Source organism: Cyprinodon tularosa, unplaced genomic scaffold, assembly GCF_016077235.1.
Source record: "Cyprinodon tularosa strain WSP-4 unplaced genomic scaffold, ASM1607723v1 ctg19, whole genome shotgun sequence".
In the NCBI taxonomy this organism is placed as follows: Eukaryota; Metazoa; Chordata; class Actinopteri; order Cyprinodontiformes; family Cyprinodontidae; genus Cyprinodon; species Cyprinodon tularosa.
In genome coordinates, this window is record NW_024038678.1 from 2,727,110 (window position 1) to 2,791,742 (window position 64,633).

The window sequence follows — 64,633 nt, forward strand, 5'->3', positions numbered from 1 at the left end:
TGAAAATGAAGCGGACTATGTGAACAGGAGATCCATCCACAGTATTAATGTGCAGGTACACTGACAGCCTACTGTTTCTAATGGTCAAAGACTACACCACAATACTGTAACATCTCTCATTCTTTGCACTGTCAAGATCATATGTGATGCTGCACATATAATTACAAATGTGGAGGCCAAGTGGCCTGGCTCTGTTCATGACTCAAGAATCTATCGGGAGTCAACCCTGAGCAACAGACTGGAAAGGGGTAAGTAAATGTATATCCTTTACACATATTTCAATGTATGCACTAAACACTTCAGGGGAATTTCTATGCAGCTCTAAAGCAATGTGAACTTTCTTACAGGAGAGATTGATGGCTTTCTGCTGGGAGATAGGGGTTACCCATGCCGACCAAATCTTATGGCCCCTTACCCAGAACCTGAACCAGGCCCACAGCAGCGCTTCAATGTGGCACACTGCAGGACGAGAGCCCGGGTGGAGATGACCATAGGCCTGTTGAAAGCACATTTCCAGTGCCTACGTCACCTCAGGGTAACCCCTGAAAGGGCCTGCGACATTATTGTGGCATGTGTTGTTCCTCTAATTATTGCCATAATTAGAGGGGAGCAACACCCTGCCCTACAATTACAAGACCCTGAGGAAGAGCCCATCAACCCTGCAGATTTCCAGGATGGAAGGGTAGTCCGGGATATGATATGCCGCAATGTCTTCTCAGACTAATACACATGATATCCACCACCACCACAAAAAAAAAATGAACACAAAATCACAGCAATTTATGGTGTTCTTTATTTCATACAAATGCAACCACAAAATAAACTAATTAATAAACAAAATCACAGCAATTTATATGGTGTTCTTCACTTGCTAAAAAAAAAAAAAAAAGATTTTAAAATAGTTTCAATACTTCCTAGAATTCACCTGTGACCATACACTCACCTGTAGCTTTAGTTTCAGAATGTTGATTTCCAGATCTGCCTTTTGGATCTGGCGCTCCAAGTATACAAGTTCTTTTTTTTTTTTTTTTCTATCTTTTTAATAAGAAGAAGTCTATATAACTCCTTAACTGGCAACTGAAAATACATTAGATTAGAGTCACATCATGAATGTAGTCTACAATTCAGAATGAAACTGGCATTTACTGTAAATCACTGAACTGTGTCCATCTGTGCACCAGAAGTTGATGGACCTTCCTCCTGCTGTTCTTCCACACTCTGGGGTGTAGAGATAAGAATGACTATTTATAGATATAAACTTGGATTCTATAAGCTACTCCACATATAAATGTGAATGTGTAGATTGTTTGATGTTTGATGAAAAATATCACCTAAAATCCAAACCCTACTCTTTATTTAGCCCCTTTACTTTTAATAGTTTTTTGCTTTGATTTCACCTTTACAGAAACAACCTCACGTTCCTGCCTTTTTGAAAACAATGCTGGCTCTGGACCCGGACCAGCCCCGGAGCTGATGGCTTCTTCTCCGCTCACTGACAGCTTCATCGTAGGTAGCCATGTATGTTGCGACTGTGGCCGGTGGCTGCTAACCAACCAATGGGCAGAAGTTGAGCCCTTAAGACACACCCCTACTCATAATGAGGCAGAAATGCATATAGAAATGTAAAAACGACAGACAGAAATAAATAGTGTAAAAAAAAAAAATACAAAGGAAGAATAAACCAGACAAAAATATTATAACATGCACATAAATAAGTACTTATGAAATAAGTAATAAATAAATAAAGTTGAAGATTATAATGGACAACAAATAATTAAGGTAATTACTACAAAGGCAAATAAACAAAGAAGCTAATTAAATATATATACATGTCTCACCGTATAATTTAATTTTTACCAACATTTATTTGTTTATTGTATTTTGGGGGGGCAATTAATTGTATGCTTATTTATTTTTGGAGCATTTATTTATGTTTTTATTTTTTTTAATCCTGGCATGATTGGTCCTCCATACAAATTAGCCTTTTTGTCTCTCAAAAAAGGCTTTAAAAAAAAAAAAAAAAAAAAAACTTTTATTGAAACGTTGCAAATTACAAAATATTAACATAACATATCTCAAGAAATAGAACAGTATCTCCAGAATAAGTGTTTAATGATGGAGTGTAATTACATTAAGATATGACATACTTTAACTTAAATAAATAATCAGAAGAGATTTAAACAAAGACAAAAAAAAAACAAAAAACAAACAAAAAAAAGGGCCAGGATATATGACATTTCTCCAAATATTTCCCGAATTACGTTAACAGTGTGTACACATTTTTTATTGTTAATTCTTTGGATACAATTGAAGTAACTCTCAAAAAAGGCTCCACTCATTCGATTCTCACTGATTGCCCTGAGCCTCCCGACGTTGACACAAGAAGTGTTTGAGGCTCGGTGGATGGTCGTTTGGTGCATGGCGCGTGTTTTGAAGCTGCTTATGGAGAAATGTCTTGGGCCGTGAGTAGTGAGGAAACAGGAAGCGATTCTTGTGGGATGGAAGAGGGAAATAGTGACAATGAAGGTTGGAAAATAGCAACATCAAAAAATGAGAAAAAGCGGAAAAAACAGAGATCAGTTCAAGGGGAATCTAGTTCAGAACAATCCAGTGATGATCATTCCATACATTCCACAGCACAACAAAATGAATTCAAAGTCATATTCAAAGTCGTTAATCAGGCAGACTCTTTTACAAATTGGAATCCGGTTCACTTAACAAAAACCATCAATAAACTTGTCGGAGAAGTCAAAGGTGCCAGAATTCTGTACAGTGGAGACCTGCTAATTAACTGCAGAGACAGCGCCCAGCAAGGCAAAGCAATACGTATCAACAAAATTGACGGGATAAGAGTTCAGTGCAGCCTAATGGAGAACAAAAAGATCAGCAGGGGAGTCATTGGAGGAGTTCCTCTAAAAATTTCTGAAAAAGAGATTCTGGAAAACATAAGCGGTGCAAAAGTAAAAGAAGTAAAACGGTTAAAAACAACAAGAAACGGAGAAAGATCTGACAGTTTATCTGTGCTAATTAAATTCGAAGAAGAGCAATTACCAAGCAAAGTATTCATCGGTTACATAAGCTATAATGTCAAAATCTACAATCCTCCACCATTGAGATGTTTCAAATGCCAAAAATTCGGTCACGTTGCAGCAGTTTGTAAAGGGAAACAGAGGTGTGGAAGGTGTGCAGGAGAACATGAGTACGGAAAATGTGGAAAAGAAGCTAAAATAAAATGCTGTAATTGTGGTGGAGAACATACTGCTGCCTATCGCGGCTGTGAAGCAAGCAAAAGGTCTGAGGAAATTAAAAAAATGAAATTTGAGCTCGGAATAACCTACGCTGAAGCTGCAAAAAGGATCCCATCTCAGTCAGAAAAACCCAAACCTACAGTTCAACACACAGCAAATTCCAAACCTCTAGAGAAATCTCCAAAAATTAATGAAGACTCACTTATTGTTAAAAAGACAAATTTTGTTCTTTTCATGGTAGAAGTAATTAATTGTACTGCACAGACAACAAAAAAAACGGAAAAAATCAAAATAATAGTGAAGGCTGCAGAAAAATATCTGGACATTAAAGATTTGAACTGGGAGATGGTTGGAAGTATGATGGGAGGACCGATGGGACCATCAGAAACTGGCAGAGTTAAGATGACCTAGAGTAAATTAAAATTATATGGGCAAATGTGATTTAGTATTATGTTGGTTTAAGTTACACAGGTTTTTTTTTTTTTTTTTTTTTTTTTTTTTTTTTTTTGGGGGGGGGGTGAATCGTTTCCTGTTATCTTGCTTTACTCCATATCAGTTGGTGGCGGTAATGCACAATTCACAAGTCTGCCAACCGCCATAAAATCCCATAAGAAGAAGAAGAAGATTCTCACTGATGACGTGTCTTCGGTGTTACTTCCCAGGGTGCTTTGCGGCGCTACGTACTGCGCATGCGCGGTAGCGATAGGCTGATGTGGACTTCTTTCACACAGAGTAGTCGTATAGCTCTCCTGTAACCTTTACTTGAAAGCAAAAAAAAAAAACGCCTTATCGGACCTCAGAATGATCCGAATAGCTGCAGTCTTTACTCTGCTGGTGGTTGCTTGCTCGGGTGAGTATACAGAACCATTTAAAGAGGTTTGTTGGCTTTATTTAGCCTGTAATGCTAATAAAAAGCCCATACAACCACCTCGATATAGCTTTAAGCTATTTATTAGACACCGCTAATGATATTAACTGTCTAGAATTTGGGTGTTACTTTCTCTGATAGCTAGCTAATTAATTTTCTGGGGCGGCAGGGGAGAGCTGTAAGGACCCAGTGATCACCCCTTCGGCCTACACTACCTCTGACGCCGTCATCTCTTCAGAGTCTGTCTTCATCGTGGAGCTCAGCCTGACCTGTGCTAATGGAGCCCAGGTAACTGTGAGATCCATATGTTTAATATATATCGGTACATTTGACAAACGAGCTGCTTCAATTAATGCCTGACTGAGGTGTCATGATCACTGCTTTCCTTTGCAGAGCGTCACTCTCTATGCTGATGTCAATGGAAGGCAGTTCCCTGTGACTAGAGGCCAGGATGTTGGAAAATACCAGGTATCCTCAATATAAATAAAGAAAGGGGGATGTTTGTGATCAATGTCTTTTTTTAGCCTCTTGTTTTGTTGAAGACTGTTCGCACAATTTCTTAGGAACACACTATGCTGTAAAACTATCCAGTCTTTTGAACAGCTTGTCACATGTTGGCATGCTACAGCCACAACTTCTAATGTATTTTAGATTGTGATTGTGTTTGTCTCACCACAACATCTAGTGCACAACTGGGAAGGAAAGAGGAAAAAGCCAAAACTTACATTTTGCTGAAAACAAAATCCCGTCATGATTCCTGAGCACCCTGTCCTAATGGTGAAGCATGGTGGTGGCAATATAATGATGTGGGATGGCCTCTTCAAAAGCATAATTATGTGTTAGGATAGTCCACTCACAACTTAGACATGAAAATATCTGTTTAATGAAGCTGTGTAACAGAGTTGCAAGAGAGTAGGAAATCCTTAAATTACAATTCAGTGGCTTAATATTAAAATTGGGATAAACCAACACTTTTTGAACTATTTTTTTCTTCACCTGATATCCTGACCCTTGAAGAAGTTGCATGCATTGCTCTTGTAATATAATATTTATCACTTGCCAAAATATTTATCAAAATTGTTCAAATTTAGATTGACTTTTCTTTTTTTTTTTTTTACAAAACAGGGATTAGACTGGTTTTTACTTCATATAATGCTGATCCCCCTACATTTTTAAGCAGCTATTGAGCTTGATTTATGTACAACATAGTCTACATATCAGGACACTTTTTTTCTATTTGATCACAAAAGACTACATAGCATAAAAGTAAAAATCTTTTATTAAACAAAAATCGCTCAATGGGTGTGAATCAGTATTTCCATGCTCTCCTGCAGGTGTCCTGGAGTCTTCCCCACAAACAGGCCAGCTCTGGAACGTATCAGGTTAAATTCTTTGACGAGGAGTCCTACAGCGCCCTCCGAAAGGTCCGTTTAAATAAAGCAGTGGTTTGGCTCAAAGCTTTTGGATAATTGCTTTTATTAGTAAAATGTTTTTAAAAAAAGCACATCTTATCTGTTTCAGGCTCAAAGAAACAATGAGGATGTAAATGCAATTCAGCCTCTCTTCACCGTCGACATTGACCACAGGGTGAGTGAGCAGAGGATGAGCGCTAAGCTAATCAGGGAACAACTTAATTTTGACTTAAGATTGCTGGACGGTTTCTCTAAGGAAAAGAAGCCTATGAAAACTAATGAAACTGCAGCACTGTTGCTGCAAGGTTGTACACATTCATTTATTTTAATTTTTTAATAAAGCAATATTTTAGGCTCTAAAAAGCTTAAAATGTGCAGATTAACCATAAAGGGGAAAAAACTGGAATTTTTATATTTGAGTACAACCAGTGATCAGTCACTTAAATCTACTATAAACCGTAGACAAGTTTTACTTCCTTAAGTAATTTCAGAAAATACAAATTCACCTCTATAAATGTATATGCTAAGTATAATTAAAAAAAAAATACCCAGCAAAGACCAACTCTTAAAAAAGGTTTAATATATATATATTTTTTAAGTGATATAAACATTGATGGGTTTAATCAACATCACTGATATAGACTTAGCATCAATTTACAGTTAGTAAAATGATGAGTTATGGCTGCTTCTTGTAGAAGAGAGGGAGCTGTTATCTTTACAACTTTGGGGCAGCTTAAAAGAGATGTTAATATTTTAGCTTACTTTACAGGTAGCTAAGACATCTTTTACGCACACTGGGGCTTTGCTGAGAGTAATAAAGGGTGCAGAAATGACATGATGCAGTAAAAATAATGAATAAAATCAACAAGGACACATATAGCACTGTTTTATTTAGGAAAGGTAAGCTTAAAAAACTTTTGTTTTTATCCACGTTATTTAGAGATTTCTTTTATTATAATTATTTACTTGTCGCTAATGAAGAGGGAAACCCAGCCTATGAACAATTTCCTTTTTTTGTGTAAAAAAAACAAACAATAAAAAAACCTAGTACCGTAGTTTGCAAAAAAAGAAAAGCAAATCTTATTGTTCCTAACCTGAATAGAACAGTTTATTCAGCTGTGATACAATTCCTTTTTTAATGTGATTGCTCAGGATTCATAATAGAACCACCTATTTCAAAGCTGCAATCCTCTGAATGCATAATTTTCGTTGCTCATTTGTTTCTCTTCTCTCCTTTAGGGTGCGTGGAGCGGCCCTTGGGTGTCGACCGAGGTGGTGGCTGGCCTAATTGGCATTCTGGTCTATTACATGGCCTTCAGTGCCAAAAGCACCATCCAAGCATAACAGCATCCACAGTCACTGGATGTGACCACTGGATTTTTGAAAAGACTGAATTTTGCTAAAACTGGATTAAGTAATCCAACAACCAGCATTGCAGCTGGGTCCACAGGTTCTCGCTGTTTTGTCCTCTTTAGGGAAAGAATCAGAGCTTGTGGTCTTTGTTTTTCTTTTATTCAGACTTTGAGTGTTTTCAGAATAGTGTTTTTCACATGTTATCCTGTCAGTCTGGATGGTCTTTTTTTTTCTTTTCCTTTTTTAAAATTCTGAATAGGATTAAACCAAACAAACATTAAATGCAATCTGTATTCAGACCAGTCTAAATCCCATTGATTCATCAGCAACAGGATGGTCTTATGAGTGGGTAAACTGGTCAGTCAGATGGTTTGAACAGACGTTTTGAGTTGGGCCTTTGATGAAGGGGAAATGTCAAAGAACTGAGGCGCTGACTGGCCTGAACAGGCCTTTGTAGACGCATCGTTTCCTGGAATATGAATTAAAAAAAATTTCCCTATATGGGGTGTTGCTTTTCTTTTCACCATTTTTTCCTTTTTCCTTCACTGACCTGGGATAATCCTATTCCACAACACATCAGCTATGATGGGAAGCTTTGGATCTAGTTTGGGCAATAACAATTTTCCAATGGTTATAATTTAACCTTTGGGTATTTGCAAAAATTCTTATTGACTCTGTTTTATGATTCCTGTTGTAAATGTTTACCTGCTAACGTTTTGAACGGCTTAATTTAGAACTACAATGGTTAATTCCAAGTACCAGGCCTTTAATGAGGTGTAAATTGCACAATTTATTGTACGATATCGAGTCAGAGAATCTATGAAGATCTTTGGTTTCCTGTAATTTTCCATCTTAATGATACAATTGTCTGTGTCCAAAACAATGAGGTGTGAGCAACAGGACCCAGAGCAGGATAAATAGTCTAATGCTTATCAAACCATAGAACCTAAGAGGCCTTAATTGGTTTCAGCCTATAGATATTTTATAATCAGTTGGTTTAAAATATTGCAATTTAATGTGTGTTTTTACCAAATTACTAGAAGATGTAAAGATTGCTGGGTGGTTTCTGTCATATGTCTAGGAAGCGGTTTGAATCTTTGGTCAATTTATAGCTGAATGATTTAAGTCAAATATGATGGGACGAATATAATTAAAATAGGATAGGATATATGGATATTTTTTAAAGATCTATAAGGAAAGTCTGAATATTGATAAGGATATATCAGATATAGAGGTGAGTATTGGCATGAGTGTTGCAATTCGATACATGTCGCGATACTTGGGTCACGATACGATATTATCACGATGTTGCAGTATCACTATATATTGCCATATTTTCCCCAGCTATCAAAATCAAATGATGAGATAAAACAGCAAGTGCTGTATATTTTCATCAGAAAATATTTATTAGGTATTATTATACATGTTGTTTGGCGTTTTCTTCCACTGTGACTGCCTCAAATACAGATTTGGTGCCGCATGCAAAGTTAAAGGGCTCCACAGTGCTTTCTGCCAGAGTGGTGGTGAAGAGGTAGCCCATTTTCCCATCAATGTTTTATGTAACCATTTTTTTTTTTTTTTTGAAAATTGATACTAAGAAGTGAAAGATCGATATTATATTGGGCAGCCGAATATCACGATATATCGCCAAAACGATTATTTCCCACACCCCTAATCAGATATGCCTTAAGTTTTCATTCACATCACTAAATAATTGAGAGATGACTGGAGACACTGAGAGGAGCAGAAGTTGGAGATGGGTTGCTCACTTTTATTTTTGCAAGAGGTTTTCTGTGTTTACTTCAACTTTATGAATTTAAAACAGCTATAATTTTGCAGCAAAACTTTCTATAATTATCTTCCATGTTTTCTGTTGAATTTTATCATGTGAATGGCCCTTTAAACATAAGAGAATAAGAATAAATGCTAATAAAAAGAGATCAATGGCTGAAATAGGTGTTAACAGCTGAAGCTACTGGTGCTTTCAGACTTCGGCGTATGCAGTACCACTAATTGACCAGATGAGGGCAGCAGTGCGTCGCCTTTTGTTCACAGCATTTTTCTTAATGTGATGCTCCCTCCTACATCTATGAAACTGTGATGTTTTTTTTTTTTTAACCAGATCTCTTCGGTTTATAGTAGGACTGGTTGATTAATCAAATTTCTGTTTTAGAACAATTCATTTTTGGAAATTTAGTTTTTTTTTCTCCACATCAATTCTTCACTTTTTGCTCTTAGAAAAGTCCCTATAAGTGATAGACTAGCTGACCGTGTAAAAGCTTTTTTTGTTTGTTGTGAAATATTGGTTTGTTCACAGATTACATTTAGTTGCCCTTTATATTAATGCCTCTTCACAAAGGGGCTAATTGAAATAAAAGCTAGTTTTTAAAGTAATCTATATCATTTGGCATTTTTATTGTAAAACTTCAAAGAGAAAATTAATTAATTTTGATAGGAACTATTAATATAATTATTATTCTTATTGTTTTGTTTTTTTCCCCTCCTTTTGGAAAAGATACTGGGGACAAGAAGACTATTTATGTTATGAATTAATGGAAGGGGTATGATTATATATATGTTATATGTAAGTTAAACTTCATCATACTCCTTTTCAGACTCAGTCACCAGATAAGTTGTGCATTGACATGTATTTGAGGATGTAGTTCTGATAGTAAGGTATTGTATTCACACTTGGAAACATGAAAGCATTTAAATTTATTACGTTTTATTGGTGAGATGGTTGTCTTAAATAAAAAAAAAGTATCATCATCATCAAAAAAAATCAGAGATTAGACTATAAACCATGTGGCCTAATCTCAGTTTATTTGGGTTATTCAGTTTATTGTTATCTCTTGTTTGTCTGCAATTGTTTATTCTTTAATCCCTCTCATTGATGGCATTTTCTGTCCATTTTATAGTAGTTGAATCATGAAAATTGACATTTATTGAAGTAAATGGGTCCTGCAGTGCCTTAAATGTTCCTCTGGGCTTTTTATTTCTCTTCTGGGAAGGTTGGCAAAACACTAGTGTACTTTTTAAAGAAAGACCTCTGCTGGTGGGCTTCACAATTCTTTCATGTTTTCTCCACATTTCTATGACTCACTGGTAGGCTGGACTCCAAAAGCTTTAGAAATGTTTTTGTAACCTTTCAGAATTGATTATTGTAAACAAGACACTGTTTCTCAATTGCTCTTTAGATTTAGGCATGGGCGGCTTCTTTTGGATATTTTAGTCCACTTCATATCATCATACTGTTTCTGTTTGAGTGATTTATCAGCTTGACAGGCTGGCAGTAGCATGATAATTGTGTGGCTCAGGAAATTTACAAGCTCCCACAAACGTTTAGCACTTAGGATTATGAATTACTTTTTCATCGCCAGCCACTTTATTGCTGATAGCTTCCAACCTTAATACATTAATTCATCATTTCACAGGTAATTTATTATATTATTTGGTTGATAATCAAAAACATTTAATTGCAACAAAAAAGCAAAAACAAGCGAAACATATAAGGTGACAGATACATCATTACAGATGGTTGATCTGAGAAGGCTTAAGTCCGCATACCCATTCATGCGTCACCTATTATACAGGTGCTGGTCATAAAATTAGAATATCATGAAAAAGTAGATTGATTTCAGTAATTCCATTTAAAAAGTGAAACTTGTATATTATATTCATACATTACATACAAACTCATATATTTCAGATGTTTATTTTGTTTAATTTTGATGATTACAAATGACAACAAATGAAAATCTCAAATTCATCATATCAGAAAATTAGAATATTACTGAAGACCAATAAAAACAAAGGATTTATAGAAATGTTGGCCAACTGAAAAGTATGAACATGAAAAGTATGAGCATGTACAGCACTCAGTATTTAGTTGGGCCTCCTTTGGCCTGTATTACTGCAGCAATGCGGCGTGGCATGGAGTCGATCAGTCTGTGGCACTGCTCAGGTGTTATGATAGCCCAGGTTGCTCTAATAGTGGCTTTTAGCTCTTCTGAATTGTTGGGTCTGGTGTATTGCATCTTCTTCTTCACAATACCCCATAGATTTTCTATGGGGTTAAGGTCAGGAGAGTTTGCTGGCCAATTAAGAACAGGGATACCATGGTCCTTCAACCAGGTACTGGTAGCTTTGGCACTGTGTGCAGGTGCCAAGTCCTGTTGGAAAATGAAATCTGCATCTCCAAAAAGTTGGTCAGCTGCAGGAAGCATGAAGTGCTCTAAAACTTCCTGGTATGTGGCTGCGTTGACCCTGGACCTCAGAAAACACAATGGACCAACACCAGCAGATGACATGGCACCCCAAACCATCACTGACTGTGGAAACTTTACACTGGACTTCAAGCAACGTGGATGAAGTGCCTCTCTTCTTTTCCTCCAGACTCTGGGACCTTGATTTCCAAAGGAAATGCAAAATTTACTTTCATCAGAGAACATGACTTTGGACCACTCACCAGCAGTCCAGTCCTGTTTCTCTTTAGCCCAGGCAAGACGCTTCTGACGCTGTCTGTGGTTCAAGAGTGGCTTGACACAAGGAATGCGACAGCAGAAACCCATGTCTTTCATACGTCTGTGTGTGGTGGTTCTTGAAGCACTCACTCCAGCTGCAGTCCACTCTTTGTGAATCTCCCCCACATTTTTGAATGGGTTTTGTTTCACAATCCTCTCCAGGGTGCGGTTATCTCTCTTGCTTGTACACTTTTTTCGACCACATCTTTTCCTTCCCTTCGCCTCTCTATTAATGTGCTTGGACACTGAGCTCTGTGAACAGCCAGCCTCTTTAGCGATGACCTTTTGTGTCTTGCCCTCCTTGTGCAAGGTGTCGATGGTCGTCTTTTGGACAACTGTCAAGTCAGCAGTCTTCCCCATGATTGTGTAGCCTATAGAACTAGACTGAAAGACCATTTAAAGGCTTTTGCAGGTGGTTTGAGTTAATTAGCTGATTAGAGTGTGGCACCAGGGGCCATCAATTTTGAACCTTTTCACAATATTCTAATTTTCTGATATGATGAATTTGAGATTTTCATTTGTTGTCATTTGTAATCATCAAAATTAAACAAAATAAACATCTGAAATATATGAGTCTGTATGTAATGTATGAATATAATATACAAGTTTCACTTTTTAAATGGAATTACTGAAATCAATCCACTTTTTCATGATATTCTAATTTTATGACCAGCACCTGTATTGTGGGGAGAGGGGGACAGCTGGATGGATTGAGGGGATATAAATTGAATGCTCAAATAAATTGTCCAAGTCTCTCCCTCCTCTTATTCAGAGTATAGAACTCCAATCTATCTATCTATCTATCTATCTATCTATCTATCTATCTATCTATCTATCTATCTATCTATCTATCTATCTATCTATCTATCTATCTATCTATCTATCTGTCTGTCTGTCTGTCTGTCTGTCTGTCTGTCTGTCTGTCTGTCTGTCTGTCTGTCTGTCTGTCTGTCTGTCTGTCTGTCTGTCTGTCTGTCTGTCTGTCTGTCTAGTTTATATATAAAACTGTTTTCTCACCCCTCGTGGGGTGGTATGTGTCATCCTCAAGCTCGGGTCCTCTACCAGAGGCCTGGGAGTTTGAGGGTTCTGCGCAGTATCTTAGCTGTTCCTAGGACTGCGCTCTTCTGGACAGAGACCTCTGATGTTTTACCTGGGATCTGCTGTAGCCACTCTCCCAGTTTGGGGGTCACAGCCCCCAGTGCTCCAATTACCACTGGCACCACTGCTGCTCTTACTTTCCACATCTTTTCTAGCTCCTCTTTCAGCCCTTGGTATTTCTCAAGCTTCTCATGTTCTTTCTTCTTGATGTTGCTGTCGCTTGGGATTGCCACATCTATTACTACTGCCTTCTTCTGCTGTTTGTCGATCAACACGATGTCTGGTTGGTTAGCCATCACCTGTTTGTCAGTCTGGATCTCGAAGTCTCGAAGGATCTTAGCTCGGTCATTCTCAACTACCTTAGGAGGTGTCTTCCATTTTGACCTTGGGACTTCCAGCCCATACTCATGGCAGATGTTCCTGTACACTATGACAGCTACCTGGTTGTGGTTGTGTTTCAGAGGCATCTTTGCACAGTCTGCATCGGGGGTAATGCCTGGTGTGGTAGACCCTGGCCTCTATTGATCTTGTACTGAGTGCCTGTTCTTGTGCTGCCATGATTAGTGCCTCTGTGCTGTCCTTCAGTCCAGCCTTTTCCAGCCACTGGTAGGATTTTTTGATATCAGCCACTTCTTCTATTTGTCTGTGGTATACGCCGTGCAGTGACTTGTCCCTCCATGATGGTTCTCCTTCCTCTTTCTTGTCCTCACTTTTGGTTCTCTCCTGCCTGAGGTATTTGCCAAGCCATTTGTCTTTGGGGGCCATCTTCCTTATGTACTCCTGGATCTTAGTTGTTTGGATTTGGGGTGTAATCCTCCATGCATTGTGAGGAGCTTTCTCGTCTTGATGTCAGCAGCCTCTATCTCCTCTTTTGGCCAGTTTATTATACCAGCGGGGTATCTGATGACTGGCAGGGCATATGTGTTGATGGCTTGGATCTTGTTTTTCCCATTCAGCTGACTTTTCAGGACCTGCCTTACTCTTTGTAGGTATTTAGCTGTGGCAGTCTTTCTTGCTGTCTCCTTGTGGTTTCCGTTAGCCTGTGGCACACCAAGGTGTTTGTAGCTGTCCTGAACATCTGTAATGTGGCCTTCTGATAGTTCAACCCCCTTGGTTCTGATCATCTTCCCCCTTTTTGAGACCATGCAACCACACTTGTCCAGTCCGAATGACATTCCAATGTCGTTGCTGTAGATCTGCATATATATATATATATATATATATATATATATATATATATATATATATATATATATATATATATATATATATATATATATATATATATATATATATATATATATATAGCAATTACTGATTTACAAAGAAAAATACATTTGATATTTGTATTGATTTATTACACATCCCACATACATGGATGAATGGTACCCCTCGTTTATATAAAATAAATACAAAGGTCACAGAAATAATGAGTCTGACAAAAGTTTTTAAAAAATTGTAAAAACTCCTATGAAAATAAACCAATGAAAGTCAGACATTCTTTTTTATTCATGCTTTAGCAGAATCATAAAAAAAGAAGAAAAAAAAAACTAATTTAAACAAGCTTAGACAAAAATGGTGGTGCCTTTAACTTAATATTCTGTTGCACAACTTTTTGAACCAATGACTGTAATCAAACCATTCCTTTTGCTCACAGCGAGACTTCTGCTTCTCTTAGGAGGTATTTTGGTCTTCTCCTCATGAGCAAACCGCTCCAGTTGTCTAAAGCTTGAAGGGTGCCATTTCCAGATTGCATGCTAAGCTCCCTCGAAGGACTCATAGGGCTCATAGAAGGCCACTTTAGAATGGTCCAGTGTTTTCCTCTTAGCCATTCTTGGGAGTTATTTAGGTATTAAAATTTTCCTACTATGGTCACGTCCAGAAAGATTGGCCACAGTGCCAAGGATCTTACAGTTCGAAATAACGTGTAATTGTAGTCTCAGGAACTTCAAGCTGCTTGGAGATGTTCTAAAAGCCTCTGCCTCTAACATGCTTGTCTATCATTTGTCCTGTTAAATAAGATTGCTTGAAAATCATTATTGTTCAATTTCATTTTTAAAACCAATTGAAAGCTGCCAATGTGCATAAATAAATAAAATGTTCTAAAACATCTTATTTGTCTTTTACTATAAACAAGAAACGTGGTCCCATCTACATAATTATATTGCAACTCACTTGTCAAACATCACAGACTGAAATCAAATTAGTTTTTTAATGTTTTTAGATTTCCGGACCTTAAAATTAATAATTCAATTTGTCAATTAATAACAAACATCTTATATTCCATCATTGCACCTCGAGTTGGATTTAAAATTCCAATAACATTTTTCCAAATGTCAACATAAAAAGAAACTACATAGTTACTTTGATAAGCACTAAGCATTTACTGATTTACTAACTCAGTACTAGTAACTATAACAAAATACTCTTTTTAAAGTAACTTTGTAACACTAGTTGACACACCTTGATCTAAGAAAGTCCTTTGGTCACATTATTTTCAGTCTTTTCTAGGGGTACCATCATTTACGTTCATCCCTCTTTCATGTAATCATTATTTAAACTTAATCTGTTTTGGCATGCTTGTAAAGTAATGAAAGCAACTTTCAATTTTTCATTTGTATAGAATTTTATTTATTATTTTTTCAAATTCAAGTTGTCTCTGTGACCATTGTAGGTTTTTCTTTGATTAAACAAGAGCTACCAATGTTCTCAACGTGTGAATAGTCTTACTCTGAGTTGAAGTTACTATATATTATGATTTGTAATTTTTTATTAAATTTTTACCAGGAGACAATGATTTTAGTGTTTATCAAAACTAACTGTAGAAATGTAAAACCTTATAGGATTCAACCCACTTTTTATTCTAAAGCAATGATGTTTTTGGAATTCTTGCAAAATGCATAACTTTTCTTTTTTTATGTAAATCAAGACAATCCACGTCTATCCTAAAATTGTAGTCTGATTTTATATCAGATTATTGAAACTCTAGTTTGTAATTACTTTAATGATTGAAAAAGCCTTAAAATTCAAATTTTGGCTAAAATTGCAGTAAGGTAATATTTTTTTCTATTTTATATTTCAGTTACTATAAATACAAAAACAAATAATGAAGTCCACATGTTGGGTTGTGTTCTGTGAGGCAGATAAAAGCTTCTCTGACAAGGGTGTGTAAAGTTCTGACTTCTGGGTCAGACGCTGATGGGCTTACTGGGAGTCAGCTATGTGGAAACTGGCGTCTCAGAAATGATCTCACATGGGGTCTCACTTTCTGTGTAAAATCGTTGTTTTTGCTGATACCTACTCCCATTTTCTGTAAGTCAGGACAAGGTCAACAAACCCTGGGCTACTCAATAATCTGACAGAGGGTTGTATCATTTTACTGCATGTTCGCTGCCCCCAATACAATAACAGGATTTCTTTGATTTGTTAAATATATACCATCTTTAAATGGAGATACGAAACTGTTCTTCTCTATTTAATTTCTTATTTTATTTTCTCTAAACTTTCTAATTTGCTTTGCCTATCAATTGAAATTTCTGTAAAAAACATGATGAACAAAGCTTCCCGAAATTTGTTCAAACCCTTTTTTATGCTTTTCAACGTATTTCATCGGGATTCTTGGTTAAAGTCCAACAAAGTAGTAAAACAACAAAACTGAATACAAATGTTGTAAGGTTTAAAAAAAAAAAATAATAATAATAATAACCACAGGTTAAACAGGAGCAGACACCTCTGAACCATTTTTTCATTAAATACTTTATAATACATACTGATCAAGCTCTGGGAAACATGTTTTATGATACAGCATCTTAATGCCTTTTTTGTTTTTACTCCAGTGAGAAGAAAAGCTGCAGAGGCTTGTTCATATGGCAGTAAAACATCACTGGAGTCACAAAAACAAGGTGTCTCATAATCATCAACCTTGATCCCCAAAAGCTTTTTAAATCCCTTGACATTTTCTTTCTAGAAAATACAAGGAGAACATTTGTTTTATATCATGCAGGGGGCATTAGATATACAGTTTTGTATAAATAAATAAAAAAATGGCAATGATGGTATGAGATTAAATGTGAAAGAAAACAACAAAACAAAACAAACCAGGGGGATGAACAGCCTCATATATCTTTGCTTTATCTTAACATGTAGCTTGATGCATCTAGAATGGATGCAGTGTAATTGTCGTAGATATAACTCTTGCAGTCTTGGAATGATCTCAGCTTCATCAGATATCAGGTCTGCAGTAAGGCAGGGGGTTCCTTAGTAAAACAGATTTATACAAAGGATTATACAGGTTGCCCCCCACCCCATTCTTCAGCTGACCTCAGACTGATCAGAGGAGGGAGGACACCCTCTTTCCCCCTTCTGTCCTTGCAGCAATCTAGCTCAGGTCATTTATTTCTTTCACACCCCATCGCAGCTGTAGGCCCGGCAAACATGCTGCCCGGCCGCAATAATGAGGTGACCTTGAGTTTAGACGTCGACCGTATGCTCAGTATGAAAACGAGGGGTGTCAGGACACTTGAGATAAACACGCCCACACTGTCATACATGATTATGGATAAATTGTGACCTACTTAAAGACCATCAATCTTATTTTATGAAACAAGTGGAATGATGACATCTGCAGGCTGCAGCTATAATAGCTCTGCTGCAAGGATGGAAATATTTTAACTTTCATGTTAAGAGGTGAACTTTCCCTCTACTAAAGTTCATTCATTATTAAGATGTTTTAATGTGCTCTAATGACTGTAAGAAAAGCACAATAAGCAGATGAAGCCCATGTGATCTGAAGTCTGGGCCTTTTATTGCAGAGGAATCATCCTCTGACCTCCCTGCTTCCTGACAGAGAGAGAGGAAAAACACACAAATCCTCCAAAGGTTTGGGAGAAGTTTATCCATTTCCTGATATAACAAAGTGAAACACGGGACGTTGTTGCAATAACCTTTTGTTTGGCGGGGAATCAAAGTGGGAGGCCTTGTGTCTGGGGAACAAATGCACAGTGGCGTGCTGGAAGCCCAAACACTTTGGACTCACAGAGGAAAAGGTGAGGTTGCTTCTTCAACAAGGGCAAGGATTCCTGAGACACCTTGAAAGCATCCCAGCATTGTCCTGAAGACTCACATAACACTGCAGCTCGGGTGAAAACACAAATATGAGCAAAAACTAAACAGCCCTGAACAAAACAGCATTATTTTCAGGAACGTCTCAACTGAAAGGGATACTTTTACCAAACATGATAAAATCTAATCCCATTTATTCATGCAGAGTTACAGCTCTGGTAAGACATTTATGAGAACATTGATCTTGAATAGCATAGGACGGCTTCTTTTTTATGCTTTTAGTAATGCATTTCAAGTGTTCAGTATGAAATTAATACACAGTATATTTGAATAAATATAGAACCTAATTGAATGTTCACAGGGTTAAAACTGTATGCACAGGTTTAAATATCCACATATTCTCCCACTGATATAAATCCCTTAACAAGCTGGATCTTTGACCCCTCCTCTTATTAGAATGTGCTTAGCTCTTTTGAAATTGTGTTTGCCACTTTGACTTTGTCACAAACCATGGTCTGTATATTTTGCAAACGGTTCCAAAAGCTTAATGTTCACCAGTTTTATTCATCTCCAAGGCCTTTTTGATGTGTTTGTAATCCTAATTATGCTGAAACATGAAAATGTGCGCAATTTCTAACTGTGTGACGCAAACCAAACCATTACCCCTTTCGTCCATGGATAAAATGAAAATGATTAGGATGTTCAGGAACAGAGCAGGATCCACTAAAACTGATGGATATTTTAAAAAGCTGGGGCCTCCAAAGGAAGATGGATGTTTAAATACGTGGAAAAACTTTTATCTGTGACATTTGCAGTGGCGGCTGGTGAAAAATATTTTTGGTGGGGCTGATATAGCCTAGTGTATGTCTCCAGCTAATCCGGAATAAGAATTCAAATAAACAATTGGACAATACATACAATTTAACAGTAATGATTTAATTTACTATATAATAACAGTAACAGTGATGATTTGGGTCACTGTGACGGGGTTCTTTGGCCTCCAAGAATCCAGGCTCAGTCGGGTTACCGGTGTTGGTGATTTATTGAGCTCAAAAACTCAAAACAGGGTGCAAAAGAAACTAAACATATACAAGATCCTCTGGGCCTCAGCCTCCCTCCAGTTACCAGCAATGTAACAAAGAAACAGAAAACAAAAATTGCTGCTTTTCTTCCCACAGCCCTCATTAAATACAGGTGCTGGTCATAAAATTAGAATATCATGAAAAAGTAGATTGATTTCAGTAATTCCATTTAAAAAGTGAAACTTGTATATTATATTCATACATTACATACAAACTCATATATTTCAGATGTTTATTTTGTTTAATTTTGATGATTACAAATGACAACAAATGAAAATCTCAAATTCATCATATCAGAAAATTAGAATATTACTGAAGACCAATAAAAACAAAGGATTTATAGAAATGTTGGCCAACTGAAAAGTATGAACATGAAAAGTATGAGCATGTACAGCACTCAGTATTTAGTTGGGCCTCCTTTGGCCTGTATTACTGCAGCAATGCGGCGTGGCATGGAGTCGATCAGTCTGTGGCACTGCTCAGGTGTTATGATAGCCCAGGTTGCTCTAATAGTGGCTTTTAGCTCTTCTGAATTGTTGGGTCTGGTGTATTGCATCTTCTTCTTCACAATACCCCATAGATTTTCTATGGGGTTAAGGTCAGGAGAGTTTGCTGGCCAATTAAGAACAGGGATACCATGGTCCTTCAACCAGGTACTGGTAGCTTTGGCACTGTGTGCAGGTGCCAAGTCCTGTTGGAAAATGAAATCTGCATCTCCAAAAAGTTGGTCAGCTGCAGGAAGCATGAAGTGCTCTAAAACTTCCTGGTATGTGGCTGCGTTGACCCTGGACCTCAGAAAACACAATGGACCAACACCAGCAGATGACATGGCACCCCAAACCATCACTGACTGTGGAAACTTTACACTGGACTTCAAGCAACGTGGATGAAGTGCCTCTCTTCTTTTCCTCCAGACTCTGGGACCTTGATTTCCAAAGGAAATGCAAAATTTACTTTCATCAGAGAACATGACTTTGGACCACTCACCAGCAGTCCAGTCCTGTTTCTCTTTAGCCCAGGCAAGACGCTTCTGACGCTGTCTGTGGTTCAAGAGTGGCTTGACACAAGGAATGCGACAGCAGAAACCCATGTCTTTCATACGTCTGTGTGTGGTGGTTCTTGAAGCACTCACTCCAGCTGCAGTCCACTCTTTGTGAATCTCCCCCACATTTTTGAATGGGTTTTGTTTCACAATCCTCTCCAGGGTGCGGTTATCTCTCTTGCTTGTACACTTTTTTCGACCACATCTTTTCCTTCCCTTCGCCTCTCTATTAATGTGCTTGGACACTGAGCTCTGTGAACAGCCAGCCTCTTTAGCGATGACCTTTTGTGTCTTGCCCTCCTTGTGCAAGGTGTCGATGGTCGTCTTTTGGACAACTGTCAAGTCAGCAGTCTTCCCCATGATTGTGTAGCCTATAGAACTAGACTGAAAGACCATTTAAAGGCTTTTGCAGGTGGTTTGAGTTAATTAGCTGATTAGAGTGTGGCACCAGGGGCCATCAATTTTGAACCTTTTCACAATATTCTAATTTTCTGATATGATGAATTTGAGATTTTCATTTGTTGTCATTTGTAATCATCAAAATTAAACAAAATAAACATCTGAAATATATGAGTTTGTATGTAATGTATGAATATAATATACAAGTTTCACTTTTTAAATGGAATTACTGAAATCAATCTACTTTTTCATGATATTCTAATTTTATGACCAGCACCTGTAGTTTAAGCCCCTCACCTCAGGCTCTCTTATTTCTGATTTCTTCTCATTAATCAGTTTTGTCCATATATTACCTCCACAAACAATTGATGTACAAAAACAAATAATTTTTACAACTTAATTCTTTTACACAGATTCATTGACTTATTCAATTACACCAAACTGGGTTTGAACCCAGCAAAGACGCAGCCAGACTGAAGATGACAAGTCCCCATAGCATAAACACGTACACACCCACATACCCACACACACACCCACACCCCCCACACAACCACACACACACACACACACACACACACGGCTAACCCCACTGAAATATTAAGTGTGCACCCTCAATATGCCAGCAGGTAACCAGGAACAGCTTGTGTGTTTTACGTTCATGGAGCTACTTGGCTCAGCGCGAGTGTATTGGTCCTCACAAACACAGTATAACAGGAATGTGTGTGTGGCGCGCAAAGTTAGAGAGGTTGTTTTAAGCGACGAGGTGGATTCGTCACAGTCACAATAACCATGACATGAAATGTTCATATCCTACAACAGGGATGTTCTTCTGGCAAACGGGTAGATAAATAAGGATCTCACCGAATTTGGTGGAAGCTGCATCTCGCTCGTTACATTCGCCATCTTCCCTCTAATTGTCTGCACCTGCGCTTGGGTTCAGAAGCCTGTTAAAGCACAGTATTTTCAGAGCCCCAAGACCATAAAGTTCCGAGACGCTGATTGGCCATTAAATTCACCTAGCAATAGTACATGATTGAATGATTCTCTGCATATGTGGGGCTGTCTGATAGGCGCCCCCAGAACAGAGACGGTAGGAGTCTGTCTGTGGAAATCCACAAATTAATGACAGTAGATAGGGAAATGTAGTTTATATAATTTGTTTTGCTTATAGGTACACAGTCTAGAAAATAAACTGACATTTATGGGTTAATTTCTAAAAATATATTTTACGTTTCTCTCTTCTTATCAGGGAGGGCGGTGCCCCAGCGCCCCCTATGGGCCGGCCGCCACTGGACATTTGTTAAATATGACTACTTAATATTGTGCTGGACTTTAATGTACGTGTCGACAACCCTGAAGACAGAGATCCAAATAACCAGTGATATTGTTTAAAGTTTTGGTTGGACTTAAAATGTTAAACAACTCACACTTGAGGACATACTGCATTTTGGACTTGGCCATCAGTAAAGGTCTAAATATTTCTAATGTTAATCTTTCCTACTGATCTAATTACCATAACAAATGTCATAAGAAAGCATCTTATCATGAACCGTACAATTAATAATGTTACCCAGGCTTACCATTCTCCTTCCCCTTCACCCTGTCATTTTTTAGATAAGCTGGTGGATATTTTCCATTCTAAAGTTGCAGACACCATTGGTTCCATTGCTCCAGACAGTAAAAGTTGTCTCTGAGAAGATGAAACATTCACGAAGAAACGCTCCAACAGTGAGAAAAGAAAAGGAGGAGGGCCAAAAAGCTGAACGAAGGTGGTGAAAGAATGGACTCCAGATTAACTATGAAATCTATAAAGAGAACCTTCACAGATATTATTTACGAGTAAAAGATGCAAGAAAATCTTTCTTCTCTGAGATTATAAACAAAAGCATCAATGATGCTCACACCTTATTTGCCACAGTTGACAGGTTAACAAACCCTCCTATCCATATGGCAGGTGAACTACAAGCTAAAAAGGCCTGCAATGACTTTGCAAAGTTTTGTACTGAGAAAACACAATGTATTAGAAAGGCAGCATGCTCATTAACATCAACTCCAGTGCCAACACTGTCTCTAGTTAGAACAAACTGTTAAAATGTCCAAATTCTGCCAAATAAACTGCAAAAGTCTGGAAGAGACTGTTCAGCAGCTAAGCTTCTCTTCCTGCTGTTTAGATGTTTTACCCCCTTTTTTATAAACTGCTTTGATTTAAATCATAAACACAGTCCTTACTTCAGGTCTTTTCCCCCAGGCCTTAAAAACAGAAATGATCAAACCATTTTTGAAAAAGAGAATTTTGGACAGTAGCAGAACTACAGGCCCATCTCAAACCTCACATTCATCAGTAAATTTACTAAAAAAGTTTTTTTTTCAACAGTTAAAAGCCTTCTTAACAATGAAAAACCAGTTAGGTTTTAGTGCCAACCACAGTACAGAGACGTCCCTGATTAAGGTGTTCAGTTATTAAAAAAATATTTTAAAAAATCAGAAAAGGTCCTTGTAATTTTCTGTGAAGACCTTTTCTGTTTTTTTTTGTTTGTTTTTTTTTTTGTTTTTTTTTTTACAGATTTTTCCTCTAATGTAAATTACTCTGAAATGTTGCCCATTGTTATTAGAGGAGTTGCCAGAAATAAATTACCTAAACAGCTCTGATGAATAAATTTTACTTACTTTATACTGTGAATTTACAGACATTTGTTTTCAGCTGCCTTTCACTATTGAAGTTAAACTGTTAACTGAGGTATTATTAGTTTAAGGTTGTGGTCCAGCTATTTTATTGGTTTAACTACCTGCTTATGATGTTTTTAACTATTTGCTTTTACTCTGATTTTAGTTTTTCTTTACAATTTTGCTATACAAATAAACTTGCCCTAGTTTGATTTACAGCTCTTTAAACACATCTGTCACTGTCTCAAGTGAGGTGAGTTTAACACCATTAGGTGTAAAAGGTGCTGACAAAGAGATAAACAAACCAAGACCTTCAGGAAAGTTTGAATTTGACAGCAGACCTGGAGCACTTTCATGGTATCTTGCATCATGGATGTTTTAAAAGTCAACCCTGTTCAAGCTAATCCGATAAAAAATTTGCTTAATTTAGGCTGAAGAACCAGTGAAGGATCTAAAACATGAAGGAAAGCGGCCTTTGAGGAATGAATGAAACATCACAGGCAAAATGCCTTTAGAATATTTTTTTTTCTTCGGATGAGAAAATTTAAGCTACCGGTATTCAACTACAGTGACAAAAACAGTTTGGATGAGTTACATTAAGGACATTGTACAACAGGAACAGGAATAGCAGCACCAGGCTGAAGGACTTTTGCTTAGCAGTGCTATTGTTGCTGCATACAGACTCAATATAGCAGTGAAAAAGACAAACTACATCCAAATTATTTAACTTTCCCTTAAAATTAAATTAGTAATTGAAGCACCTTTATTCTAATGCAAGTGGAGGAGTATGCATATATTTGAACATCTGCAAATGGTTTTAGACCTCATCTTGATATAAAATCTATGATAAATTTGAAATTGTGTGTTTAAAAAAAGAAATAATTAATGTCTGACCAGAGTTGTATCTGCTGAACAGCTTATATTATTTTACCTTTTAGATACTGTGTATATATTAAAAAAACAACAAAAACATTGTCATGCAGTAGAGGGGCATTATATATAAACACAGTGTAAAAACAGACCTAGAAATGCCTTAAAACTGGTTTAAATATGTACAGATATATATATTATGGAACTCGTGTGTGTGTGTTTTAATGTGTGTATATATATTCTTCTGAAAAACAATAAATAAGGTAAAACATATAAATGGCTCATGGTGTGATAAAAAAAATCCTATGATTCTTGCTCTGATGTTAGCTCTGAGTAAGAATAACACAGCTGACATCATAAGAAGATTAAAACGTTTGGGGAGGCCCCACTGAAAACATCTATAACTCACATCCCAGGCACTTAGTTTGGACTTAAAATCATTTCACTCTAAATGTGGACTTTCCTGCATAGCAGAACAGTTTATTAAAAATAACTGATTTTTTAAACAGTTTTTAAGCCTGATACTGTTAAGACCTGGGTAGATAAAACTTTGGTTTGTCATCTTTCTACATCTTCCATTTTAGTTGATGACTTACATTCAGCTTTTAAATAAAAGGTAGTATCTGTTGTGCCATAACGTGGTCAATAAATAAATCTTTACATTTTCTACACGAGGAATGTAACATCTCCAGTATACTGTTTGTGTTTTATATTTCCAAAGTCTGCATAACTGGAAAGTCTTGTATGTTTGCTCAAAATATAGACACAACATTGGGTCCCAGTCACTCATGGAAAATGTTTTTTTCTTTGTTTCCCTCTCCTCTTTGATAGTTTTTCTTAAGTGTGTGTTATTCTGCAGCTTCTTGCAGGGCTCTGTGTTTACTTCAATACGCCATCCTCAGGAGTGAATATACATCCGTCTTCTGAAGAAATCCGTCAGAGTGATTCGAGTGTGAATTCAGTCTCTGATCTTTAATTAACATAAAAAAATGTTCACCTTGGTTTAGGACCCAACTTATAGCTGCAGCAATTTCAAATATTGCTGTTTGCGTCCCTCTAGATCCGTAGCTTTATTTGATGCTTTTGTGCATTAGCCATGCCACGAGGAAATAAATGCAGCTATCCATCCTTTGCATTCCTTGTGTTCTCTGCTGTGTTGGAGTCAGACAGTGTTTTCTTTTTTTTTTCCTCACATGAATCACTCCACAAGATCCAAGCCAAAAGCTACTGAAGTGAAAATCTCTTTACTTTCCAGATCATTTTGCATTGCAGATGCAAGAGAGGCTGGACTGTGTGTGGTGTTGACATTGTCAATGACATCCTTCCGGTAGGTAGAGGGGCGGGGGCTGAGCAGACAGGTGAGCACAGATGGATGTCCTGCTGAGGGTACAGCTGTCCTTTGTCAAAGCAAACATCTGGTAGAGGTCAGGCTGTTCCCAGGCTGTGATGCATGAACTACAAGCTGCATCAGTCCTTGCAGCTAACTCGCCATGTGTTTTTCAAGCATGTGCCTGTATTTTCATCTTTTCGGTGTCTGTCAGTACAGGTTGTCCTTTGTGGTGGAGGTGTGTGTGGCCGTAGAGTCATCGGGGAGGGAGCCCCGTCGGCCGAGACGTGACCGGCACTGCAGCAGGTTTTGAAGCTCTCTGGACACGCTGCTGGAAAAGGCCGTGTAGATCCACGGGTTGGTGCATGAGTTCAGGCTGGCCAGCAGCATCAGGATAGTGAAGGCTACTCCTGCAGAGGACACACATAACGGAAAAAAACTGTGTGGATCTAGTGCATTATTACTACACATCTCCAAATATTATCATGTTATATCCAGGAATTCAAAAGTGTTTTACTGGTATTTAATGTGATATAATTTGGTTCTGGAGAGGTCAGCAAATCACACATTTATTTAAGTCAGTTATGTGGAGCTTTAGGAACATCTAAAACATGCTGGACCTTGGACCCTTAGGACCAGGGTTGAAGACCTTTGCCCCAGAAGAGCTGCAGAGCCTCTTAATTAGTGCTCCTCTTGTCCAGGCTTTTAGTTCAGGTGAAAGGTCATGTGTTTGTGGGCCTGTAGCCTTCCCTGACCTGTCATATGTGTTCCTTGATCTTTATGCTCTACAATTTTCTCTAACAAACCTCCAAGGACTTTGCAGAACATCTGGTTTTATATAGGGAATACCTTTTTTAAAAGAGGAATTTCAGTAGCTTTTGAAAGAAGAAAGTTCCACTTGATTTGGTTTAGGCTTATTATAGTGAAGAAAGGTGATATACAGTATTTATTCTTATATTCATTCAGCCTCACAATCCAGGGCTAATTTGTGTTTATTTCTGTTACATAAAATCCCAATAAAAACCTATGAATAATATACCATGGTGAGTTTTGAGAAGGCTAAAGCACTATGAATACTTTTTGACAGCTACAATCATAAGTGAGGAGGGAGCATTTAAATATGAAAGCTGTGTTTGCTTTTTCACTTATTTCCATAAAGATTATAAATATTTCAGAGGAACAAAACTGTGAGTTCTTTCTTTTTAAACTTCATTTTGCATCTATTTATAAGCTGTTTATATAACCTCTGGTTTGGTTTAGTTTAGTTTGCTGTGGTCACTCAAAAACAGCAGAAATGTTGCAACAGCATTTTTTAATACGGAGCTGATAACAATCATCTCCATGTTTCTGTTTGTGTTTGTGGAGCCCCATGCCAGGGAGGACTCATTCATATTAAAACTTTAAATATGCATGTGTGAGTGTGCTTGTATTTGTTCCTACAAGCTTCCCGTGGCTCAGCCTGTGTCCACGTTTGTGTTTTTGACAACATGAGCAAGCTGTTGGCACATTTCATTGTGAATGAAATGTGAACACCTGGTACGTAGTACATAATTAGCAGGAATATACAGAAGTTATGTACTGTTATTCACCCATTAGTCACATATTATGTCACAGCTTTAGGAGGGACAACCCTCTTTTGGTTGCGCCACCTCTAGCTGCCAGTAAATATATCAACAAATGTTGTTTGTGCTTTAGTTCCACAGAGACATGTGATCCAGGGGTTCTGGTTGTGTGTCAAAACAGACATTGTTTTGACCTTGTCTTTCATTCCTTGTTACATCATCTGAGCCGGAGCCTGTTCTTGGAATAACGAAATGGTCCTTGGAATAATTTCTCAATAAGACAGACAACAGGCAGTGATTGGAGGCTGCAGCTGAGTAACATAATCACTTAGTTTTTGGCCTGTCTGGTTTGACAAAACAGATAAGCATTGCCCATTTAAAGCAATTAAAAAGATTATCATGCCTGAGGAGAATTAATCCATCCGGGACAAAACAACATTAAGGATTCTTTTTAGATCCTTTGAAGCTCCTTTCTTCTCTGTCTGTCTTAGACACATACTGTAGAATAAATCAATTTTCTTATTCTTTATACTTTTACAGATTTGTCCCATCACATCCAAAAAGGTTAAAAGCCTTTATCTATTTATTTTTGGGACAGACCAACACCAAAGACACCAAGAAATTCTTTAAATGTGAACATCAATTCCCAAATATTTTCTTAATTTTATCAACCACTTTGAGGTTTGGACTTTGACTATACCATTATGAAACATCACCATGTGTTTAAATAAAGCATGCTTATACTCTGTAGTGGTTTCAGTCATTATCTTATGTGCAGCAAAGATGAAGCAGATGGATGAGCTCAATAGGGTGTTTTGCTGTGTTTTTAAATTCCCCTATGGACACAGTGCAGGTGGTGGGAGACAGAAGGACTGTAACAAAATACATGTTAAATGGCCCATACCTTTATATTGCCTTTTCAATTCAGGGGACCCCAAAGCACTTTACACTACATTCAGACATTGATGATGGTAAGCTAAACTGCAGACTCTGCTGCCCTGGGGAACACTTAGAGAAACCGGGCTGCTGCGCAGCTGTGGTTGCAGGAGGAACTCCTGCATCCCTCGCCGCTGTTACCCCAAATAACATCACTATAGGAGAATGCCTCAAACCCCATGCTTGAAGATTTCACAGAACTGTAAAGTTCATTCAGTAATTTTGATCCTTTTGTGCACAAAGGACTGCAATCCTAGATCCTTCCCCCCGGCTGCTGTTGGACTGTATATTCAATACTGTTCCTAACATGCATAGTGAGTGTTTAAAACCATGCCGTTTTTTTTTTTTTGCACAGCTTTTATCTACTTAAAAAGTGTTTCTGTACATTAAGGATATGTTCACTGTTTTTACCTGCCCCATTAATATTTCTACACCCATGCAGCTGTTCACATAGATTTCTTTAGTTTGAAATAGGCTGCTATATTTCTTTTTATCTCTAACATATCTCATTTGTCCTTTAAAAATTATTGCACAATGTGGATTTTCCTTTGCCATACATTCTATTTTAACTTTTTGGTACTTCTATTCTATTCTATTGAATTGGATTTGTTTGCAAGGTAGCACTGGTTGTATGTTTAGGCTTGTTGATTTGTTGGAAGGAGAACCCATCCATTGCAAATCAGATCTTTCCATCAACTCTGACCATCATCCCCCTAGCATCCTTCTACCTCTACTGTGTTTTATCATCAGTAATGAGCAACTTCTTGTTCTGTTTTCTGTTTTTATTCTACCATACATGTGTTTAGCAGACATGCTAACAAATTTCTCTATCAGTCGTCTTCAAAATGTTTGTTTTGCCTCAGTAGGGAGAATTTCAGATGTCACTCTAATGTCTTTGTCAGTGTCACTTGGCTAATAGTTGCTCAGTTTATTCATGATTCACCCTAAGATAAAGTACTCCACAGCTTCTCCAGATTCCCTGGATATCTGGAGGCGTCTCAAACTAGATATCTAAAGTTTTAAACAGATTTAATTATATGGGCCTCTACATGATTTTGTGGCTTTTGAAGGTCAACATTTGAACTGGTTGTTATTTTATGCTTTATTATGGTAAAGTGAAATGGGCATTACATTTGTAACAAATGTTGAAAACTGTTAATTTTGCTTCCATGTAAAGCTACCCAGCTTAGCTTTTGACCCAGGCAATTGTTTAATTCGAGATATAAAATAATTTCCGTTCAATATTCAGTACTTGCTATGTAGGGATGCACAGTGTGTGCTGCCCTTCTAAAAAACTCCCTTATGTAACTTGAGAGGTTTTGATCTGTAGCTAAATGCGTCATTTGACCCAGAGTGCTGCTTTACGAGCTAACTGTTGTTAAGGAACAAAACATAAATTACCTGAACAGACATATTTTTTGGCTCTCTGTTGAAGGATTTAATCTAGAGGGGCAAATGTGACCTTGAAATTACAAGCAAATCTTTGACTTCTCAGTCTGCTGGTCTAAAGTGATCTGCTATCAGATTCCATGGCTCCATCTGAGCAGTGCAAACTAGTGACACTTAAGTCATATTAAATGTGTGTCAGTGGTCCCCATGATAAGTACTATCTGAGTATTGCTGGCAGTAAGGAGCAGTGTGGCCAACTCCTCAGTAAGGAAAGTAGCTATTGGCTGTGCTAAAAGTCGCTAGAAGTCGCTAAATGACGTAATCGCTTAATTTGCATAATCTGCCACTGGAAGCGATGTGCATGTTATTGATGCTGTGGGAGAAATAATGTTGTTACAGAAAGACAAAAAGTGATTAAAAACATTATATAATAGTGTTTTTCCTCACTTTACTAAACAATATATAGAGCTACTTTTTTCAGGGTTTGATTCCCATTTTTTTCTGTATTTTTGACTGTACAGTTTAGACTAAGACATAATGATTCTCACCAGCAGATCAAGGTGATTAAATGACTGACTCTGGCTGTGTGAATCAAATGCTGTTATGTATTTAAGATAAAATATTTCAAATTCAGTTATTTATTTTAGACCAAATAACATTTTACATTTACATCCCTCTCGCTCCCGCCTTAAATGTAAGTCAGGGCGGAGCTGCACCGCGTGATCATTTTGCGCTGTCAATCCCGGCGCATGTGCGCTTCATTTGCAGACTGGACGCTGAGGATAAAAACATCCTGCGGCTCTGACTGCAGCGCTGAGAGGGACTCCTGCGGGAGCGGGAGAACGAGGTTGGGATGGGGGAGGCGCCCCAGGGCAGCAGCTGCCGCTGGAGGACAGGAGTAGGAACGATACATGCTTTCATGTAAGAGTCTCCAAAAGCCGCCAGTGACACCGTAAAAAGTCGCCAGATTTGTCGCTAGTCGCTTTTTTGAAAAATTGTCGCTGGAGGGGTCTGAAAAGTCGCTAAATATAGCGACAAAGTCGCTGAGTTGGCAACACTGGTAAGGAGGGAAGTAGGAAGAGGAAGCAGGATCTGTCCTATCCGATGTAGGAGTTTTAGGGTTGCCCACAATCCTTCACCTGTTCACTATATTTGTGATAATTATGTTTTTGTAAGGTTGTCATCCAATTTTGTAACCGCACCTAGAGTTAAACCTGGCATATGGCATATGCCAGTTGGAAACTGGTTTATGCCAGTGTCACTCCCATTCTGACCTGTATCGTTCATGTCCCTGGTGTAAAGATATTTCTTAAGCTACGAACAGGAGGTAGGAGCTACAATTTGATGTATTGGGAAGGAGCCCAAAGCATTGGAGGAGACAGTGCACTGTTGCCAGTGGCCCTCGTGGGGGTTACATCACAAAGTTACAGATCAGGAGCCTAATGACAGCTAAATGACTGCTAATGAAAACTTTACGAGACGTGAATACTGATGTTGATCACTAACCTTGGTCTGGAGGGTCTGGATCCCAAGCCGCCCACAACTGAACAATGAAGAATGGCGACCAGCAGATGGTGTAGACCAGCACTATAACTAGGGTCATCCTCACTGTCTTGGACATGGCTTTAGTGATACTGTGAGGTGGAGTGACCGGATGTGGAGGGGGGGCACAGTCCAGGGCACAGCGGGGAGAAGTGGTACAGGACTCCCAGAAATCGGAGCCCTTTGGTATTTGCTCCTGCGATAATGATGTTCCTTCTGTCTGACGTTCACCGCAGCAGCTACTATACTGAATAACAGACGGCACATAGTCGTAATGTTCTCCCACTTCGCAGTCATGTAAATTACTGTCCTTCAGCAGTTGTCCTCCTCCTCCTCTCCTAGGCACCTGTCTTCCCCTCTCCCTTTCCCTTGCCCGGTCCTCCTCTTTCCTAAAGCCGTGGATGCGAAACAGGTTTTCACTCCTTTTCAGTTCAGCCATCACTATCCTCTCTGACTTCAGGTAGATGTTGTTGTGAATCTCGCGGAAGATTCTTATCTGAAAGACAGCATTTATAGGAGCCCTTCAATATCTAAATCCAGATGAGTTTTACTGTTACCACGTGCCAGGAGTAGAAAAAAAATTATTATGAAAGAACATGAGATACAGGCTGAGTTGGTATCAGTCATCTACAATTAAACTGTCTCTGAAACCTTTAAGTAGCATAACTAAACAGGTTTATATCTTTACTGCCTTAGAGAACGGTGTCTATGAAATTTTATGGTGCTGAAATTGGCTCCACTTTTCCTTTTCAAAGAAAATCTGAAAATCACTGAAAAGGATTTTATAGTCTGACATTCCCAGCTCCATCCAAAGTCATAGAGCTAATCCACTAAATTCTCTAAGGCTTACTTTATTAATATTTTTGCAGGCTTTGATTCCTACATTTATTGCCTCTCAAATGTGCACATAACCCTGTGTTGTAAAAGCAAGACCATCCTAATATTTTCAGTCTTTTTTCCCACCTTAGATAATAAATTTATTTCATATTTTATAGAATTTTTATACTATGACATAAAAAGCTAGCTATCAACAACAGAAAACAATGACATTAGAAAAACAGGGACATGGACAAAGACATGGTCTTTTTTTCTGTTCAATTTTTGGAGTGTTTTAACACAGATTTTATGAATTGGTTTTATCTTAGTATTCATATCTTATTTCTGTAAATGTAAATCCCTTTATTGTCCCATAATGAGGAAATTCACTCTCTTCATTTTAACCCACCCCCTTGGGGAGCAGTGGGCTTCCATAGTGTGGCGCCCAGGGAGCAGTGTTAGGTTAAGGGTCTTGCTCAGGAACCCAGATTGCAGACTTGTGTTTTAAGCACAAGTGTACTGCTCTAACCACTAGGGTAACACTTCCCTTTAAAGGTTAACATCAAGCCACCAGTTGGTGACCCAATACAACTTCCCTGATCCGGAGTCGAACCCGGGCCACAGCGGTGAGAGTGCTGAGTCCTGACCACTAGACAATCAGGGACACCAGTTTGGGTAAACTTGCTGATTTTATTTTATTTTTTTAATGAACTACATGAGTGAACCAGATTTGAGTCACCTAAAGAGAACTAAGGAAAAGAGATGTTCTCTGAGTTTGGCAGTTGAAAGGCAGAGAGGGGAAGCAATTTCAAGACAAGATGTAGGATCTTGATAGAGACCCCATATAATGCAGTGAAAGCTGAGTCAAAAGGTAATTCAGAAAAGTATTCATTTAACTGGTCTAAGGCTTTTTTTTATTACATTCCCCTCTAAGACATTAGTTTAAACTGTAGGGGGGGGGCAACTTTTATATATGAAGAAGGGAGATATGTGATCAGCTGCTAATATTTAAATCAGAGAAAGCATTTAAAGGGGTAATCACTTTGAAAGCCTGTGTGTGTAAAAATACTCCTCTTGAATCAAATGCAATATCGAGAACTAGGTTACTGATTGTGAAGTCGGCTGAGATTGCATATGTTCCACATCCTGGCAGATCGCTCTCAGAGTGGGCAGCCGCCTCAAGCTCTGGTTTAATTAGGGAGAAACGGCCAGACTCTTGAAATATCTTTCCCCAAATAGAGCAGGACCGGTGGGAGGCAGTCCAGAATGTCTGTTCACCACCTTACACCAACTGCAGCATCCCATGGGCTGTTGGACAATGGCTGCCAAGTGCACTTTGCATTTCTTTCATGCCATATGCATCATTACCTGATGAGGTTTTTTTGAGCATCTAATCCTGTTATCAATAGTCAGCGTACGCTGCAGGGAAGCAGCCGGTGCAACCAGTATTACCTGACAGATGGTAATGATGAGGGCGGGCAGCAGGAACACAGCCACGGTCATCCAGGTGACGTAGGCCTTCAGCCCCCACGGCTCAGTGAAGTGACCCCAGCACTCAAACTCTCCTGGCGCTACTTCTGAGCGGGAGAAGATGAACACCTGACGAATGTAACAAGAACCTGTGGTCAGCACTCCCACAAATATGATGTAAGATCATTTTCAGTCACCTGAACTGTAGTGACCTAATTTAGCTAAAAATAAACCATCAACTTAAGCTGATCTGTAAAAACAAAGGTGTGGACACCCGATTAGGGCTTATTTTTCTATTTCAACATGTGTGAGTGTGTGTTTTGTAAGTAAAAGGTTTTGTTTGTCCACCCCTCCCTACCTGCGGTATGCTAAGCACCAGAGCCAGGCCCCACGCCACCATCACAGGGGTGTTCCAGCGGGACATAGCTCCAACGCGGTAAGCCTGCAGTGGGCAGCAGATGGCATGGTGCCGGTCGACTGTCATGGCAACTATCATGTAGGAGGAAGCAAACATCCCCACTATCTGCAAGTACTTGACGGACCGGCAGAGCAAGTCAGGCCCCTGAAACCTCTCTGTTATGTCCCATATCAGCTGAGGCAGTACCTGGACACAAACAGGAAGAAAACCACTATCAGTTACACCTTGTTATGAAGCTTTGTCTTTTTTTTGTTTTTTGTTTTGTTTTGCAGAACTATGGAGGTGAAATAGTGAAGGTCATCTCAGGTGATACCGGCTGTTATCTTTGTTGCAAGGTTTATCCTTTTGTGCAACATGCCCCTATTCTTATCCTGATGCACATCAGTAAATCACAATGTTGCAGTGGATTACACACCTCTGCAGCCTTTAACAACAGGAGTCTATTTATACGCACTTAAAAACTGTCCCGACAAATGACCTTATACTCCTGTATGCGATAGCACACTAAAAGCAACAACTTACAATGCTCATCCCTGTAGTTATGAGCAAAACACTTTATGATTCTACATTAAAAAAGCTAATCTTATATTACTGTATTTCTTTTTCCCCAAAAGACTAATCAGAAGTGAGATGATGATTTCCAAGCATGTAATTTTTTTTTATGGGATTTCTGTATCTTTAGCTCCATTCAACTTCCCCTGCCTGGACTTCAGAAAAAAATCCCCACAGCATGATGCTGCCACTTCCGCATTTCATCCTGAAGGCTGTTCCTATTGGGTGGTCTGCAGTTTTATTTTATTCCACGCATTGTGGCTAAAACATGCAGTTTTGGTCTCATCTGACCGGAGTGCTTTCTTCTCCTATATTCGCTATCTGAAGGCAGTTTGTAGCTCTGGATAACCTTTATTTAGGGGAATTCTGTACTGAATCAGAAAAATTTCCCATTAAAACAAGAACCTGAATTGAACCGAAGAAAGAAGAACACATCTAAATTCAAAACTTGTGGGTCTCACACAACAACAGGTATTTTTTTTTTAAGTTAAAAACTTTATCTGGATTAAATTTGACCACATCCCTTATAATAGCACAATCTTGAAAAATATATAGATATTTTTATGATCATATTTATTATATTTATACAAATACAAAGCATACAAAGCTACAACAGTATTTGAAAAATGAAATGCCTTGTTGAACGCCTTTGTCGTGCATCATTAACGTAACAAATTGGTGTGTGATGGTAAATTGGCTTAGATCTGCCTATCCAAAACAAGACCTGTTATCAAAACAGACATTCTACCAGATAAGCCTGATCACGACATGCAGGATAGCTGGTATCCTTGCCCTGATAGTTTTTAGTTCACTGCAAGAGCATCTGCTCTGAATGAGTAATTTCCAAAGCAAGTATGGAATAATGATGACAACATCAACAAAAAGGCTCAGCCAATATGCCATTTTTGTTTGTAAATAAAGAGCCCTTAGGAAATATTTTGCCAAGATCTCAGATGTTAAATTGGCACAACAAGTCATTGGATGGTCAAAAAGACATGAGAATTCCAGAGTAGTTCATCGACTATTTTATGAACAGGCATGTAGAGCAACTACGATAGATTGATTGATTGATTGATTGATTGATTGATTGACTACAATGATCTCACAGTGGAGAAATGTACTTGTTACATCGGCTCAAACAGTCAAAAAGAAGAAGGTGCCAAAAGAAGGAAAAGGTGCATAGAGATATATTCAGTATATACAGTGCATCCACAGACGTCCAATACGGATGGATTCACCAAAATATTTCTTGTTCTTGATGCAAGCTTTGTTCTCAAAATCTCAAAACAAAGAGGTTATAAATTTGACAGCAGCCATTTTAACTGATAGCAGTGAACCTGGAAGTCACACAGTGTGCTCCAGCTTTCAACCTTTGATTCTATGCTTCAGTGTGTTTCAGTGCTGATGATGGATCCCTGATGAATTACCAACAGATTTTCCCGTTATTAATTAATAACTTAAACCATATAACATAAGGTTATTTTTTATATTTATTTGCGTATTTACTGACCCACATACATTCTTCACTATGAGCAATATTAGCACACCCACATAGTTACTACCTATTTACTGTAATATGTAGTTAACTACTTACCTACTAATTTATTTACTTTATCTTATTAATTGGTTTACTTAATGCTTACTAACCTAATTATTCCTTCCTTCCTTCCTTCCTTCCTTCCTTCCTTCCTTCCTTCCTTCCTTCCTTCCTTCCTTCCTTCCTTCCTTCCTTCCTTCCTTCCTTCCTTCCTTCCTTCCTTCCTTCCTTCCTTCCTTCCTTCCTTCCTTCCTTCCTTCCTATTTCCATGACATTCCTATCTAATTATTATTACTGTGTCAATTCCTTGAATTACTTCAATTGAATTATTTATTTACCCATTAGCCTACCTAATTTTATACTCACCTGGATGTTTTATTATTATTTATCTAACCTTTTAGCTGCTTACAGTAGCTTTCAAAATATTTGCTTCTATTCTTCATTGCTTGCCTTATTGATTACATATTTACTTCACTGCTTTCCTTTAGAAAGAGCAGTTTTTCATGTCCCAACACTACTATAGATAAACCAAATGAACTGACCTGAAAGAGAGCCACCACCAGGTCAGCCACACACAGGTTGACCATAAACAGGTGCATAGGTGCATTGTGCTTTCTTCTCCTCAGAAGGACCCACAACACGAAGCTGTTGCCCAGCGTGGTGAGAGCCAGAACCATCCCCAAAACGGCGATCTCAGCCCGGGCCAGTCCTTGGTCCCTGGTCCGGGGTTGAGGCAGGGAGTGAGGAGTGTTGTTGGAGCCATTCTCTTGAAAGATACCAAAGATGGATCCTCCGGTGCGAGAAGCGTTAAACGAGCTCAGTTCAGTTACAAACACAGAGAAGTTGTTTCCTTCGGAGGCGCCTGGAGAGGAGAGACCTAATCCATCCCAGTCTGTTTCTACGCTGATCCTTTCCATTCCTGAGAAAACAAGCAACGTGTTAATGTGTTTATTGTTTATCAAAACAATTTCCGGCAAAAGATAACAAGCAGCTAAATTTGGGAACACTCAGAGGCCTCTGTACTCTCAGTCTGTCACGACACAAGTATCATGTTCGATCAGATAATGTAATTTACCCGAATGAAAACTATTTTTGTTTGCTGAGTCCGTTGGGTGCCTTTTTTGTGTTTCTGTATCAAGTAGCTGGGAATCCCAAAAAGCTTACACGTAAGCACAGAGACTGTTTGTCTTCAGAGCATCAGAAACATTCTCACGTCATTCACCAAAAACAGATTTTCCTAATGTTCCTAATAAAGTTTTGACTGAAAGCTAGACACAATACCAATCACGGTGAGCTTTGGAGCTCTCTCACATTTTTTTTTTTTGTACAGCTCCCCAGCTTTTCCACTTGTCCATCCAACAAAATTCCCATTTTGTTTGACGTAAGTCTGCTTAGATTTATTTACTGTTTCAAACTTTCTCAAGGATGAATTGACAGCTTTCTCCTTTATCCCACCAGTCTACATTCATTCACCTCCGCACCCAACTGTTCTCATCTCATGGTTCCCCCTCCTCTGACATTCCTGTCTCCCCTTGTTTTTGTTCCCCTCTGTAGCTTTCTCTCATGTCACACTCGCTCTTGATCGCAATAAACTTTTGGTTTATTTTCCTTTGCTTAAAAAAAATAAATAAATGCCAAAAGAGAGTGGAAAGTTGATAGGGGTGAGATGATAATTTGAGAAACAGTCATGGGTAGCTTGGGGTGGGGGTGGGGGGTCAAACTTGGTCAAATAAACCAAATGAAGACTGGAGGATGTAAGGACAGATGAAGGGACTGGAAAGAAAAGATGTGAAGCCCAAAAATAAATTAATAAAAAAAGGAAGATTATAGTACGGGTAACATAGAGGTTAGCGATGTGGGATGTGGGTATACAATGCATGCAGCCATACTGGTCAGATCTGAAGAAGTGGTTACATTTAAATGCCTCAAATTAAATTATTAAAATATATCTGCATATCAGCCAGACCAGACCCTGACCACATTTGAAAATATTTTCAGATAAAAAACCTGCAGTTTTCAGAACAGGGGCTGAACTGTTAAACCTAACTAACATTTTCAAATCAGTGTTTTAGATTTTCGTAGTCATTAACCTGTGTTTCCTTTTACCAAATTTCCTGTGATTGAAGGCCTAGTCGCTGCTTCTTCATCATATTAAAAACCGCTTTTTTTAAATTATCCTATTAATTATCCTCATCTTTTCTGAGTCATGACATGGATAAGTAGTTGATGCACTGTTGGAAGGTTGGCTGATTTACTGGAACCTGAAAGCTTAACAAATGGCTTGTCACTGACAGATATATGCGTTCTGAATCTTGCATTGTATCTTTAAATGTAAAGATTATTAGAATGTTGAGAATAATTATCTAGATTTCCTTTTTTGTTCCAGACTGCTGGGCTTTTCTGTTATCTTTTAAAGCACAGTTTTGAGCTCTTTTCTGTTTTGCTTAAATTTCATGATAAATCTTTACTGGGATACATGCACCAGTAAAAGGGCAGGTTTACCTGTATAATAGGCATGATAACAGTTAAGGTGGATGTATCTCTCAGGATTGATGTCCCATGAATGTGCAATTTGATTGGCTTCATTCATAGTTAAAGACCTCTCTGTCTTTCAGTATAAGTGTCGCAATGAATGGATGCCACCCCTAAAAATAGCTATGAACCATCCAGTGATAATACGGAGCAATCAAACGTGTCTAATACTCCATTATGAGGTTATTGTCACTGCTACACTAAGGCCTAATGGCCAATTTGCAAGTAATAACCCCCTCATTGACAGCCGTGTGAGATAAGAGAGCTTATGATGCTTGCAGCCTAAGGTAACGGCTTTGCCAGATGAAGTTTTCAAGATGTACACGTGATAGAGCATACCAGCTGGCCCTCTGTGTCCAACAGGATGTTGGAGATGGGGAAGGAGGGAGAAATACACTTTTGGTTTATATGATTCCATACAGATGTTTTTTATTATCATGAAACGTTAATCCAAAAATATTTTTTGAGTTTGAAGCCTTGAATGCTCTCCTATTATGTTTTCATTATTTTTCTTTGCACACAGTAAGGTCTACTGCACTGAGGGAGCTTCTGACCTTGCGTTGGTTGGTCTTATGTCCTTCTCAGCAATAACAGTATAAATTATGAGCTCAATTATAAGAGCCGCTATGCTCCTTTTGAACCGATAAATACTCTTATTAAATATGAGTGCCCATGTCATCAATTTCTCATATGAAATCCTGTTTCTTAGTTACATCAGGATATGATGTGCATGGAGGTTAGAATTAGTGGCACTAAAGCAACATAAAACAAAATAAATTATGTTTAATCAAATTAACATATTTATTACATACTAAAGAGCTTAGATGTCTGAAAGTGAGGGCTTTGCATCCTTCTTCCCTTTAAGCATCAGCTGTTCTAAACCATCAAAGGACGTGGTGTTTTTTCATTCAGTTGCTTCAGCTTCATTTGCTTTGCTTGTGCATTACAGAGATCCATCCAGGCTGTCTTTCGCACGCTCCGTGACTTACTGCATAAACATGAGAGGCGAGCACATCCGAAAACTTCTGCTCCTCATATTTCCCATATTCAAAGAGGAAACTCGCCGCAACATGTTGAAAGAACATCACGTCTGCAGAACCGTGCCGGATGCTGTTTAATGTATTCCAGGCACATCGCATCAATCCCTGTTTGTCCGACTGGCTTAAGGTAAAGCTCAAATTATCCCATCTCCCTGCGCTGAATGGACTGTAAACACTGCTTTTAGGAGTTAGTACACTACATTGCTTCCCCTCTTTACTCTAGAGCTTTCAGGCTGATTAATGATGGAGTTGGAAACCTCGAACCCTCCCTCTGCCTTCCTCCCCACAGACAAGCTGGTGTTCAACTATCCATATTCCTCCCTGTCTCGCACTGCCTCCCAGCATGGGGGGCCCCAAACACACAAAGCCTTGGATTGTTAAAAAGGCATAAAAAGCATTATACATATTAGCCCCTCATGTCCACTCCTTCTTTTTCCACACATGTTTTGGTCATACTCTTAAATTACATCATGTTCCAACTATGCCAAGTTGAAAAGCCCTGAAAGTTCAGGGCCCAATGTGTAAAAGGCATGGATTTTAGGTGAACATCAGGTTGTCAGAGTGTTTTATTATGAAGATATGAATAGCAGCCTTACAGTTATTGATGCCATTTGTTAAGATCTGTCTAAAAGCTTAGAGTTGAATGTCAGTATAATACTTAGTGAACCCAAAGACCCCAAAACACTGCTGATTTTATTATTTTTTATGTTAACTTTCTAACCATCATTATTGCTAGGTTTTTATGCTTCCAGGTAATGCTGCTCTGACTATAGATATCAGCAAGTTTAAGTATTTTATTGTAGCCATTAACTGGAGTAAGAAAATTAATGTTCAGGTGTCTTTTTTAATGGCATGTTTGATTGTCTTTACTACTTTAAAGAGGGGCTGAAAGAAAATTGTATCTGTGCTAAGTAAAGGTTCTACTACAGGGAAAAACTACTGTATGAGAACTATATCTAAAATTCTAACATGAGGAAAATTGATTTCAATCCAGTGAACCTATTTAGCACTCACTCCTGCAAAGTGCATTGTGCATACAGATGGAAAGACAGATATAAATACAGACAAAGATGGACATGAAGATAGACAAAACATCTCATAGAATTGCATTTGTTTAATGGGTTAAGTAAGTTACAATTAGAGGAAAACAGTCCAATATTATAATCTATAGTCAATCTATAATCATATTCTAAAATGGACAAGAAAAAAACTATATATATATATATATATATATATATATATATATATATATATATATATATATATATATATATATATATATATATATATATATATATATATATATATATATAAATATATATATATATTCTACCAGTTGTGTATTTATTCATTGCTACATAAATTATATTACATTATTATAGTAACTGCAAAAAAAATTCTGATTCTTATTAGTTCTGTTGACAATATTATCAAACACAGTTTTCTTTGTAATTAAACTATAAAATTATGGAATTTATATATTATCATTCGAACTGTTAAAATTGTTGAGAAGAAGTCAACAAACAAATTTGTTGTTACAAAATTTATATGGTGTTGAACTGATTCCAAGTCAGTTACAAACGTACTGAAATTAGAAAAGAGTCCTTGAACTAATGAAAAGCTGTAATCAAGAATAGTTTAAAGATTTTTCTCCTTGAACTTAAACAATAAGTAAGTCAAATTCTCACAAATCTGAAGAAAAACAAAAGGATTTATTTTTTTCCAAGTTTCATTTCTTTTTTAGTTTTTCTTGTTAGGATAGGATAGACATTGATTTCATACATCATAATTAATGTTGATTTTAATGTCAAATTGAGTACAGGTAAACATTTGGGAAAATTCTGTTAGTATTTGCAGAGGGGCTTTGACTCGTTTTGAAAACAAACTCTATCTCTATGTAAAATCACGATAAAATGATTCAGAAATTTAAGGGGAAACGTATTAAAAGTAAATGATCCTTATATAACAGTAGTTATGCAAATAGGTTGATTGGGTATTTATATCAAAATTCTTTGACCATATACATTTTATTCCTTTAGTCAAGATTTCCTTGTGCCTGCAAACAGGTTTTTTTTTTGCACATTAGGTGGTGTAAATCCAAGCATAATTAAAAATCAATCATTTTCCTCTGCAGCCTTGCTTCTCTTGATTGGGCTTGTCAGTCCCTTGATTAGTTTCCGTTGACAAGGTCCAACCCAGGCTGATAGATGGGAACCTCTCAGTCCTCATTAGCAGCCCAGCGTGAACCACAACAACACGCTGTAAATTCCCTTCTCTAATCTCCTCTTCTTCCTTCTCTCTGTTCTTGTTCTCACCCCTATTTTCATCAGCTCACTTCTTCCCTGGACAATCCAGCACCTTTATCTGTCTTCTTTATATTTGACAAAAAATAGCTCCTAATTTATAGAGCAGCAGTCAAAAGCACAAATGAGATTTTAAAAACGCACCCATGTTGACAGGGACTAAAAATCAAATTTAATGATATCGCTGGGGGAATGATATAAAACTCTTCTTCATAGAGCGTGACACTTTACAAATGGATCAAAAGATTTTTTACAAAATAAAGGTTTGAATGAGTTGTGTGGTGCCACTAGCTCGGATGGCTGACGTTTCATATGTTTGATAAAGTGGCTGTGACCACAATTTCATCCTTGAACCCCCATATATCATCAGATCCTCGCCTTCTCACCCACATGCAGCGTAAATTCACTTTCTAAAAGATCCTCAATGATATCTTCATACTCTATATATGCCCATGCATTTCAATCCGTACGAGATAAATTTATGGCTCTCTATTCACCTCCTTGTCAGTATAAATTGACTCAAAACCTTATGTCCAAACCGAATATGAAAGGATATATTTTGTGTTTTTGAATAGGCAGAAAACCAAAGAATCTTAAATTTGAGCATAAATACTGTGTTAATCTCTTTAATTTTGTTTCAAGAAAAATAATGATTAAAATAAATAAATAAATAAAATAAAAAACTTTAAACAGCCTCACCAATCTAAGATAATGATAGAATATGGATCCAACCCCACCTGCTTAATTATTAATAGAATATTTGCTCTCTTTGTTACATCATGAAATAACTGTACTTGGTTTAATGGAGCCTAGGCGGAATTTCAACTAAAGAAACTGATTGCTCTCCTACATCCACGTGCAACACAGCCAATCAGCTTTGAACCTCACCTCCACGAAAGCCAATCGGCATCCAAAGTTCATTTTAAAAGGCCTCCAATCCGCACTGTCTGCTCCTATGCGCAGGCTGTGGATGCGCTGTGTTTTCATTCAGATAACACCGTTTCAATCCACCTCCCGCCCCTCCTCCACCTTCGTAGCTAAAGCTTCATCAGAATGTCATTCCTCCTGGACTCTTACTGTGTTCCCTGTCTCATCTCAAGCCTGGTTCTGCCAGAGGTTTCTTCCTAACGGGGAGCTTTTCCTCTCCACTGTCGATTCATGCTTGCTCATCATGGACAGGTTCTCCAACCTGTGTTACAAATGGACTTCAATGTTCCAGGTCCCTGAGTGAAGCTCTAGTATCAGCTCACGCAATCCACTGAATCTCCACTTGAAGCTCAGCAAACCGTCTCACTAACCAGCAGTCTACGAACTGAACAACTTCATCTATCTCCACTCCACCAGCAGTTTCAGGCCTGGGGGGAAACAGCCCTATTCTTTGCTCCTGTTCATGCATATCTATCAAAATTCAGCACTATGTTTTCTTGCCGAGGTCTGAGCGCCAAAGACAAAGTAATTGTATCAATACATTTCTCTTTAATTGTCTTTTCTCTTCGTGTGAGTTTTTCAGATTAAGATGTCACTTTCTACATGCCAAGAAATCACCTGAACAGAACCTGTCTGACAATTGGAGTAAGCAAAAAGGTTACCAAATTTACATTAAATCAACATCCAAACTAAAAGTGAGTTTTAATTAAACTGAGAGTCTGTAGTATGTAGTAGTATGACCTTAAAACAGCCAGCAATATAACAAAAGCAGGACAAAATTCTTAAACAACTTACAAAAACTTTATGGTTAGAGTGGCTCAGACTATCCTGAGCTATCCTTATAGTTATGCTGATATAGGCTTAGGCTGCTTGAGAACGTAGGGACCACTTTTCATTATTCTTCTACACTTTGGGCCGGATTTATCAAGATCCAATTTTGCGTGCAGTAATTTGCGCTCGCAAACTGGAATTTTGCGTGAGGGGCTGAACCATGGTTTACGGGTGATTTAACAAGAGCGATTGCGTAACTGGTGGCAGGTGCAAAACTGTTGGAGACGCCCTATTTAAATGATGGTTTTGCACGTTTTGTTTGCGGCATGGCGAGTTTGGACAGCAGAAGGCGCAAAAGGAAATTCGACCCCATGGAAATGGAGGTATTGGTGGATGAAGCCAACAAACATTTAAGTGAGCTACAGCAAAGAAGTGTGCCTGTCACAAAGAGGAACGCTATATGTGAACAAATCTGTAATAAAGTAAACGCTGTTGGTGAAACCTTGCGAACAGTGGATGAAGTAAAAAGAAGATACCAGGATATTAGAAGGCGAACCAAAGAAAAACTGGCATATAACAAAACATCTGCGAACAAAAGAGGAGGGGGCACAGTAGATGAGATGCCTCTAATCAGCATTAAGGGAACAAGTACAGCTGACGATCTGTGAGGAGCAAATCACTGGAATTGCAGCTCCAAAATGGCAATGCTGGATAAACAAAATGTTTTGATGATCGTTTCCTCGTTCATTCCAAAAATATTCACACGGAGTGAAAAAATGCGTTCTCTGCGTCTCCTTGCTTCATTTCGATGTATCCTTCTTGCGACAATAACCGCTGCCATGTGTGCGCAATTACGCATACAGACCATTTGTACCTTCTTTTGAAATGTGTTAAATATAGAGCAGATACCGTTAGAAAAATTGCTTTCAGGTTTAATAAATCACTTTGCGAGTGCTAAATTCATATATTTACATGTTCTCCTCCCACAAGACTCACTTTTGCGTGTAAACACCCCATATTGCATATTCATAGCAGAAAAAGTACTAAATGGATAAGAGACGCTATTTAGCACGTTTTAAAGACCAAATCCTTTTAGCACGCTGTTGATAGATCAGTTTGTACATTTTTTAGCGTGCGCAGTGAAATAGCTCACGTTTTTATAAACGCAAACCTTTGATAGATCCAGCCCTTTATTGCTATTCTTGGGGATTCAACATGGCGGCGCCTGTAGGCAGTAGCTCAATTCAGCTCTTGACAATTCCACTGTCTCAAAGCTGAATAAACAAAATTTAGTTTTTATACACTCTGTGTATACAAAAAAACAATAAAGTTGTCTAAGTCTGTCTATGTCATTCTTCAACTCTGTAGTATTTGTCTCTCCAACCCCTAACTTTATGTGCTCTCTTTCACTCTTTTTTACAAGAAAACCTGCTCAGAGCATATCAGCTTAACAATTTCTTTCCCAGACGGAGCCATCTATGGAGCTAGTTCACCATTACCTTCCCATACAAAGGATTGATGGATCATTACTTCTGCATTCCTTGTTCCTTGTGTTTGTCTGCTTCTATCTTCTTGAACCTCCAGTCAGCCTCGGTGGAAGACTGCTCACACTATGCCTGGTTCTAGTGGAGGTTTTTTCCTATTAAAAGGGAGTTTTTAGTCTCCACTGTAGCGGGCTGTATGCTTGCTGTGAAGGTTTGCTCTAGAGTTAACGACACACTCCTCCAGGAGGAGCGAATCCTGCAAAGTCAATGACTTGATGCAATCAGCTGTTGTTCCTTAGATACAAGATTTTTAACCAATCTGACTGTATGATCTGATTGAACTAACTCTGTAATGTGTCTCGAGATGTCATGTGTTGTGAATTGGCGGTATATAAATATACTGAATTTAATTGATTTACATGGGAATGTAAATCAATTAATGCCTTACCGCTAACTTCTTTCACTCTGAGCCAAGTTGGTTTAAACATTTTTCCCCTTAATTCCTGAAAGGTACATTTAAAAAACTGCTTTTAGGATTTACTCAAATTCTTGTTATCTTGTATAGTATTTATCTGATAGTCTGGACTCTAACTGTAATAGAAAAGGGGGAAAAAAACTGTTGAACTGTAGACCTTGCAAACCAAGCTTGACCATCAAGCTGAAATATTTAACTGGATTTGGAGAAGTGTAACCTTTGTCTACTGTAAATGTATGTTTTATATACTTCCTATGTTTCCACTGTCCGTATAAAACATTGACACTTATGTTTATAGATTTGGTTATACATTTAAATCAGTAACTGTGCTTGGTTAACTTTTTCACCAGTATGTTTTTTCACAATATTTAGCAGTGACTATTTTTTTCTTCTTAAATTAACAGATTGAATATTATTATTTTTGACTTGCTTTTCAACCACCATAGATGTAGCTCTAGCATGAAGGGTCAAAATACTTTGTTGTGATAAAACTACCTTTAGATGGGCCTGTTTAGAATGAATGGAGTTGTACTCATAAAAATGTTTTGGTAGCTACAACAATAGAGTCAAGTTAAAACCATATTAATAAAACAGACTATTAATGCATAGAAAAGCTTCCATTCATTACTCCCATGCTTACCCAAAGAGAGTCCTAATTCCTATGAAAATAAAAGGCACTATGCAGGCGAGAACAAAACTAGAAGTGAGTCAAACAACTGGTTCTTCCCTGATTCCCTTGATTGTCAGGCAATCATTCAGTTGAAAAGTGGCATCAAGAAACAAATAGGCAATGAGGAAAAAGCACCCTTATGCACCAAAAGCTGTTGTTTTTTTTCATAAAAACTGACTTCTACCTAAAATAAAAATGCTTTCGATTATTTCACAATTTTATTGCCACATAATATATCTATTATTTATTGATGTAGATACTTAATTTTGTGGTTTATTTATATAATTCTAAGCACTTTCACATTTCATGGTTAAGAAGGTATTGCAAGCAGTGCCAGGATTCCTGAAAGTGAAAACCCAAATTTATTGTAGCTGTTATGCCCCTCTTTTTTTCACAACCAAAAGTTTTGGGCTCTGGCGTGACCAGCACAGTTCAGTGCCATAGAAATTAGGAATATGTCTTGGTGGTTTTTAATGATTTAAATCTGCGGATGTTGTAACATTTTTTTCACCTTCGTTGACTCCAGTTGGAGTTAAGCATAGCAGTTTGTGAAAAAGAAATCTGGGAATTATAAAAAATATTCAATAAGAAGATCTATTAGGCATGCAAATAGAATTTTATAACGTTTTTTAGGTAAAAACACAAGAAATATATAATTTTGTCACCAAAATGTGACAAACTGTAAAAAAAGGCAAAACATCCAACTGTCTTTATTAAAAACGGTAACTTTGCTCCAATTTACCTCAGCTGTAGGAATCATTGCACTGGTAATGTCTAAAGGTGGATCTACAGCTTTTTTAAAAAAGTTTTAAAAGTCACGAATAAGGCTCCTTTTAAAATGTTTTAAATTCATGACTTCCTTAAAAAGTTTGTATAATTGCCCTGCGACAGTCCAGGGTGTACCCTGCCTCTCACCCATAGATAGGAACCAGCCCCACTGTGACCATGATGGAATAAGTAGGAGAAGATCGGCAGATGGATGGATGGATGGATGGATGGATGGATGGATGGATGGATGGATGGATGGATGGATGGATGGATGGATGGATGGATGGATGGATGGATGGATGGATGGATGGATGGATGGATGAATGGTTTATATACTATATAACACTAAATAATCTTGACAAAAGAACAGGAAATTGTTCTATATTTCTATGCGCCATTCTCATTTTCTTTTCTTCAGCTGCTGTGATAATCTCTGAAGTATTAGTTTTATCATGATACCAAGATTATTTAGTAAAATTTGGGCATGTTGTCATGGAAATCCCTTGGAGCTTAAAAGGTTAAATCCCAGGCAGGGTGTCAGTTTGTTACATCTTCAGCATTTAAAATCTGTATAATTGACTGTTTCTTCCTCATTGGATTAATGACTGTATGAATCTTCACATTGTGAATTCAGAGCAGTGCACTAGACTATCCTTTCTTAGATTTCTCTAAATCACATGTGAACATTAATATGACTATAATGAGCTTTAAGTACAAACTCAATTGCAAAAAAAAAAAAAAAAGGAAAAATAACGATTAATGCCCTTGGAATTTTAATGATGTTTGACCAGCTCTCCTCAAGCTTATTTAATAGGGTCACTGTCTAACCGCATCTTAAATGGGTTCAGTTAAGTCTTGTGCTCAGATAGAAAAGCAGGGATTGTGCTCCCATCCTCCAGCCAATCGGAAGGTCTAATGCAGAAGAGGGTCCAAGTCCTCTTATCATTGCTGATAATGTCTATTCATGAGACCATGGGCTGTTTTCCTTGTTATGTATCATTAACCAGCACACCAACATCAAACCTGCTCCTTACACAAAGCCGGACGTCATGCAGCTGATGTAAAATTCAGAGGTTGGCCCCTGCAGACTTAGAAGAAAGCTGCTGTGTTACTACTTTAACTAAAATAAGCCTGGAGGTTGGCAGCTGATATGGTCAGACCCATACCAATGATAGAATGATTCCCTTTTAGAAACCAGGCCAAGCAGACTGTGACAATAACAGTTTTGATTGTGATTATTCCTGCTGGGGTCGGCAATCAAGCAGCTGATTTTGTCGACATTGTGAGGAAAATAACTCTGTTCTGTTACCTCATTTTTATTACCGCAGTGTGTTGATTCAACTGACAAGTCAGACAAATAGACTTTATGGCTTAATGTAGGCCATTCAGACACTATTCTGACAAAAAGATGCGTGTTTTTACTGTGATATTGCTGCAATTATCATTTCACTGGCAAATAAAATATTGCTTTATAATGATCCGGACTGCTGTGTAAATCTTTCTCTAAAGCAGGCAATAAATCAGTGATCTTTGACAAAGCAAACACACAAGAATCCAATATGGGATAAATCTCCTCTGTCATACACAGAGCCGTATTTTACCCACTTTAAAATCCATGCAAGAATCTAAAATTTTTAAAGAACTACTCATACACATGAAAGCAGATACAGAAGAGCACCCGCAAGGTGAGCAACATGCCTCGGCCACCTACCTCGCTGTCAGTGCATTGTTGTATGTCTCATGCGTGTTCTTTTCTCTCGCTCTGTTTGGGTATAAGACAAAGTGTGAAGAGGCATCACCATTACAGGCCATTAATATTACATGCAACAGTGGCTCACATTAACGACCTGACAGTCCCTCCCCCCTCAAGCTTGTCTCTAATCCATGGAAAAACTTACACAAACACCTTCTGAGGGAGATACTGGTAGAAAAATACTTCTAACCGAAGGTAATCGTACATTAGAGGGATAGTTCGGTATTTTTGACATGAATCCTCCGCCTAGCTCCTAGCTGGGCGGACCGAGACATGCATCTGGCTGTTGTTGAGCTCGCTGTCTGAATGACGGCGCGCAGTGATACGAACAGAGAGAAAATAGGACCAATTGATAACGACGTGTGACTTTTTCCACTACAACGTTTTTGGGATGCAAAAATATCACTCTTTTGAACACATAATGTTTTGGGAAGAGAAAAGTTTTATTTCGCTGGTCCTAAAAACCTGCCGGACTACTTTCGGCTTGACCAAAACTGGACGATAACTCTGCTCACAGGACGCTGCCAGGGGTAAGTCAGTGTGATTGCATGCCACTGGTGATGGGGATGCCATACAGATTCATGTCAAAAATACCGAACTATCCCTTTAAGACCAATTCTCACTAGAGCTCAAAACCTCTCAGCAAGAATTATATACTTGTTTTAAAGATCTTTACAATTTTGAGTTGCAGAATTTGAAGCAATATTTTACTATATAGATGTTGCAGTGATAGTAATGGGTATATATTTAGAAAATCATTTTTGAGGGATATATTTTAAAGCAAAACCTTAAGTACACTGTTTCCTTATGTGACACTACGGAAAGCCAAAATAATTCAGCCAAGATTTCAAAAACTGAACAGTGGACTTCCACACATCTTTGACACATCTTCAGAGAAATATTCCAGATACCTCATTGTGCTACAAACATCTATTCAAATAATTATGCACACATTTAAACACCCTGAGAGTGTCCAGCTATGATACACTTTATGAAGAAGACAGCTGATGTGTCCCAGAGACGATTCTTGTGGAAGCTTGTAACAGGGAATCAATCTCCTCAGCAATACCTGTGCTTAAAGGCTCTATTTCAAAAGCAATATAAAAAAATGATACAGTTTTCTAAAGTGCTCAGAGACAATGATCTTATTTTTGGGAGATTTTGAAGCTAAAACAAATGTGTTTACCCGTAAGGATTCTTTCAAAATTATTTCTTCTTACAGAAAAAAGGAGAAACATTTAAACCTGAGAACACCACCCCAGCTATAAAGTAAAGAGGTTGTACTATAATGTTATGGGCTTGGTTGTGTTTTTCTGCAGAGTGTATTGCAGCAATTCACAATTTATTTGCATCTTATATAAAAGAACAATACGTACAAAATGATAAATCAGTAATACAAAACGTCAGCCAGAAAATTAAAGCTTGAGCAAAAAAGGATCTTCCAAACTAACCATCAAAACAGTTATAAACGAAGTCAATGTTTTTGAGTATCCATCATGAAGCCCTGATTTCAGTCTGAAACATTTTCAAGTACAGCATAAAAGGAATGTAAGCAAGGCCCACTCAAATCTGACTCAGCCATGCATTTTAAATCAGTAGGAAAAAGCAAAAGATTATAGCAAACTACTGTAAAAAGGTTCACAAAACACTTTACCCAAGTCACAAAATCCAATATATTGAATCCCAATTAAATGTGTGTATAGCTCTGAAACAAAGAAAAGTTTAAAATAAATTCTTCACATCTTATACTTTAATTATTTATGTTATCCTTAACAAAGATAGTATTACATGTATTCTATCAATATGTGCATATGGGTTACATATGAAAAAGTGTGTATAGAAATTAACTTACAAGCAGCTAAATTTTAAAAGGAAATACAATTCCAACCTATAGTAAAACTACACAAGTGCTGCATGAACTCCATATATTTTATCAACAATTAAAATATTTGTCTTATTTTATAACTAGTATAGATTTTATTATGATATTTTAAGTGCAAAATAATTTTCATTCAAACAAGACAACTAAACTAATTAAACTAACAGCGATGCTGAATGTGAGGCCGTGACATTAGTTTGATATATTGTAGAAATATATGAACTGATTTATACTAACAACACACACAAAGGCTAAATTGTAAATTTTTTTAATCATGCAAACAAACTTAGACTGGGCTGATGTAGATCGATTAAGAAACAAGTTTCCCTTTTCCCATTTTTCAAAATAATGACTCCTAGTAACTAAATAAAATCAACAACATTTTCAGGAAAAAAAATTATTAAAGATCTACGAATTTTCTTATTTTTTTCCAACGTGGTAGTGTTAAAATACTAGTAAGACTAAAAACAGTACGTGTGAGCAATCAAACAGATTCTCTTTGACAAAGTAAAGATCTCTGCTTACCATCTGTTTTTGTTCCCAGATTTAGGTCTAAACCTTCGGTTCTTCAAGATTCTTAAACACTCCTCAGTGTCCCATCAGCTGACTTCTCAATGAATCTGTCAGGACTGAAAAAGCCTGGCAACTTTTTCCTGGCCAATGTTTCAAAGACAGAGTCTGTGCAGGTCCCCTTATGTTGTCCTTTCCGGGCTGTAAGTCACAACTGATTTTTTAGTGTGGTCCATTCAAAGGCCATGTGCGTCTCTTGCTCCTGATTGTGGTTTTGCCTAGTCTGCCGTGTCTCCTGTACTACCAGCACCACTGGATTTTAGCTCCGTGCCCCCCCCCACTGACTTCCCACCTCTCGTTCTAAGCTTTCTCCTCCTCCCAGGTCAATCAGCCTGTCCTCTGTAACTGAGGGTGGAGCCTGCTGTCAGCAGCCGAGGGAGGATGTTACACATACCTATGAAGAGAGAAAGTGTGTGTGTGTGTGTGTGTGTGTGAGAGAGAGAGAGAGGGAGACAGAGAGAAACACACAGGGAACAACTCTGTTCATACATGTGTATGTGCATCTCCAGCTTTAATGTGAGCAAAAAACTTGTTTATTATGTTATAGAGAGGACAGACCAAGGTGAAGGTTAAGCAGCAAACCCGCCCGTCCAGTTTTCAGTCCAATGATTTGTCTCTTGTGTAACTTATTTTGTGCGTTTGTTTTGAATCCATGTTTTGTGCAAAGCTTTGTTTTTTCTTTACTCCTTTGTTGATGGAGGACAAGAATTGGAGGACCTGGTAAGGAACGCAGAGAGGCTGAGTCAGCCGGGTCACGCCCTTGACGTACACACTAGAGTTTATACAAAATAAATAAAAAAGATGCTTTATTTCAGTTCACTGTACCAGCTCTCTTTCTCTCTTTAGGGTGTGGACTTCACATTGTAAGAAAATACTGCTAGCATGCATGAAAACATTCAGAGGTGTGCACAGGGAGGGGACACACAAATCCATGTTCATACCAGTATAAATAGACAGAAATGCTAACAGGAAAATGGTGGGTATAAAGCAATGGGATTTGCAAACATCTAACATTTTTATCACATTGTTCCTTTTTTTCCACCATCTGATAATGCATGATGAAAAGGAAAGGTGGCATGACTCTCAATTTCTTTGCAAATATCTGATAATATGATATCACAGAATAAAGTGTAAGAAAAAAAATTCCAAAATCACATAAGTCAGGCCAAAACCAAATATTACTAGGAAGTAGAAGAAAAGAATAAATGTTTCCTTTATTGGTTGTTGTTTTGGGTTTTTTTGCAAACTAAATCTAAAAATGAGCATGTGTTTTTTTTCTGCTATTACATAGGTCATATTTTTCAAGGAGATCCCTCTACTGCGTGCATCTAAAGACAAACATTTCTGGTTATTTCCTTTGGGGAAAAAAAAAAAAAAACTCAGGCTAAGCCAGACTAGATGGAAAGCCTCAGCGTGCATGATTTTTTAAGACTTTCAAGGGATTTTCATTTGGATCACCTCTCAGTCTTTGACTAGACCGTTCTTGTTTAGCATTCTTTGTACATAATGCTCCTTGTCTTTTTTTTACTCTTTTAACTTTTTAACTGTAGCCATTATTTAGGGTTGTAATAATGCTAGTGAGTAATGGAAACCAAAGTTAAATTCGTGTCACTGGATACAACTTGGTCTGTGTAGTTTATTCTAATTCTGATCTAAATCATTCAATTTTTTCCAAGGCTCTGTTTAAGCTATCGGTCCAGCTGGAAGGTAAGAGCCTACCTTACTCTCAATTATTCTTTATTTAGAGCCAAGATTGCATTGAATGATTGTCCTGAATTTAACTCCATTCCTCACTATCCCTGCAGCATAATGTTTCTACCAGATTGTTCTACTATAGTTTTTATTATGTTTTTTTTTTCTTCTTCTTCTTTTTTTAACTCAGAAGAAAAAATAGCGAAAGAAACACTGTTTTTAATAGTTAGGTGTCTTTTTGATTTTTACTTGCAAACAGTAAAAAAGACATGCGCAATATAATTTTATATCTACTTCACTGCTGTGTTTTTGTGTTAGTCTCTAAATCAAAAGTGGAACTTTGTTGAAATTAAACACAATATCACAATGTGAAGATGTTCAAGTGGTAAACATGTTCTTTAAATGCACTCTAAAATTGTTCCAAAAGATTAACATAGTTATTTAGCTCTCCTCTTGTGTTGTCACCTTCAAACCTGAATCAAGGATATATACATTTTGCTGATATTTGTGCAAATATCATTTAAATCAGTTCCAAGATGATATAGGATTGTCCCATGATGTCAGAGAATCTGTCCTTTTCCCTCGGGTGTTACATGACTCTCCTCCTCGGTTGAACTATTTAGTCCTTAGCTGAGGAGGAGGGACAACAGGTTTCCTGAGAATTACTCTAATGTGATTATCTGGCTGCCTGGGTCCCGAAGGACATTTTGTTTTAAAGCAGTAAAGCAACTAAATTAATCCACTTTTCTTGCTGAGTGGCCAAACTTGACAATTGATTAAAAGAAGTGAAAAGATGGCGAGGCTGAAATAAAATCTATAAAATAAATAACTTCAGGTCATGACAAAAAAGAAAAAGTCTGTGCATTTTTCTGCTCTGTCTATCATCCACGGGAGCATCTTTTCGAAAACATGTTAAGCTGCTTTGAAGCTCAAAAGGAATGCAGAGACTCTAAATATCTCAGATCATGACAGTCTTTTCCTTTGAGAATTCTGGCTGGTCATTCTCCCACATGCTGGAGCTTATTTTCAGCTCCCAGTTTGTGCCAGAAATAAAAATGACAGCTGTTTCTCTCTAAGATGGACTCTCACCTGCTAATATATCACCCCCCCCAACTCCTTTTCATGACTATCTTTTCTTGCAAAAAGGTTTATTACAGTTAAACACAAGTCAGCAGGCATGTTGAGTTAACAACAAAAGTTAGATGGAAACATTTTAATATTATTAAAGGGAGTCAAGTAAATAAGAAAAGTTATCAATCAACTTCACTTACCATTACGATGTGTTTTTCTGCAGACATCATTACCATCAGCGGGGGCACTGAGAGGAAATTATGCCTAGGTGAAAGTGCAAGGCTCAAGCTGTGGACATAGCAGAGAGAGAAAAACACCACCTGGCCACTTGAGGAACATCTGAAGGAATCATTAGCAGTCAGACCACCAATAAATACCCGAGACGAATGGAGAATTTAGTGTTAATCTTTTGTGGACCTGTAATAACCAGGGAACACAACATCTCAAAGCTCCTTTTCACGAGATTGCTTTTGCAAACCTGTAACTGACCTTGAAAATGATCTGTTCCACATCTGTTTCAAGCATTGTAGGCACAACTGTAATTTTCTTATACTAAAGGTAACAACAATAAAACATTTCAACATTTGGACAACTTAGTTCTGTTTTATCAATGGCTCTTGTTTTGTTTCAAATGTTGAGATTACGGCATATCCGAGTAAAAAATGTCCGTATAGTAAAATTATAGGAAATAAAGAAAATGGGTAACTCATTCATAGCAAATTTTTGGTGTGAAAATCATGAAATAAAATACATTTATTTTGTGTGTTGCTTACAGCACCTAGAAACACTGTAGATATGATTTCCATTTGTAACATTTTCTTCACATTACTTATACAATACTCAATATTAGTATTTTCTGTGATAGAACAGAGACACAAGGACATCCCTCTGACTGTTGTCTCAGTCAATGGGTCGAGATGTGGTATGGATTACCTGGGCCTCTTAGCATCCCTGGTGGGGTTGCTGGATAGTGGCCCTCCCGGGGATTCCATCATTCTGCAAGGGGTCTTCACATTTGGGAGGGAGCAATAGGGTGCAACAGAACCCCCAGGTCTCAAAATGAACTGTGTTTCATCATTGTACTTTTGTAAAATCATGGATTGCACCAAGTATTAGGATGCCCATCAGCACCAGGACACACAAGACTTTAGGACATCGGTCAACTTTGCAGTCATATCTTCTGAACTTGGGCTGCATGTCTTGGACACGAGAGTGTCCTACTACCAAGGAGATCTTGCTTCTATTTTCTATGGAGGAGCCTGCAACTGTAGCCATAAGGTCTGCAGAGCCTGTTGCAATGGCAACCTCTAAATATGGTGTTGGACACCATAGCGCGATTATCAAACAGGTACTGTGAGGCCAAGCATGCCACTGCCTGGACGGTTCAAGTGGAAAAAACCTGGTCCTCTGCAGAGCAGTAGAGACCATTGAGAAAGGCCTAAAAGTGATTTTGACAAACCATCTGGCACATCCAGAGGGGAAAGCATTACATCACATACAGTTATTTTAAGGGGTGCAAGGGGCTGCTAACCTGACTCCACCAGATGGATTTGCTCCGCATATCCATCTGGAAACCTTCCGTTGAAGTAATTTTGGGAAGGGGCGAAAATACTGGTTAGCTGATTGGCCTATGTTGGTGATAGACGGGCCAAATAAACCAATCAGATCAACGAAGCATATGACGTACTAACAGAGCGACGACGAAAACACAACCACAAGCCAGGCTACTCTTGCTGCTGCAGGTAAAGGCTTGTTAGCTCAGCAAATAAGCAACATTTCGGCAAAGGATATTTGCTATGATATATTGTTATGTAAAGATAACTTGCTCGATAGCCACGCTAATGCTAGTTTCATCGGCTGAAGCCGCCATATTCTTTAGACTGAACTGTCGCGCTTCTCATTGCGTCACACCTCAACCCGCCTCAAAGCCAATGCTGATTGGACGTTCGTTTGGTGAACTGCTCCAAATTTTCTTTAACCGAAAGTAGCCAGACTGATCTGCGAGTGAAACCTTGAAAGCTTGCGAGATCAGGATGGTCTCATGAGGCTAAGGGGCTGCTGACCTTGATTGAGAACATTAGCCTGAAAATTAGCCTGAAAATACTTTCAGGATCTTCTCGAACCAGCTGACAAACCTTTCCTCACTGAGGTTGTAATGTCAAGAACCTCAAAAGAATACACTCTAGATGTCACACTCAAAGGAAGACATTGACACTGGATGGCCTAGGAGTCCAGTGTTGCTGAAGGTGCCCAGGCGAATCGATTACACAAAGTTCCTCTTGAGGAAAAGAGGACCCACTTGCGGCAGACAAATCAGAATCCCATTTAGTTCCAGCAGTCGAATCCAAATCCAAAAATCCACAATCCAATTGACTAGAGTGAGAGAGCGATAGCATGGGTCACACACCTCAAAGAAATCTTAATAGCAGTGGTGGCTGGTGGAGTTTTCTCTGGGGTGGGGGGGGGGGCTATAAATTCAAAATAGACGTATACCAAAAACCAATCAAACCAATCCAACATATACTAAGTTATCACCAGTATATTTATATGAATGCAGACAAGAAAAAACATTATGATAACCCTTTATAAAAAAAAAACGAATTTCATGCATAGGTCTACTTTTTGAACATAAATGTTGCCCTTCTGAGGCTTTGTGAAGATAAAGCTGTGTTTTGCATGGTGCAATATTGTGTCAAAAACCTAAAAAAACAGTGTACCAGTTTAATAATGGACAAGCTATTGGCCAGTTTCATACGTTTAAAAAAATATATATATATAAACTATTTTCTGATTATTTACGAGCAACTATGCAAATTAACAAAAATGTAGAAAAAGTACACTATATTATATTATTTTCATGTGAAACCCAGATTGTTCATTCTTCTTTGCCTTTTCTAAAAAGTGCTTTATATCAGTCCAACCTGTCTTTATCCATGCTCTGTCAGATCGTGATGTTTAAAAAGGAGTGTTAGCCTTGTTACATGCAGTTAGCCAAGCCTTCTTGCTAAACCAGGTCCTGAAAAAAGAAATTTCTTGCACCATTTCTCTCTGCAACTTGACCTGTCAATCACCTGCAAAACACCTGCACTGTTGTGGGAGGTGGTGAGCAAATACACTTCCTGTCAGCTCGGAGCGTAGGAGCTCTCCTATATCTTTGTATTGCCGAGGAGCTACTGCGCATGTACAACTTTTTCAACGAAAGTCAATTGGCAAAGATTTCAAAATATTTAACAATTTTAATTTGAAATGAAAAATATATATATATTATTATTTTTAGTATGTCTTAATCAGTGTCATTGGGTGTGGGACAGTGCCCTAGCGCCCTCAATTGGCTAGCCTAGACAGCTTAATAGACTGATGGTTGAAAACTCCAGCAGGGTCAGGAACAGTCTAAGTTTCATTGCAAATAGACAGGTAAATAACTGAGAAAACAGCTGGCTTGAATGCTGAAGGGATCAGGGCTGCAGATGATTTGGCAGGAAACTGGAGAGAACCTGAACTGCAGCGAACAGGTGCAAGCAACTTGAGGTCATTGAGGCTTGGTCTACATTGACGGCATTAAGTCGAACCCTCTCCCACTGCACGCTGGACTGCAGCAGGGCTGCCCTTAGTCACTGGTCCTCTTCATATCTTTTATGGAGAGGTTTTCTTGGAGCAGCCAAGGGCCGAAGGGGGTATGGTTTGGAGACCAGCAGATTGTATTTCTGTTTTTTTTTCTCATAATGTGTTTCTACTGGTACCCTTCAGCCAAGACCTACAGCATGTGCTGTGGCAATTTGCAACCGAATGCATAGCGACTTGGATGATGATCAGTTCTTCCAGTACGAGGCCATGTTTTTGGAAAAGGTAGTTTGTCCTTTTCAGGTCAGAGGAGAGTTCCTTCCTCAAGCGGAGGAGTTGGAGTATCAGGGGGATCTGTTCATGTATGATGGGAGAATAGAGCTGGAGATTGATAAGCAGATCAGTGCAGTTGCTGCTATAAAGCGAACGCTGCAATGGTCTTTTGTGGTGAAGAGAGCAAAAAGGCATGGTTCTTGATTTACTAGTTGGTCTTTGCTCCTACCCTCACCTATGGTCATGAAATCTGGATAATGACCAAAATAACAAAATCCTCGCCACAAACAGCTGAAATTAACTTTTTCCGCATGGTGACCAGGCAGTGGAGTAGAGCCACTTCTCCTTCACATCAAGAGGAGGAAACTAAGGTGGCTCAGACATCTTTTCCAGTTGTCCCCTGGATGCCTCTGTTGGGAGGTGTCCAAGTCATGTCCCACCAGAAGGAGGCCCAGGCGAAGACCCAGGATATACTGGAAGGACTATGTCTCCTGGCTGATCCTAGAACGCCCTGGGCTTCCCCCAGAGGAGCTGGTGGAGGTGTGGAGAGGTGTGGGGAGAGAGAAGTATGGGAATCTGTGCGAAAGATAAAGAGTATGAGTACAAAAGTAATACAAAGTATTACATATTTATGAGCTTGGTTTTCAAAATTACTCAAGTCGATGCTTTAAATCCAACCTTAGCTACATTAAATCCACTGGTTTGTTGGTGTATGTCTCTATAGCCACTACTGAAGTGAAAATATGGCTAACAGAGGTCCAAATTGTTTGACTCTCACATGACCTGTTTAGGCACAGAAAGTTCCTGAAAGTCACTGATGGTTGATACATAATTATAGAAATGGGGGCAAGCTACATTTTGGGCAGCGTCCATGCTAATCATTAAATGCTTCAGTCCAATAATTTATCAGTAAACATTATTATTTCTAAACATCTAAGTTAGCTTAGCATTTAATTGTTGATTTGTACTTTAAAGTGAGTCTTCATAGATAAGTCTCATGAGCATCCAGAAAAATGTGGCAAGGTATGCAACGGAGGGTTTGGGTGGGATTCAATCCCACAGACTACCAGGTGAAAGTCACGCATGGTGACCAGTCAGCTAAAGGAAGACCCCCAAGGCAAGGACCATACTGTCACACATATACATGTTTCTCTCTTTTGATTGTTTTGTTTTTTCATTACTTTAATCACTTACCTTGTGCAGTTCCCAGGGTCTCATGCCACTGATATTGGAAGCACCTCTGTCCCATATATAGGCCTCCATGCTTTGCGCTCACCTTCTCCTTTTTATCTTGCATCCTTCCAAAAGTTGTTCTCATCTGCCTAACTCTTAAAGAAGGGGTTGGTCCACCCCCACCTGCATCTCATCCTCACCTGGACTAAAAAGCCAACAGACCAACACACATTCCTTACTCTTGCCAACTGAGCCTTAAATCAGACAGCTTATCCCCAAGGACAAAAACTCTCAAAAACCAAGTAAGAGCAAACCATTAGTGTTATGTTATCATCTGTTGTTTTGAATGTCTTCCAATTTATTCTAATCTTTACACATTCTGGTCCTTTAGAGAACCATCTCCACTATCTGTATTCAGTAAGACATTTGTGTGCTATTTGATGCTGATCTATTTTACATACATTGCCAATAAAAACACTACAGTTTGTGGCTTTAATGGAACAAAATATGAACAATGGGGTTGCCTTACATTTGCATGTGTTCCTTATACTGTCTATTTTTTTTTTAATAGGTGAATCTCTCTTTACATGCAAGGGCTTTAAACAAATGTTCAATACAGCGTGGCATTTACTTCCAGAGATGCTGCTGTGGTCTGCTTTTCTTCAAGGTGATGTCAATGAACAAATAAATTTTTCTAAAATAAAAAGCAGACATAATTAATGTTTTTCTGTTACTATCCAATGATTCTCTGTTATCAAATTAAAAAGGGGGAGGGCTAAATTAATTTGTCACATATGTGTATGCAGTTTGATAACCAGAGTCACTTCTCATATAAAAATTATCTCTGTAAACGTTATCATACTAATAGCCATAATAGACATAGATGAATGTGCTGTACAGCCCTCCTGCGAGTCTCACTGCCAGCCGGGTTATAAATGGAAGCTTATGAAGACAGATCAGAGCCACCAGTCTGCACAGATGTGGATGGAGCATGATCTTTTGGCAGGGTTAAACAAAAGCACAGCTGTATTAATTCTAGAGCATTTTTGCTGGTTGATGAAGAATCTGTGATTCGTAGAGGTCATGATTAAAAACACAGATTATTAAGGGGATTTTAGGAGAGGTAAAGACATTTTTAAAGTAAAATGCTTCATGTCTAAAATTAGGAACCAGATATGCTGCCTTAAGGGCAACAAATGCATTCAAACAAATGAACAAAAAATGCTTTTGCTTTAATATCGATTTACTACTTAAGGAAATGTAGTACTTTGCTTTTGTTTAAGTATATTTTATCTAAATAAGTTGAAGAAAGGAAAAGTGTGATACAGAACTGATAGGAATAAAGACAGCATGTGTTTGTGGAATGCCAAGATTTAGCCAAAAAGATGTTATCAGTCATATCTGAATCCAGAGTTGGGCTCTTTTTTTTTTTTTTAAAGATGAATAATTTAAATGGAAAGAGAAGTTCTAAAAAAAAAGAATAAATAATTTTGTTATTCTCTGAAAATTCAAACCTAATTTATGACAGAGCTGTTCCAATGATCCATGCTTTCTCCTACATTTTCTCTTTTAGTTTATCTGTGCTTATAAAAATGACTACATCTCTACAGCTGAATCATTACATCTGCCTCAGACAGGGCAGGTTTAAACATAATTAGTTTCAGGTTATAGAGGTGTGGACTTCCCAGATCAAAATGTAAAGCCTGAAGTGTATGTGCTAAGGAAGTTAGTCCTGGCTCTAGTTGTTCAATGTTTAACTTTCATTTGTTTCTCTGCTTCAAACAAAAGCAAAAATATTCATAAGCATAAAGTTTTTGACATTTGTGCTGCTTATTTCTGCTTTGTTGCTCATTTATCAATTCCCCGTCATCCCATGGTGCAGCTTAAGGGACCACGTGAGATTCTACAGGGATATCAGATTTATATAATCTATTTAATTTGCTATATTCCTGTTTTACCATTTTTTACTCTGTCTTTTTCAGTCCTTTTGAGATAGAGTCTCCAACTGAAGCTGTTTCATGGCTCAGCAAATAAAAGAAAACTCACTTGGGGAATTAACTTAAACCCAAACAGGATAAACAGATTAAATAGTTACTGTGACATGCTTGTTGTCCATCTTTCTTAACTTCTCTTGGATCTACTGTATCTAGACTAGCAACTATCTCAAAACAAATCAGAACATTCCTGAGAGAGACAGCTGCTGCGACCATGTTCCCTTTCCTCAGATCACTTCCCTCTTTGTCGTCTAACACAGATTAAAATACCGGTAGTCTAACATTTGGAGTCACGTTGTACCCAAGGCAAACAAAACAAAGACTTAGTCTTGTCTTATACTCTGTGATCTGAGCTTCATAAACAATTGGGTGAAAGAAAGCCATAATGTAAGCCACATGGAAAAGCTTTGAAGGTAATATGCATATCATCAGTTCTAAGAGTGTGGTTGTTTTTTAATGAACGGGTGTTTGCTGTTAACAATTTAGAATTGTTTAATAGCTGTTATTTAGCTATAATGACCAGACAGCTATTTCTATATCTGAACTCTGGTAAAATGGGTCATTCGTTTCAAAACAACATCAACTTCACTTACCTTCAACCTTTATTCTCTCTGTTTAACTTCTGTTGGTGATTCCAAACCAAGCAAAGTTCACAGAATCCTATTTTACTGTATTTAACCTACTAAACATGCTCCTCTTTCCATACAACCTGACATGGTGGAGCATGTTGACAGGATAAAGGTCCCAGGCATTCACACTTCATCTCACCATTCCTGTTTTGAGAATACCTGCCACTTGGGAAGAGGGCACAAAACAGCTACTCTCTCTCAAGAAGCTGAAATGAGATGACTCTTTACCCAGCTGCTCACAGACATTCATAGAGCAACAACTGAAATCATCCTGCCTCACAGTGTGGCAGTGTGGTATCGGATGTACTTGGTAAAGAAGAGAAAAAACATAGCAAAGATTGTTTGTTGATGGCAAAAAGGATTATGGGATACAGTCTACCTGATCTGCCAGATCTAGATAGGTGTATGCCGCAAGAGTTTAGAAAAGAGCCAGAAGCATTGCCACATATCCCACCCGCTTAGGCGATGCACCATTTTTTTCTATTTAATTCAGGAAAACGTTTCAGGGACATTGAATCCAAAACAAACTGAATCAGGAAAATGTTTCATTCCAAGGCCTGTAAAGGTAACTGTCCACCTGCAGGTAGACACTAAACACTGCTGAAAATCACATAAACCTCTGGCTTTTTTTTTTTTTTTTTTTTTTTTTTGTCATTACATTGCTCTCTGCATTTAACCCACCCCCTTGGGGAGCAGTGGGCTGTTCTACTGTTCACCCTAATGACACATGACTGTGTCCCCAGGTTCACCACCAATCACATCGTGAAGTTTGGAGGCGATGGGCCCCATCAAATATGACAAGGAGGAATACAGAAAGGAGGTGGAGCAGCTGGTGGACTGGTGCAGAGACAAAAACCTGATCCTGAATGTAGAGATCATTGTTGACTTTAGGAAAAATTGGCCTAACCACGCTCCACTGCTCACCTCAGCTGTTGAGGTGGTCAGCAGCACCAAATTCCTGGGGGTTCACATCACAGACAACCTCACCTGGACTGTAAACACCGCCTCACTGGTCGAAAGGATGCAAGCACATGTACTTCCTGCGGAGGATGAGGAGAGTCCAACTGCCCCCACCCATCCTCACAACCTTCTATAGAAGCACCATGGAAAGCGGAGAATGTGAGAAGAATAGTGAGAACTGCTGAGAAGATCACCTGGGCTCCTCTTCCCCCCATTAAAGACATTTCATCCCAGCACTGCGCGTCCTGAGCCCGTAACATCATAAATTACCCCTCACACCCCCACCATGGACTGATCTCCCTGCTGCCCTCTGGGAAGAGGCTTCGCAGCATTGGATGCAGGTCCAGCAGATTACAGAACAGCTTCTTCCCCACTGCCATTACACTGCTGAATGTTGAATAAAACGAAAACATATCTCAGTGCCATGTTTACATTTAATCTCCATGTTTACATTTGATTACTCCTGCACTTTAAGAAATGGAAATGTCTTGAGAGCTGTACAAACAAAATTTCGTTTTGTATATACCCTGTGTGTACAAATTGACAATAAAGTTTGTCTAAGTCTTAATGTATAATTAAACTGTACTAAAATAAGTGCAAAAATATTCACATTGGACATGTTTTAATGTCATCTTCTGATTAACATCCATTCTTAAATAAATCTATTTAACTAAAGCCTGCTTTAGAAAAAAAATATAAAGACTAACCTTATCAGCACTTTTTCAGTCATGCTGACTGGTCAAACTATTTCATACTAGAGCAACATACATCAAGTAGATTAAGGTAACTCCTGCATGCAGAAACTGAGGTGGTACGCATTATAAAAAGCCTGAGAACCAGTGTCTTTGGAGTAAATAAAAGTAACCTTTTGGCCTAAACCTCTACAGGTCAGTGACTATGTGGTAAAGAAAGAAAAGCGAAAGAAATTTAAGCCTGCAGTGAGAGTAAAATTAATATACCCACTGTGATTTGAATAAACAATAATCATAACTTTGCTTACTCTACACTATATGTGGAGTATCAATATTTACAGTGTGTGAACAGGGTCCTGAGAACAGACCTCGTCTGCATATCGGTATACAATATTGGGCGCCTGTCAAGAACTCAGACATTTTTTTTTACTCTTGTTCTTCTGCTCTATATTAGTTCTCTTTCAAAAGCCTGTTTTTTCTGCTCCTTCTTTTAGGGCCCTCCTACTAGATGGCCCTGGTGGATTGCATGTGCTGGTGAAGATTCTAAGTCATCCAGGTCAGTCATTCCAAAAAAAAAAAAAAAAAACACTGGACTTTGTTTCCAAGTTTAAAGATGTTTCGCTTCCCATCCAGGAAGCTTCTTGGATGGGAAGCGAAATGTCTTCAAATTTTAGAAACAAAGTCCAGTGGTTTGTTTTTTAACTTTTTTGAAATGGTGAATTGCATGTGTGTACAAAGAACAGACAAAAAGACTTAGTATGGAACAAATCAACCAAACAAGTTTATCAACTGAGAATAAGAAGCATGCAGGGATACAAGGGAAACAAAAGAGCAGAAAGGGAAGAAAAAAGCTTTAGAATCAATAAACGTGAAGAATTAAAACAGCAATGCTTTCTTAAAACCCAGTGTGAAGAAGCCTCTAAAAGATTTGTTTTACCACAGTGGGCTACATTCAAAGTATTATTTTTTTTTAGTTTTTAGTTATTCTGCTTTTCCGTTAACAGCATTACTAAAAACTGTCAGACTTATGGTATGTCCATGTCCCAATATGTACACTGAACACTTGCTCTGGGGTCCATGTGCATGAATTATTGAATCAGTGCAGGGTAGCATGGAGGAAATCAGGCTATATTTTAGCAAATATATAGCTTTGATATGGTCCTTTTTCTAAGCTGCAGTGTTGACTCTGATGTATCGAAGCTTTCTCTTGACAATAGGTTCATATCAGGCCCTATGGCCATTAAGGTAAGTGTCAATCCAGGTGCATTGAGTTCAGTCATAATTCATGGCTTTTAAATCAAGTTTTACTAACCTTTCCTGAATAATTCTGTCAAGACTTCAGTTATAGGTTTTCAACCTTTTCCCACTCAAATTTCTTCTTACATTTAACTTTCCATCAATATATTTGAATGCAGCACTCACTGAACACTCAGCTTCTTTGATAAAGACATTTTACCTTATTGTAGAGGGTGTTGGTGACTTTCTACTGGACAAATCTGGAAGCAGTCTACCCCCATTACTGTGAAGCCACAATATCTATGTTTTTTTCCTATTCTCCTAATGCAGTATTCTAATTGTTTAAGGAACAGAATTTGGGCTTTTCTTATATAGTCAGCCATAACCGTACAATTTGAGAGAACTTATTTTAAATGTAACTTTTTTCGTTGAATTTCTATAATAAGATTGATTTTTTTTTTTCTTTACCTAAAGAAGAAGAAGCTAGTGTTGTACTTTCACAGAAGCAGATCCACCCCACTGACACCGGTGAACATCCAGGGAATGGACATTGAGATAGTGGACTCGTATAAGTTACCTAGGTATTAATCTGAATATCAAACTGGACTGGAGTCAAAACACTGAGGCTCTGTATAAGAAAGGTCAGATCAGACTCTTCCTGCTGAGGAAATTGATGTCCTTTGGAGTGCAGGGGGTGCTCAGAAAAACATTCTATGACTCTATTGGGGCATCAGCCATCTTCTTTGGAGCTTCCTGTTGGAGCAGTGGCTTATCTATAGCTGAGAGAAAGTGGCTAGATAAGCTGATCAGGAAGGCCAGCTGTGTGATTGGATGCCCTCTGGACTCAGTGCAGGAGGTGGGAAACAAAAGGTTCCTAACTATATTAACATCTCTGTTGGATAATGTTTCCCAGCACATGCATGAAGCTGTTGCAAAATTGGAGAGCTCTTTCAGTGACAGACTGCTGCACCCCAAATGCACCAGGGAGCATTATCACAGATCCTTCCTCCC

The 64,633-nt window shown here is 38.2% G+C and overlaps 3 protein-coding genes across 4 annotated transcripts in view; 2 read left to right on the forward strand and 1 right to left on the reverse strand.

Annotated features, from left to right (window-relative positions):
• The window catches only part of LOC119782252 (putative nuclease HARBI1), a 1,037-nt gene extending 313 nt beyond the window's left edge, over window positions 1-724 (forward strand). Inside the window, exons 2-4 of the mRNA XM_038283140.1 lie at window positions 1-55; window positions 137-248; window positions 348-724. The exon at window positions 1-55 is cut by the window's left edge and continues 57 nt beyond it. Of these exons, the coding sequence (XP_038139068.1) occupies window positions 1-55; window positions 137-248; window positions 348-724 (544 nt within the window). The remainder of the gene's footprint in view (window positions 56-136; window positions 249-347) is intronic.
• A 3,205-nt stretch (window positions 725-3,929) lies between these two features.
• ssr4 (signal sequence receptor, delta) lies at window positions 3,930-7,380 on the forward strand. Its single transcript, XM_038283159.1, has 6 exons — window positions 3,930-4,098; window positions 4,286-4,404; window positions 4,510-4,584; window positions 5,451-5,540; window positions 5,638-5,703; window positions 6,768-7,380. The coding sequence occupies exons 1-6, from the start codon at window positions 4,050-4,052 to the stop codon at window positions 6,870-6,872; spliced, it is 504 nt and encodes a 167-aa protein (XP_038139087.1). The 5' UTR covers window positions 3,930-4,049; the 3' UTR covers window positions 6,873-7,380.
• Window positions 7,381-24,803: 17,423 nt separating this feature from the next.
• LOC119782160 (vasopressin V2 receptor-like) lies at window positions 24,804-50,540 on the reverse strand. Of its 2 annotated transcripts, XM_038282977.1 has the most exons (7): window positions 50,297-50,540; window positions 44,542-44,545; window positions 35,712-36,088; window positions 33,021-33,266; window positions 32,645-32,791; window positions 30,341-30,872; window positions 24,804-25,357 (listed from the first exon to the last, which is right to left on the reverse strand). In XM_038282977.1, exons 1-7 carry the CDS (start codon window positions 50,297-50,299, stop codon window positions 25,158-25,160), a joined length of 1,509 nt encoding a protein of 502 aa, XP_038138905.1. In that variant the 5' UTR covers window positions 50,300-50,540; the 3' UTR covers window positions 24,804-25,157. The 2 variants fall into 2 exon arrangements, with proteins under 2 accessions (XP_038138905.1, XP_038138906.1); XM_038282978.1 differs by lacking the exons at window positions 44,542-44,545; window positions 50,297-50,540 and adding an exon at window positions 47,851-48,006.
• Window positions 50,541-64,633: the final 14,093 nt, after the last annotated feature.

Coding starts and splice junctions, on each gene's coding strand:
- ssr4 (XM_038283159.1), top strand. CDS start 4,050: ATGATCCGAATAGCTGCAGTCTTTACTCTGCTGGTGGTTGCTTGCTCG. Junction 4,099..4,285: donor GCTGGTGGTTGCTTGCTCGG/GTGAGTATACAG, acceptor CTGGGGCGGCAG/GGGAGAGCTGTAAGGACCCA. Junction 4,405..4,509: donor CCTGTGCTAATGGAGCCCAG/GTAACTGTGAGA, acceptor TTTCCTTTGCAG/AGCGTCACTCTCTATGCTGA.
- LOC119782160 (XM_038282977.1), bottom strand. Junction 32,792..33,020: donor TGGTGCTTAGCATACCGCAG/GTAGGGAGGGGT, acceptor TACATTCGTCAG/GTGTTCATCTTCTCCCGCTC. Junction 30,873..32,644: donor TCATCATTACCATCTGTCAG/GTAATACTGGTT, acceptor GCTGTCTTTCAG/ATAAGAATCTTCCGCGAGAT.